The 70,472-nt window shown below is 44.1% G+C and overlaps 2 protein-coding genes across 5 annotated transcripts; one reads left to right on the top strand and one right to left on the bottom strand.

Annotated features, from left to right (window-relative positions):
- Positions 1–5,692: 5,692 nt before the first annotated feature.
- Positions 5,693–39,146, bottom strand: STK40 (serine/threonine kinase 40). Of its 3 annotated transcripts, none has more exons than XM_068265446.1 (11): positions 39,016–39,146; positions 27,290–27,408; positions 23,571–23,656; positions 22,834–22,977; positions 21,756–21,983; positions 19,338–19,390; positions 15,839–15,954; positions 12,000–12,144; positions 10,479–10,598; positions 9,373–9,454; positions 5,693–7,003 (listed from the first exon to the last, which is right to left on the bottom strand). In XM_068265446.1, the coding sequence occupies exons 2-11, from the start codon at positions 27,399–27,401 to the stop codon at positions 6,758–6,760; spliced, it is 1,332 nt and encodes a 443-aa protein (XP_068121547.1). In that variant the 5' UTR covers positions 27,402–27,408; positions 39,016–39,146; the 3' UTR covers positions 5,693–6,757. The 3 variants fall into 3 exon arrangements, with proteins under 3 accessions (XP_068121547.1, XP_068121549.1, XP_068121548.1); XM_068265447.1 differs by having other exon boundaries at positions 6,889–7,016; XM_068265448.1 differs by lacking the exons at positions 23,571–23,656; positions 39,016–39,146 and having other exon boundaries at positions 27,290–27,374.
- A 234-nt stretch (positions 39,147–39,380) lies between these two features.
- On the top strand, positions 39,381–42,682 carry LSM10 (LSM10, U7 small nuclear RNA associated). Of its 2 annotated transcripts, none has more exons than XM_068265450.1 (2): positions 39,381–39,455; positions 41,651–42,682. In XM_068265450.1, the coding sequence occupies exon 2, from the start codon at positions 41,670–41,672 to the stop codon at positions 42,033–42,035; it is 366 nt and encodes a 121-aa protein (XP_068121551.1). In that variant the 5' UTR covers positions 39,381–39,455; positions 41,651–41,669; the 3' UTR covers positions 42,036–42,682. The 2 variants fall into 2 exon arrangements, with proteins under 2 accessions (XP_068121551.1, XP_068121550.1); XM_068265449.1 differs by having other exon boundaries at positions 39,450–39,483.
- The last annotated feature ends 27,790 nt before the right edge of the window (positions 42,683–70,472 follow it).

Raw genomic sequence — 70,472 nt, forward strand, 5'->3', positions numbered from 1 at the left:
CCTTTATCTTTGAGTGCTCTGTTAAAACACCAATACCAACCCAACTGACATTTGTTTCAGAAATTGAAAGCAATTTCATGTATATACCATCATAGATTTTCGTTGCAGGTTTCATTGGTGATGGATGCAGTTAGATCTTGCCGTGAAAACCTGAAATTATATTTTAACACTGTATCGGCTGTAATAATTTATATCCTGCAGAACCCTCTAAAAGAATTTGGAGTCATTCTTCCAATGTGTTGCATACTGAAATTTTAGACAGATTAGACCATGTACAAAAGAGGAAGAAAATAAAAATGGTCCTGTCAACTGAAAGAGTCCAGCATTCATTAATTTCAACAATAGCTTAGCCCAAAAACATTATCAATAGTTATAGCCAGAACAGATTCTTTCCCTCAGTTTAGATAGCTCAAACTATTTTAATACCAAAGACCATAACACAAGCAAGGAAAGATTGTGGCAAGAAGTGGCATATTAAAAAAAAAAAAAACAAGGAATGGAAACAAGGAAGTAAATAAAGATCCCTCCTACATACACTATAATCTGTATAATAAACATATCAGCATACAGTAGGACATATTACTTAAGGTACCAATTTACCAAAACAAAGTGCATATAAAAGATGAGAAAAGTAGAAGAGCTGCCCAGAGCACCCAATAAACAGTAAACCAATGAAAATCTGTTTTCATTTTGTCTTTGTAAAGCAGTGCCCAATGTTCTTTGGGCCAAGTTATTCCATAAAGGCCATAGAGCAAGAGTAGTAAAACATTCATTCACATTAGTCTGGTCAAACTAGACTGCTGAAAGGAAACATTGGTAATCATAAGGATGTGCTTTACAACTGCTCTTGTTGCCTAATGGAGAACCCCACAGTTAATAAAAAAAATAGCAGCAAAACAATAATACAATTGGTAATTTTGCAAACATTTTGCATACGATTTTCTTCTGGGCGCCCCTCTCAGTGTGCTCTCTAAGCCACTCAGCTGCAGGGTGAGCACCTAAACACTTCATCATCGGTGGTTCATCAGGTGCTGCACAAGTGGTGTGGATCACACCTGTAAAGCACTCAATCTAAACAATGCTATGTGGTAAGGGCATCTGGAATCATAAGGCATTCATAGACAGTGTGCCCTTCAACAGTTCACTATCTTGGCAGGACATACATGAAAAGTAACAAAAGGGAGGACATTTAGGCTGCATTATTTTTCTGATCAATTTTGTATATAGGTGATCAGAAAGACGATCGGAAATCAGATTGGACCTGTTCGAACTCATCTATTTGACAGGAAATTGCAAGGTGTGTATCAGGGATAAGAGCTTGAGTGTAAGAGAGCTGATAGTTTACAAATGTCTTTCTTGAAAATTGTTTTTGATTGGTACACAGTAAGGTTAACATAGAAATGTTATTACCGCATTCTATATACAGATGATTATTCACACCGGTTTATATATATTAACAACAACTAAAAGCAGCACTAAATTCACATGGAGGGTGGCATTCGGTATGTTACACAACATAGAGGTACTACAGTGCATCCCTGTTCCACCACCAGAACAGCCACCCGATTGTGCCTTGCTGCCTCATCTATAATAAAACAAGGCTGCAGTGAAAAAAATCCAGACGTTGCAATTTATTTCTTTTTGTATAATGCCAGTCATGATGATCTTTGGATCCAGTAGGGAAACAGACAAGCGTGCAGCCAGAACATACCTGACTTACATCCTTGTTTTGATTCATTGGCTACATGCATAAGAAAGAGAAAAAGGCTAAATCCACACTTATAACAGATTTGTGCCATGCATGGTGACAACGAATTCACCTTCACTGTCCATGACACAGAACCCTAATTAAAGGGGTTCTTTTGCAAAAAAAGTAGGCAGTTAAAAAATGTGACAGATGTGGCTGGAAAGTGTACTAGTTAAGGGCTCTGCCTTTGACATGGGAGACCAGGGTTAGAATCCTGGCTAGGTCAAGTACCTATTCAGTAAGGAGTTCAAGGCAAGACTTCCTAGCACTGCAGGGTGGCCTCCTGAGCACGTCCCAGTGGCTGCAGCTCTTGAGCACTTTGAGTCAGACAGGAGAAAAGCGCTATATAAATGTTCAGATTATTATTATTATTATTATTATTATTATTATTATAGGTTTTGGGCCAGTCCATCTTTTTAAAGGGGAACTGAAGAGAGAGGTATATGGAGGCTGCCATGTTTATTTCCTTTTAAGCAATACCAGTTGCCTGGCAGCCCTGCTGATCCTCTGCCTCTAATACTATTAGCTATAGCCCCTGAACAAGCATGCAGGAGATCAGGTGTTTCAGACTTTAAAGTCAGATCTGACAAGACTAGCTGCATGCTTGTTTCTGGTGTTATTCAGATACTACTGCAGAGAAATAGACCAGCAGGGCTGCCAGGCAACTGGTATTGATTAAAAGGAAATAAATATGACAGCCTCCGTATACCTCTTACTTCAGTTCCCCTTTAAGGGGGATTCTCAGGGCTTTCTTTGTTTTCAACAGCATTTCCTGAACAGCAGTTTAACTACCAAAATAGCAAGATACCAGCCGGCCTCCCTAATCACTTGCACACTATTATGTCAGTTAGATTGTGCAACTGTTGTTCAGGAAATGCTGTTGAAAACAAAGAAAGCCCTGAGAATCCCCCTTAAAAAGATGGACTGGCCCAAAACCTGTCATCTGTCACATTTTTTAACTGCCTACTTTTTTCGCGAAAGAACCCCTTTAAAAGTCTCCACTGTCTGTTGCATTGGACAGCTCATACATAGCATGCCTTGAATTGCACTCTGACATCCAAAATTATGGTGTACAATACAACAAGGCAATGGAGACAATGGATTCATTTACAAAGGACATGCATGAACAGACCCTATATCTGCCATTGGAGCCAACATTTCCGTTAACCTGTTGCCTGCCAATGCAATAAATGGCCTGTTTTAGCTGCTGATGTGAACCAGGCCTTTATTTTTTTTAATAATCCAAGCATGGCTAAATCCATATCCCTTTCCCTATAGATTTCCTCTAACTCACTGCAATGTGTGAACACAACTCCATATGCAACTCCAGGTGCATATATTGGGCTTATTCATTAATATATGTAAATTATACGAAGACCATCAAAATCAATGGAATGCCTTATTGCCTAACCTACATGAATGCACCAAGATCAGCTCAGCATTCATAATTGCAGCGTGCTAAACGATGTTCCCCTGGAACTAGTAAGGAACATCAGAACAGCCATAAGGCAACAAAAAGCTAATGTGTTTATGTGGCTATGCATATTGACAAGCAACACCTTTTGGCTTTTTCAAGAGTGATCATACAAAATACAGCAGAAAATACCTCATCAGGGGTTCAGTCTGCTGCAGGCAAATTAGTCAAATATAAAATGGTTATTAACATGTTCTCACTGAACTGTTAATCTCTAAAATAGTCTATGGTTTTATGTTCTTAGTTTGCCGCTTTAACAGTTTTGCTTCAAATGTTGGCACTGTAAGTTCCAAAAGTAGGAATCCTACAGTGCATCTTATAACCGTACTGTCAAAGCACCTGTAAATCATTAGTATAGAGGTCATAACAGAAAGATGAGCGGGGGGCAGGATGACAATTTGTAGATGTAAAACTATGGGTTGTAGATGGTTGGGTGTATAGTAGAGTGGCTGCACACTGGAAGTATGTGGATGGAAGACATGTCAAGTGGTTGCACAGAAAAATATGTGCCGGAGAAAAAAAAAAAAAAAAAAAAAAAAAAAAAAAAAGGTGGCTGCACAGAGAGCAGAAGAGGCTTACAAATAATGTAAGCACTGTTATAATAAAAAATATTGGGTGTGGATGGATGCTAAGGAAAATATGTAGCTGGGGGATATGGTAAGTGAGTGCCTGTGTAAATAATTGTGTAAGGAAGGAATGTGTCAGGGAGAAAAGGCAAGGGGCAGCAAAAAATGTTGACTATTATAGCCAGATGACCAACACTGCAAATAGCATATTAGGAAAATTAGCAATGGCAACCTTCATATTTTTAAAATGACAGGTGTACTTCGAAGGACAATTAGGCAAACTTTACCTCCACAACAACACACACAAAACAAAAAACAAAAAAAACAAAAAAAAACTTTACTAAGAAAACAATGCTATTAAAATGTGAAAAAAGCATGAAATGGTTAATGAGCCTACTTTCATTTCCCCCTACAGTCTTATTACATAACTGAACCAACAAAAGGCTGGAGGCTAGCCCTACAGTATCGCTCAAGGAGAAGTAATCTAAAAAAAGAGGAGTAGAGCGCACCATAGTGTAAAACCAATAGAAAATTGAATAAGCACAAAGAGGACTTTCCAGACGAACGGACGCTTCGCTGCTGGCCACAGCCTGGTGGTGCCCACGCTGCTGAAGGGAGGACAGGATTCCTAATTGTACTATATGCGTCATTTTAACTTCAATCCTGTAAGTAGAAACTTACTTGCGCTTATTACATTTTCTATTGGTTTTACACTATGGAGCACTCTACTCATCTTTTTTAGATTACTTCTGCTTGTCACACCCGAAAAGGAGAGCGGCTCCATAATTTGTGTCACCAACTTGAGCGGTGTGGACTGTCTTTTGGGAAGCGCCAGACAATTTGTATTGTTTTTGTGATTATCGCTCAAGGGATTGAGTCTCCATCACTCATGGGCAACACACCTCATAACATGTGTACTAGGCTGTACCTGGATAAGGCATAACCATAAAATACAACTGTTTATAAGTAATTTGGGGGAAAACTGCAACATTTAACATAGTTTGCATTACTTGGGGAGAAATTAGGATCACTATATGGGCAGCAAGCAGTTAGAAGATGAGTGTTGTATGTTATGCCAGATTGTACTTTTGCCCTATGTATAACGGAACTTATGCATGCAATAAGTTTTAGGGCTGGTTCAGACGGACGCTTGCGGAGCGTTTACCGCCGGCATTCGGGGCTTGGCGTTAAACGCTCCCATTCAAGTAAATGGGAGCGTTTGAACCAAACTTTCACTCGCGTTTGCACGAACGCGGCGTTTGGGTCCCGATTTTCCCTGGCGTTCAAGGAGCCCCTGGAAGCTACATGTAGCTTCCAGGGGCGGTTAACCGCGACGGGTAATGTCCCCCTAGGGGAAGAAAAAACGCGACCACATCCGAACGCAACGCGAACGCGGCTGAAAGCCCGAACGCATTGCCGCCGCGACACCAATGAATGCGACGCCTCCAAACGTTCGTCTGAACCAGCCCTTACTCACACACGGCATAACAACAAAACAAAACAAAAACAAAACAAAAAAAAGAAACTGATCATACATCAACTGTCATGATACAGGGGTGTCTGCTGTAGCCTAGTGACCCCCAAATTAAATTCTAAAACAATTAGTGAAAATAGACACCCAGACACAGTTTCAAGATATGCTGGAAAGGGAGCAGGGAGTCAAATCCACAGAAGGCTTCCAAAATTACAACATAAGGAAGCAGAAGTCCCACTCCCAACTTGCCGAAGACTCACTCAATTTTAGCAAGTAGGACATTTATTTACAACTAAAAGAAGAGGATGGAAGGGGTTGCTCAGGGCATTAGATCAGTGTGTAGCAAAATCTCTGATCAGAACATCTTGAGAATCCTAAGAATTTTTGTATTAACAAATACACTATATCACAAAAATACAGAACAAAAAAAAAAAGATGCAAATATGGCCTTTATTTAATAACACGGCTCTAAGAGCAACTGTTAGCAGTAATATGACCAATCGCATCTCAGCACAATGAGAAGTGAGTGGATGTCATACGTTATAACGCGCTGTACACTATTCCTTTGCCTGGATGAACAGATGCAAGTATTTACAGGTAGATTCAAAGAGGCATATCTTTTAATCATCTTTGTAATTCAATGTCACAGTGTAACACAAAACAGTGAAAGTGCACCATTCTGTGCTTTGTAAAGGATCCTGGGGGATTTGGTATAAAAAAAAAAAAAAGCATTCTAATAAATAGGAAAAAACTGAGATCAAACATGGTAAAACACAGGTCAGATGACAGAACAGGGGATATGGGTTGTTATAAGCCTGATGGTTATAACACAGCTTATTCTTTCTACACAGATATTGCAATCCAGCAGATATTCAATATCAAATATATATCTCTATATAAGGATATATATTATATATATATTTATATATGTACACGATATCTAGGCTATGACTCCCGATCAGTCAGAAGGGGAACGATCTATGAACAAATAGCAAATAAAAGATAAATCTGTTGCACAGCAGACTCCTTCTAAATGCCGTGTGTCTCCACTCCGTGGAACTTGCTACAAAAAAGAGGTAGATTTAATGTCTATGTATAGAGCTATATATATGTATATTAAAAAGAAGCTGATAGGTAAAACAATGCAATTAAAAGGAAAGAGGGGATAACAAAAAAAATTAATGCTGCCGTGCCTTGTTTGCTATGCCTGCAGCTAAGGGCATCCAAATGTACATCCTGCTCAAAAATAAATGCTACATCAGCTCAAATTTATTTGTGCTGGAATTGTATTGCTATATGATAACAGAAAGGACACTATTAGGGCTTATGTGCAAAGCTATTTTTAGACAGGATCTTAGTAAAAGGGGTAAAAAACAAGAGTGGGATGGAGGGAAAAAAAAATAAAAATCTAGCACCATATAAACCTTTCACAGCTGAAAGGGGTTCCCCCACCCGCATGATTCAAGAAGCAATGACGCATTTAGGATTAGAATGAGTTAGTGGGAATTGGAGAGAGTCAAGTGAGGTGGAGAAAGGTATCGCTGAGCCAGTATAGCAGCGTCCAAAGGGCTCACTGGCTGAGCATCATACCCCAACCTTCTAATGGGTGGGAAACTGCCAAAGTGACGTTTTTGTTGGAAGTTCTTGGCTTCATGGATTGTGTTTTTTTCCTCTGCCAGAAGCAGCTGCTGTCGCATGTAGTTTTCAAACTCATATTGCGATGACTCTTCTGTCACCTTTGTCTGAAAAGAGAAACTGGTCAAGAAACAAGAAACAAGACAAAAAAAAACATGCACCTTGCATCTTAAAAGTTAAAGTGACCACTTAAAAATGTGTAGAAATTACAATACATGCAAAGTAGTATATTTACTCCAGAGTAACAAGAGCAATACATTACTGTCTTTTGGACTATAAGACTCACTTTTTCTCCCCCAAAAGGGGGAAAAAGTCACTGCATCTTATAGTCCAAATGCAGGGAGTTACTGACTTGTGAACACCTGCCAATACTAACCTCCATTTAATTTTGCACAGTGGGAGACATGGCAGCGCTTTCAAACAACCTCATACCTGAATGGTTTAACTGCAATGGTGAGCAGAGCTCCAGAAACTGGACTAAATTACACACCCAGCATACACTGCAGGCAAAGAGAGGGAGGGGGATTAGTGATTAAGCTGCATCAGTGGGCAGAGCTCCAGAAACTGGACTATATTACACACCCTGCATCACTATAGACCAAGGGGGGGTGTTAGCTTCAGTGATAATTAGTGCACAAATTATGACCTAATAGACTTCCCCACGGCGGTGACGTACCCCCTTGGGGAAGACCTACCTCTAACCTAGCAATAAAAACATAATTCCTCGTGCTGCTATTCATAAATGGTATACACATTTCATAAGACAAGCAAAACAGACAATGATAAGCGCTCAAGGATGCACCTGAATTGTGAGCCATCAGCGATGCACCTGAATACTAACCTCCAACCCACCGCAATGTCAGGTACTCCCTGTACTGTGCCCATGCAGAGGAGGACATAAGGGGGCGCAGAGGAGGACATAAGGGGGGCACAAAGGGGCATAGAGGACACAAGGAGGACAAAAGCGGATGCATGGGGACACAGGAGGACAGAAGATGACACAGGGAGACAAAAAGGTACGGGGGTGCATGAGGTACAAAGGAGGCATAATTCACAAGATAAAAATGGAGAAACCAAGAGCCCAATATAGTGTAGTATGTCAAAAGCAATTGGAAATAATGATTAGTGAGATAAGTATACTCACAAACATGGGTTACCACATAGGTAACCACTGTATAGGCAGGTGAGGCGATTAAACCTGTCCTCACTCAGGGTTAAAGGGAACCTAAACTGAGAAGGATATGGATTTTTCCTTTTAAAATAATACCAGTTGCCTGACTCTCCTGCTGATCCTGTGTCTCTAATGCTTTCAGCCACAGCCCCTGAACAAGCATGCAGATCAGGTGCTCTGACTGAAGTCAGACTGGATTAGCTGCATGCTTGTTTCAGGTCTGTGATTCGGCCACTACTGCAGTAAATAGATCAGCAGGATTGCCAGGCAACTGGTATTGTTTAAAAGGAAACCTCCATATCCCTCTCAGTTTAGGTTGCCTTTAAAGAGAACCCGAGGTGGGTTTGAAGAATATTATCTGCATACAGAGGCTGGATCTGCCTATACAGCCCAGCCTCTGTTGCTATCCCAAACCCCCCTAAGGTCCCCCTGCACTCTGCAATCCCTCATAAATCACAGCCACGCTGCTGACAAACAGCTTGTCAGAGCTGGCTGTGTTTATCTTTATAGTGTCAGTCTGTTGCTCTCCCCGCCTCCTGCAGAACTCCGGTCCCCGCCTGCATCCCTTCCCTCCCTGCTGATTGGAGGGAAGGGACGGGGGCAGGGACCGGAGCTATGCAGGAGGCGGGGAAGCAGCTGAGACTGACACTACAGATGTAAACACAGCCTCACAGCACGGCTGTGATTTATGAGGGATTGCAGAGTGCAGGGGGACATTAGGGGGTTTGGGATAGCAACAGAGGCTGGGCTGTATAGGCAGATCCAGCCTCTGTATGCAGATAACATTCTCTAAACACACTTCGGGTTCTCTTTAAGAAGTCGCTCTCTGTAGATCGGAAAGAAGGGGGTAGGTCAACCCTCCACCAAGGGTGGACACGGTATAGCAGTAGGAGAACAGAGGCGCCAGCAGGATAAAAGTAGATAAAATTCGGGAATATACTTTCTATTGCCGAATTTCTGTTTGTCCCCACCTTATTGCCTGATAAAGCGGGATGTGCCTGCGAAACATGTTGCATCTTTGGGGTACTTTTCAATAAATGTGTTTATAATTATTCAGACAGTCTTTCGTGTCTGCTTTCCGGAGGCAAGTCCACCGTTTCCTCCGAGCAAAATTTTAAAAATGTTATCTACTTTTATACTGCTGGCGCCTCTGTTCTCTTACTGCTGTAATTCACAAGATGCCGTGTGTGTTTTTTTATTTGCAATAGTGGTCCTTTAAATATTACAATATGCCACTGCAAAGTAGTTTAACAACTATCAAATAGAGAAGTTTCACTACCAGCATCCAATTCTGTATATCCTTACCTCTTGCAAGTTCTCTGGGCTGGTTACATGATCAATGTCTGGTACAACCTGCAGTGGGCCACTCAGTGAAGACATAGATTGCCTACAAAAGGGAGGTGCAAAGTGAGAATTATAGCAAATCGAGGGGGCAATACACACTCTAATAAAGGCCGTGACAATTTCCGGATGATTACCAGGCATCTTCCAGATGAAAAAAAGTGAAGTACTCCTGCTTTACTTTACTAGCCTAGAGACATCCATCCCTAACCTTAGCGCTGCGTAATATGTTGGCGCGTTATAAATAAACTAACCTGAGGAAGTGAGCAAGGCACACAAAATGCATTGTCTTGTGCACTATATAATAGGAATGGGTCTAATTTGGTGAAATCCATGTGTGACTTCATTGGAGAAACGATACATGCATTTATAAATGGCTTTTAACTATTACACAATGGACTTCTCCTGATCTTATTACAGTACATCTTTCCAGTGTCATTTTGAGCGTACTATTAGAAATAAATGCAGCATTGTATTTTAAAATTAAGGTTCTAAAGAAGTGGTCACATGTAAAGTGATACTTAAATAGTTTGAAGTATAAAACGACACACCCCTTCACCACTGTTCAGCTCTGATGAAAACTTGACTTTCCTATAGCCCAAAGGTCCTGTTCTAGAGCTGGAAGAAGGAGGTGGAGAAAATGTCCATAGACAGTCCAATCTCATTGCACACAGCACACAGCAATTCCAGGAAATAATTCTACTTTAGCTGTTGCCAGTGTAGTAAGTTGGCAGCTAGTTAGAATTTCACCAATATGTTGTGTCTGTATCTGTGAGACATTTCTCTACATCCTGTCCAAACAGTTCTCCAAAACAGATGGACCTTAGAAAGGGGGGGGGGGGGGGGGAGTTTATGGGTATGCCAGTGCTTTCATATTGAAGCCACAAAGCTCCCCTCCAACCCCAGTTTCTAACCCTTGTGAAATCCATTAAGAACTAAACATAACCGCTTCATTGTACATATCACAATCCCTCCTTGTCGCAGAAGCTAATAGAAGCAGCCATCAGCCTGAAACATCTTGCCATCCAATTACAAAAAAAATACAATAAAAAAAATTAAAATGAACAAACCATGACGATATGATGCCTCCAAGAGACTCCAAAACTTCAGATGCAGTGAGACGCTGCTGAGGATCCAAAACCAGCAACTTTCTTATGAGACAAACTGTGTTTTCTGACACTCTGCCATCCCTTGAAAGAGGAGGGGGAATAAATGGTCAGAAAACCCAACAATTTGAGCACATCATTACTAACTTCTAATAACCAACTTCTGTCAGATTTTATTACAGAACTTGCATGCACCCTACACAGCTGCAAAAGATATCTCCCAGTGCTCTGCTGTCAACTGCTGCAGCTGGCAATCCACATAACGCCTGGAACTACTGGCCTTTTTATACTTACCATAGTGATCTTGTTCCAGGAGTTGGATAGGTAATATCTGCTCATTACCCTGCTATTGCTTCTCACCTTATTCTACTACTCTGCTTTCACTCTTCCTAGGCCTTCCTTTGCTTTCAATATCCTCCCATCTTCACTCCTCACTTGCGACGCATTAAGCGATTAAGTTGTCTAAGGTTAGGCAAATAAGGAGCAGAAAAGCCATTTTGGGAACACAACTGGTGGTGGTGGGAGAGGGAATTATGCCTATGCAAAAGCTAAGCAACGGACCACCACAGCCATCAAATCCATAAGACAGGAACATACTATAGCCACAGTAGTCCAACACCCATTTAGATTCAGTACTAATGGATGAGAAACTGACTTCACTACATATGCAAAATGATTACTTTGATAACCTCAGGGAAATTTCCCTCAAGCGGACCCCCCCCCCCCCCAAAATAAAAAATTAACCCCCCCCCAGCCCAGAGCTTACTCAATATAATAGCCAGTGTGGGGTTGGGCTAAAGGCAGCAGATGAAAGCACATCTTTATTGCACAAATTTATAAGCCTGACCCTTCTGGTTTAACAAAATTGAATATCTATTCTCTGCTAGAAATAACACTATACTACAGGACACTTCTAATCCGCATACAGGCAGAGCAGATAGAAATGTGGGATTTCTGACATCAATGCCTACTCTAACTGTATGCTATAGCCGGAGGGGGGAGACAACTAAACAGATCCATTGCTGATTCCAGCACAGCTGACAGGTTATGAAAATTCATAAGAAAAAGTATATCTGCTAAACAAAACTATACTAAGCATTTTACTAGCCTACAAGAACAATTCTTTCTGTGGGATCTCAAAACATAAATTATGCAAAATAGGCAGAGTCTCAATTTCATACATCAAAAAATAGAAACACAGATACTGCTGTACACAGAGCACTTTTTTGTGATAGGACATTGGACATACAGAATATGCTAAATGGCTAGCCAATAAGATGATCCTCTGGCTACAGTCCTTTCCAAATCATTCACCCCAACCTAGCAATAGGAGGATTGGCAAAGGCAGTGCAGAGCACATGATCTGCAGGACTGTTCCAGGAATTTTGAATTTGGCATAATCCTTGTAAACTGCAATCCTGAAAAACAGCCTCAACTGACTGAATGACTTTTTACTTGTAAGTTAAACCAGAAAGTATCACTCACTCTGGTATAGAGTATTCTGCTGCCTTAATTTTGCGAAACAATTCCTGAGGTATGCTGTCATAGAAGGGGAACTGGCCATACAGCATGGTGAAAAGTACCACTCCTAGAGCCCACATGTCACTTGGCTTTCCTCGGTAAGGCCGACCTTCAAGTAAATAGGAAAAAAAAAAAAAGTTATTTTTTGTCCTGAATGAATGCATAAAGTTAAGCTCAAATAATACAATTTACTAATTAAATCAATCTAATGCAAGCTCTGGGCTTACACCCTTGTAAAATCTAGGTATGTTCTAAGAATGACTTTTGAAGCTTACTGAGCTGACCTACAAATGAAATGGCTGAATACTTTAGACTGCGTTGCATGTGATTATGAGCGCACACTGCAATTCACACTGAGCATTCTAAAGGCACATTATTTCAAAGGCTCGTCAATGTCTCTATGCAATGTGCACATAATTTTATATGTGTATTTAGAAATGCACTGTATAAACCGAGTTAGGGCCCTTTTACACTTAATCAGTTGCTCTCAGTTATAACTGAAAGAAAACCGATTTTCAAAGTAATGCCCATGTTTTCCTATAGCACCTTTCACACTTAAAGGGAACCTTAACTGCCGTGGAAAAATAAATTCACTTACCTGGGGGCTTTCCCAAGCCTCCTGCAGCCGTCCTGTGCCCGCGCCGGTCCTTCGGTGCCCTCCGGTCTCCCTCCGCCGCTAAGTTTCGTTTTCGGACGACTGCCAGTCGTCCTCGGGCCTCTTCCGCATTCCTCGTGGTAAACTGCAGTAAAGCGCGTCCGCATGACGCCAAGCGCGTCATGCGGACGCGCTTTACTGCAGTTTACGACGAGGAATGCGGAAGTGGCCCGAGGACGACTGGCAGTCGTCCGAAAACGAAACTTAGCGGCGGAGGGAGACCGGAGGGCACCGAAGGACCGGCGCGGGCACAGGACGGCTGCAGGAGGCTTGGGAAAGCCCCCAGGTAAGTGAATTTATTTTTCCACGGCAGTTAAGGTTCCCTTTAACACGTTTTAACTGAAATCTTCTTCCAATGCAATGCTATGGAAAAAAACGCGTACTAACGTGTATTAACGCATACTAACGCACACCAACTGATTAAGTGTAAACGGGGCCTTAGGATAACATGCTCTTTGTAAAGTGTGAACGTACACTTAAGCCTTGTACATACACTAGATGATTCTAGTTCTCTATCGACTTGTGTACATGCGTGTGTACAAAAGCCCCAAATCTCCCATCTCTACTTATGCATGTGTACTCCATCCACCAATCCCCAACAACCACCCCAGATCATCACTCTGAGGGCATTGTTCTTTCCCTTGCTTCTCCTGCTCTGTCGTGTGTAGTTTGTCAGCCCTCCTCCCTGTCTTGGAGTAGCAATACACTTCACTGGCAAACAGTGTTGCCAACCTTTTACGTTATTTTTTACTGACAAATACTTAAAAATGTACTGACAAAAGATTGTTTTTACTGACAAAATCCCCTGCGCAGCGCCGAAAAATGGGCATGGTCACGCAACAGAATGTGGGCGTGGGGCCAAATATACATGATTTTAGTAGTGCAGTAAGAGGTCTGCTGGGGACGTTTGAGCTCTGCCATAGTTCCCCCCCCCCCCCCTTCCCCCAAAATACATGTAATCTTACAGCATTTCACCAAAAATCCATGTAAAAATACGGATAATATGGCAGTGGTTCCCCAAAAATAGGTTGCTCCAGGTCTATGGGTGTCCCCAGAACAGGTGGCCAGCGGTATAGGTGTCCCCAGAACAGGTGGCCAGCGGTATAGGTGTCCCCAGAACAGGTGGCCAGCGGTATAGGTGTCCCCAGAACAGGTGGCCAGCGGTATAGGTGCCCCCAGAACAGGTGGCCAGGGGTGTATGTGCCCAGTATAGGTAGGCAGGGGTATATGTGCCCAGTATATGTAGGCAGGGGTATATGTAGGCAGGGGTATATGTGCCCAGTATATGTAGGCAGGGGTATATGTGCCCAGTATATGTAGGCAGGGGTATATGTGCCCAGTATATGTAGGCAGGGGTATATGTGCCCAGTATATGTAGGCAGGGGTATATGTGCCCAGTATATGTAGGCAGGGGTATATGTAGGCAGGGTTATATGTGTCCAGAATAGGTAGCCAGGTGTGCCCCCAGCAGGAGCAGCGCAGAGAAGAGTGAGAGCTGTGGGGACAGCGGGGAAGGCCCCCCTTTCCCTCACTCTCCCCTCCAGACCTAAGTGTTGTGCGGTGGCTGGCAGTGGGCGGAACTTACCTCGGTCTCGTTGCAGGCGCGGGATGGATTTGCCGCTGGTCTGGTCCAGACCCGCGGCACCAGAACTTCCGGCGCTTGGAGCGAGACAGAGGTAAGTGGCAGTGGGCGGAACTTACCTCCGCCTCGCTCCAAACGCCGGAAATTCTGGTGCCGCTGCTCTGGTCTGGACCAGACTAGCGGCAAATCCATCCCGTGCCTGCAACGAGACGCAGGTAAGTTCCGCCCGCTGCCAGCCACCGCACAACACTTAGGTCTGGAGGGGAGAGCCCTAAGGTGAGGGAAGGAGGGAGGAGATGGCCCCCCCCCCTTCCCCGCTGATCCCACAGCGCTCCCTCTTCTATGCGCTGCTCCCCTCCTGCTCACAGGGTGGCTGATTGGCCGCCCTTACGGACACTGCTGAATTCCTTACGGAATTCACGGGCAGCTAAATTTGTATCAAAATTTATGGAATGCCTGTAAATTTACAGGCGGTTGGCAACACTGCTGGCAAAGCGTCTGTGCAGCATTCAGCCCCTGAACTGTTACATGAAGTATCGAGTCCTAATGCCTGCTGGTAACGTTAAAGCATGCGTGTATGCATACCCTTAGTTTCCAAAATTTTGAGAGATCAAAACCCAATATAAAAAATCCAGGAAGCTCCTTGGCCTTGCTAAGGAGCTTGTGGTGACTTGCCTAACACAGATAACACTAAGGACTACTTACGGTAAATCACACTACTTCTGCCTTTCTTACTACACCTGAAATCAGGGGGAGGCACTAAAGAGTCCCACTATGGAAAATGTACCCTTCCGCCCCACACGCTTCCTCAATTGCTGTGCTGTAGTTGGGAGCATTCTCAACATGTGTGATTCTTGTAGCCATGCATGTGCAAAATGCCTCCAGCTACAGAGATCAAGGAGCCACGCATCTGGGACAACATATGCCGTAGTGCACGACCTAGCTGGGTTGGAGACTTTAGAGGCAACAGACAGAACAAGAGAACCCCGAGCACACTGGAGCCTCAAAGACAACGGGTCTGGAAGGAGTCCCAGGTAACTAAAAATCCACTGTTTTTCCCCCTGTTCAACCACGCTTTGAGAAGTCAAACATATTAAGAAACCATTGTAGTTCCTGTAGTGTTAGGAGAGGCACTTTAACTCAGCTCCGAGTCATAATCACAGGAAGTTGCATCTGGTGCCAAGAGCAGGTAAAGACCCAAACCAGGGCATAAAGTGTAAGTATACTCCCTCTTCAGGTACATTTCTAGGCTAATTAAACTACAACATTTAATAATTTCGTTGTTTGAGTCTGGGTTATCTTATTCAGAAAACTGGATAATGCTGTACACAGCAGTTCAGCAACATTACGATGGTTCCACATGGCTCTTTTTTTGCCTCCTTCCAGCTTGGAAAGAGGAAATATCGGAGTCACATGAAGTCAACTGTGACTCTCTCTTCACGTGAAGTCAACTCTGTGACTCTCTCTGGTCATAATGGTGCTGAAATGCTGTGCACAACATTATAAAGGTTTCCAAATAAGGAAACATGGTCTCATACAACATTATTTGCGCCCAAGGTTACTTACCACTAAGAACGTCAGGACTGATATATGCTGGGCTTCCTCTCTGATCTTTTAACAGATCATCTTCACTCACTAGGTGTTTACCAAGGCAGAAGTTGGTAATTGTTATTCTATGAGTCCTAAAAATAAATAATAAGCCTTATAAAGCTATGACCAAAAAGATACAATAGTTTAGCTGGCTCAAGAGATGAATCACAGTATGTACCAGAACCTATTCTTTACAACTAATGAGATCAAGGCCTTCTGTCATGTATTTTAAAATCGCTAGGGTTTGCTAAATAAAATAGGAAATGCGGTAGGTTATTTCCACTACCGCGATTCAATTTTACACAAACGCGATCGCGTGGCAGAGCGAGTATTGCCACGATTTTGCTATGCCCGGCAGAGCATAGCAAAATCGCAAACTATCGGCGGAAACAAAAAAAAAAAAAAAAAAAAACGCTAGCGATTTCAAGTGGAAACAAAACCATAGCCAAAAAGTATAAAAAGCACTAGTCTATGGGCCTGCACATAAAAGAAGTTGGAATGATTAATCTCAGTCTTTGAGGGCCTTTCCACACAGAGTCCATTGCGTCGCAACAGACAAGATCACTACAAAGTAATGCACGGATATTTCTATGGGGCTTCCACAGAGTGCAGTGGATCAGTCAAAACCAGCCCGATTAGCCTGCCAACAGACTGCACACACGGGGAAACTGTCGTCAGAACGGCTGCCCCGCGGGCAGGTCTGACAACCTGTTTGAAAAAAAAAAAAAAAATCAGGCGTGTGTACGCGCCTTTAGGCTGCCTAGCCAAAAGCATTTCATACGACAGTTTTGGCTGTCAAATATTTAGTATGTGCGTGGAGTGCACCTTGCATAATGGACCAGTGGCTCAAAATAAAGAAAGGAGTAGCATCATCTATCTTCTTAGCGGTTAAGAGGACTATTAGTTAATGTACAGGAGGACCCGGTTCTATAACCTAGACACAATGCTGTGGATACATTGCAGAGATGGTTTCTTGTCAATTAATCTTGAAGGGGGATCAGACAGAAGCTTTTAAAAACTGTACATTCCTGGATTTTTGTAACTGAAGCCAGCTGGCTATAAAATCCTCTAAATGCACTTTTAGTAAAGCATTCTGTGTTGCGTGGGTGTTGTACAAGGCAGCATGTTATACATGTATACTGGAAGCGCTATTATCCTAGACTGAACAGGCTGTACTCTACAAGATGAATCATCCTGATTAAGCCCGTAGTTTCATTCACAAGCCCCCGCTAATACAGGGAGAACACACACAGAAGTGCCATAAACAGCTCTTATTTCACTGCATTTCAAACATATAACACAAGTAGAAAACACAAATCATACATAAAAAGGACAACTTCACAGAGTTGGTTTATAAAGGAGGACAAAATAATTGCCTTTTGTTTACTGTATTTGGCCCTGTTTTGCACTTTTTTCAATGAAACAAATATTTGATAAATAATCATAGCAAGGTTTGAAAAAAAAAAAAAAAAAAAAAAACCATTGCATGCATGTGGACTGCAGCCAAACATACTGCACAAAGTCACTGAAGTATGTTAGGTCTATACTACAATGCATTGGTCATCTGCTAGCTGCAGTCAGCACTTTATGATGCCCATGGTGAATTATTTTGTCTCTTTCATGCAAGTACATAACTGCTTGAAAGACTCCAGAACTGGACAATAAACCACCCTAGATTATTTTCAGCAGTTAAAGGCTTTAAATGGAGAAGGTCACCTAATACCATAAGCTCGTGTGTTTAGAGACACCCATGCTGTATAGTTCTAAGGCCTTGTTCACATTGCTTTTGGCTCGCATGTCCATCCACGGTGGGCTTTTTTCCAACGATTTTCTGAGTGTTCGCTCGTTTTTGTGGGCATTTTTGTAAGCGCTTTTGCAGAGCACTTCCGTCTTTTGATCCGGGAAAAGTAAATGCAATGTATAAAAAAAAAAAAAAAAAAAAAAAAAAACCCTCACGCAATCGCTTGCCAAAGAGATTTTGTGAGCGTTTTTCCTATAACTTCCATTAAGTCAAATCGCCTCAAAAAATTGCCCAAGCACCGCTTTTCAAATCGGATAGCTAACGAACATGATGATATGAACTCTCTGAGAATAATTCCACAAGCGCGTTCAGGGCGATTTTGAAAGTCGCCCGCGCTTCAAATTTTACAAAAACACCTATATGTGAACAGGGCCTAAAGCCAGATTAAAAGTTGTTGGTCATCTTGGCGGATCTAGGTCCTCAAAACCAGAACCAATGACGATCTGCAAAATGCAGTAATCTAAAACATACTGAAATTATACTGCAAGTCCATGGCACTGAACAGAGTACAAAACCAGAGGTGTAGCTGGGGGTTACCAGCACCCAGGGACAAAGACAGTGTTATACATCCCCCCCACTGCTGGTGCACAAAAAAAAAAAAAAAAAAAAAAAAAAAAAGAGGCTATGCAACCATATGAAGACAAATTTCCTATAATACATAAAATAATGGTTATACAAAACAGGCAGCATGTCACATAGTTAGGTAGTGTCCACTAAACACAAAACTCTGACTGATAGTGGTACATAGAGGATGAGCAGTTGTACCTAGCGGATGGTGAGATGTGGTGCACAGCAGATAACACGTAGGGTACAAAGCAGAAGAAGAGTATGGAAAATGGCGGGTGGTGAGTAGTGGTACATAGCAGATGACGAGTACGGTATACAGCTGATGTCAAGTAACATTATACAGTGAGAAATGGTACATAGAGGATGGCAAGTAGCGTTAATTAGCGAATGTCAAGAAATGGTACAAGGCGGATGGTGAGTAACAGCACAGAGCAGATGGCGAGCTGCAGTGCATACCGAAAAGAGTAGAGCAGTAGAGAGTAGTGGTACACAATGGATGGCGATAGTGACAGGTAGCAGATGAGTGGAGACAGAGGTTGACAAGAGGTAACATGACAGGGGATTACAGACAAGCAGTCCCTGGTGCAAAGTGTGCTGATGTGTTCCAGCATTCATTATAGGGAGCTGGGTGGAGCCTCCCGTGTCCCCTCTGCACCACTCTCCTGAATCGAATAAGGGGGGGCAGATCCTCCTCCTCAGCTGTGTGGAAACAGGTCCCAGGCCTGCTCTATACACTCAGGAGGGTGTGCGGCCTATGCGGAGGGGAAGGGCTTTAGTCACATGCAGGAGGGGGGGCGGGGGGGGGAGAGTTTATAGTTGCTCAGCTGGTGGTAAAAATTGGCGGCTACTGCTGAGCACCCCTAAGTTAATCAGCTGGGGACACATCCACCAATACAGCTACACGATCATATGACAGAAAAAGTACAGCCGAAACACTATGAGAGGAGCCCTTCCCAACTTACAATCTATACTTAATATAAAACAAAACAAAGAAAAAAAAAAACCTGCAGAGGCAAAAAGTAGCACAGTGTGGAATTTAACTGGCATGTCATATTTCATGGTGCTCAATGTACAGCAATGTCTTCTTTAAAAGCATTTTCCTCTTACCTCTTGTTCAGCACCATATTACCCAACTTCAAGTCTCTATGAACAATATTTTTCTAGGGAGGAAAAAAAAAAATATGATAATCAGAGGAAGATTCCATCACACACTGCTGCCGTGCTAGGAGGTACTGTGCTGTTAAAGAATGAAACCAAAACATATCAAAAATATAAAACTTAAACTGTTTAATGAATGAGACTAACTTTTAGTAACATCTGAAAATAAAACCAAATTCTCTGATACCCCAAATGTTTCGAGCTGTATACAGTGATGTGAAAAACTATTTGCCCCCTTCCTGATTTCTTATTCTTTTGCATGTTTGTCACACTTAAATTTTTCTGCTCATCAAAAACCGTTAACTATTAGTCAAAGATAACATAATTGAACACAAAAAGCAGTTTTAAATGATGGTTTTTATTATTTAGTGAGAAACAAAAACTCAAAACCTACATGCTCCTGTGTGAAAAAGAAATTGCCCCCTGAACCTAATAACTGGTTGGGTCACCCTTAGCAGCAATAACTGCAATCAAGCGTTTGCAATAACTTGCAACGAGTCTTTTACAGCGCTCTGGAGGAATTTTGGCCCACTCATCTTTGCAGAATTGTTGTAATTCAGCTTTGAGGGTTTTCCAGCATGAACCGCCTTTTTAAGGTCATGCCACAACATCATCTCAATAGGATTCAGGTCAGGACTTTGACTAGGCCACTCCAAAGTCTTCATTTTTTTTTCCTTCAGCCATTCCGAGGTGGATTTGCTGGTGTGTTTTGGGTCATTGTCCTGCTGCAGCACCCAAGATCGCTTCAGCTTGAGTTGACGAACAGATGGCCGGACATTCTCCCTCAGGATTTTTTGGTAGACAGCAGAATTCATGGTTCCATCTATCACAGCAAGCCTTCCAGGTCCTGAAGCAGCAAAACAACCCCAGACCATCACACTACCACCACCATATTTTACTGTTGGTATGATGTTCTTTTGCTGAAATGCTGTGTTACTTCTACGCCAGATGTAACGGGACACGCACCTTCCAAAAAGTTCAACTTTAGTCTCGTCGGTCCACAAGCTATTTTCCCAAAAGTCTTGGCAATCATTGAGATGTTTTTTAGCAAAATTGAGACGAGTCTTAATGTTCGGTTTGCTTAAAAGTGGTTTGCGCCTTGGATATCTGCCATGCAGGCCGTTTTTGCCCAGTCTCTTTCTTATGGTGGAGTCGTGAACACTGACCTTAATTGAGGCAAGTGAGGCCTGCAGTTCTTTAGATGTTGTCCTGGGCTCTATTGTGGCCTCTCAGATGAGTTTTCTCTGCGCTCTTGGGGTAATTTTGGTCGGCCACTCCTGGGAAGGTTCATCACTGTTCCATGTTTTTGCCATTTGTGGATAATGACTCTCACTGTGGTTCGCTGGAGTCCCAAAGCTTTAGAAATGACTTTATAACCTTTACCAGACTGATAGATCTCAATTACTTTTGTTCTCATTTGTTCCTGAATTTCTTTGGATCTTGGCATGATGTCTAGCTTTTGAGGTGCTTTTGGTCTACTTCTCTGTGTCAGATAGCTCCTATTTAAGTGATTTCTTGATTGAAACAGGTGTGGCAGTAATCAGGCCTGGGGGTGACTACAGAAATTGAACTCAGGTGTGATAAACCACAGTTAAGTTATTTTTTAACAAGGGGGGCAATCACTTTTTCACACAGGGCCATGTAGATTTGGAGTTTTTTTTTCCTCACTAAATAATACAAACCATCATTTAAAACTGCATTTTGTGTTCAATTATGTTATCTTTGACTAATAGTTAATGGTTTTTGTTGAGCAGAAACATTTAAGTGTGACAAACATGCAAAAGAATAAGAAATCAGGAAGGGGGCAAATAGTTTTTCACATCACTGTATATCTATAGGCAGGATGGTGGTGTAGTGGGTGGCACTCTAGCAATACAGCGCTGGGTCTTGGTATTTATATGCCAACCAGGGCACTATCTGCATTGCTTTTGTATGTTTCCCCTTTTGTCTGTGTCCTCCCACATCCCAAAAACATACAAATTAGTTAATTGCCCCCACCCCCCTAAAAAAAAAAAACAAAAAAAAACAGACTGATAGACATGATTATGGTAGGGATTGGGTTGTGAGAAACTCTGAGGGACAGTCAAGGGACAAGACTATATACTATACATACTATGTACAGCGCTAAATAAATACTAGATTTTTCTGTACATAGCATTCCTGTTTGCTTCATGTATCCATTCATCTGAATTTCCTATATGGTGGGGAAAATTGCAAAACTCCCATAATCTTTCTATCCAACGATTTAATGTCTAGATATCCGTGCTTAACCTCAACTGGCTGCCCGATGCCACAAACATCCCTGTATGTATAAAAAAAGAAAGACAATACCAAAAAGTTCTTAGCATGATTTAATGAAAGTCGTACCTTATGAAGTGCTTCTACTACTCGCACAACATCATAGAAAATGACTACAGTTTCTCTTTCACCCAATCTCTTCTCCTTGATAACATAATGCTGTAAATTAATTAAGTCAGCAGTCTTGTCACTGAAATCGTGTGCACAAAGACAGTCTAGCACCAGGCATATTCGTTTTCGCATCTTCCTCACTAGCTTGTTGGCATCCAGATCTTCTGCAATTTCACACGTCCGGTCCTGACAAGGTGGGAGACAATCAGGGCATCATGATAAGCACTATGTAAATATTTTTACCTTGAAGCAGAGTAACAAATGCATAATTTGTACATGAACCGAGCATTCAGGAAGCAAAACAAAAATGCTAAAATGTTGTCAAAATACAGTATGATCAGGAAGCAATCAATCACTTTGCCCCATTGGATGACAATAAGTGTATGGCTACCTTTACTGTAATTTAATGTTTATGTTGTAGGGACACTGTAGAATTAAATAACTTTTCAAGAACTTATCTCTACAATCCTTTATGGTGCCTATACACTGAATAATTTCCTTTCGATGCTCCAATGTGAAACGCATTTTTAGTTGATTTATGGTCGAAATCTTACAAAAATTATCAAACACGCAGCATGGAATATTTTGATTGAAAGGGGGTGCTGGCATCTTCTGCACCAGTATGTGGGTTTCTGGAGAGTCTCAGAGCAGCTGTACTCCTAATAAAGCACAGACTCTACTGCTACAAACAGCAGTTTAAGCTGTTAGTTTAAGAAATTCTTAGCAGACTTAACATTGAAATGCAAATATATTTTTTATGCAAAAAAAATAAAAATTATGTACAGCACCTATGTTTCTGGCAATTTTCTTTTCCTTTTTAAAGCCCTGTAACACCCCTCCACCATTACAACCCGTCTTAGCCAGAGATCACACACACTCAGTGTCGCCCTCTCCAAAAACACCCCCACATAATCCCTCCCAAAAACAGCTGTGGGGGAGGAAGAGTTTTTTTACATAAGGTATGAAGGGCAAAGAGGTACACTTTAAGCAAACATTACCTAAGCATTCATAAACTGTAGGTACACTGTTGCATTACCTGGAAGAGACCATGGTGATGAACTACTCCATCCTGATTGTGTAGAAGAGATAATAAGGAGTACTCGGTATGCAACAGCATTTTGCCTTGCCGCTCCTCCTGCGTCTCCACAGATTTGTCAGGTCTTTCCTCCAGGCTCAAGATCTGACGCAGAAGAAAATAAAAATCAGGTTTGTTGACAAACTACATATAGATTTTCCAGGACACTTAATGTGGTCCTAGAGGTGCTACATAGGAATTGTATAAAATAAATTAAAAAAAAATAAAATAAATTTTTTTTTAGCTTTTCAGGGCTTCCAAGCGGGCACTTTAAACTTCTTTTCAGCTGTTACTACATATTTACCATTGCTTAGTATTCCCGAAATTGTGTTGGAGTTAGCAATGCCATGCATTGGCGCGGCAAAGGGGATTTGGATTAGAATTTTGGAGTTGTATGGATGCCAGGTACTCAGAGACTGACACGGCACTCTAGTAGAAACGGAGCCTAACTAAAAGGACGGATCAATGCAAACAACATGGACCAACTCGGAAAGAAAACACATTCATATAAAACATTAACGCTAACACGTGTAACGTGGGGACAAGCAAATGTATCAGACTTCTAAAATTTAGTTGATAGGTCATCTTTAGGCCTAGGATGCCCTGAATCAGTGAGGTATAGACAGTATTCAAATGCCAAGTTTACCTTATTATGATTAATCAGGAAGATTTAAAAGCACAAACAACCAAAAGCTCACCTTAAGCTGATAGAAGTCATCTGTGCCATCCTTGCGTGCCAAGCACTGTACAATACTCGGCACAGGAGAGTTCCCTAATCGAGGCCCTGCAGGAAGAAACATTATTCCTACTGGAAACTAGTTTCATATAATAAAAACAAAAAAAACATGCACGTAGTAACCTATAAAACAGAGTGGGTGCAAGGATGCAAGATATCCAGCACTGGACATTTGCTGCTGGTAAGACAGGACTGCAGTAAACACAAACCAGCTCCAGCAGTCCAAGTATGACAATTCTGATGGCTGCATCGCCCTGCCATTACTTTATAAACACTAGCTTTAAAATTACCTATGTACTTTACTGCGGGATAGTATGCTATACAGCAATATCTTTAGACAGCATCTGTATCTACGCTTTTGTAAAAACTTGCACTGCCATTTGAACCATAGTAGAAAAAAAGTATACCATCCATAATACACATTTGAATAAAGGGTAGGTTTGGAGGCCACAGACAGAAACAGTGCTTCTTTGCTGTTCGAAGAGGTGGTCCAAAGCATATTTAGTTTCTGCTTAATTCAAGCTGGGGCAAAGTGATAATGCAGGTAAATGGTCAACATCACGGTGTTCTGAATCTTTTACCTGATCTATCAAAAATGTAATATTTTATAGCTAGCTAGGGTTCACGGTTGAGGCTGCCTGCGCCAAGAATCTAATGTGTGTACAGTGGCCCCTGACCATCACGAGCCAGTGATCTATCTGGTATATTGTCTCAGTCTAGGGCACTATTCTCTCCACTTGCTCTGTCATTGTCGGGTGCTGCTCCAGTGGTCCTCCAACCCCTCCATAGCAACAGAACGCATCACTAACCTAGAGGCTAGCGAATCTCAATCCCTCCTGGGCGACACTCCTAGCATGTGTATACAAACTGCCTCTTGAGAAAATCAAAAACAAAGACCGAGACCCGACTAGTGGCACACAACAGTAAAACCAGCACTCTTTAGTTTCATAGAAACCCTTTTGACTAGCAGTTTCAGAACTATTTTCTCCCAACCAATCTTGGGGGCAAGATCACAATGGGTCATCTTTATAAAAGGTGAAAGCCGCATTTAACCTCTAGCCGGCCACAGCAGCAGCCCCAGGACCACCAAACGCCAATTGGCGTAAGGTCCTGTGGGCCGGTCTTGCAGGCGCTCGCACGAGGCGATGTGCACGCATCCCTGCTTGAATGACTGAGCTTCATCAGCCTCCCAGCGGCAATCGCGTGAAACCGCTGTCTAATTAGTCTGTACGATCCATGGCAGCACTGTACTGGGGACAGCCATGTGACATAGCTGTCCCCCTGGGAAGGACATAAGCGATCCGCTGTCATAGGCTGAGGAAGAGGGGGGGGGAGGGGGAATTAGTAAAAATTAATAATAATGATAAAAAGAAAAAAAAAAAAAGTATTGGAAAAAAAAAAAAATTATATACAGTGGTGTGAAAAACTATTTACCCCCTTCCTGATTTCTTTTTCTTTTGCATGTTTGTCACACTTAAATGTTTCTGCTCATCAAAAAACGTTAACTATTAGTCAAAGATAACATAATTGAACACAAAATGCAATTTTAAATGATGGTTTTTATTATTTAGTGAGTAAAAAAACCTCCAAACCTACATGGCCCTGTGTGAAAAAGTGATTGCCCCCCTTGTTAAAAAAAAATAAAAAAAAAATTACTTAACTGTGGTTTATCACACCTGAGTTGTCATGCCAAGATCCAAAGAAATTCAGGAACAAATGAGAACAAAAGTAACTGAGATCTATCAGTCTGGTAAAGGTTATAAAGCCATTTCTAAAGCTTTGGGACTCCAGCGAACCACAGTGAGAGCCATTATCCACAAATGGCAAAAACATGGAACAGTGATGAACCTTCCCAGGAGTGGTCGACCAAAATTACCCCAAGAGCGCAGAGAAAACTCATCCGAGAGGCCACAAAAGACCCCAGGACAACATCTAAAGAACTGCAGGCCTCACTCGTCTCAATTAAGGTCAGTGTTCACGACTCCACCATAAGAAAGAGACCGGGCAAAAACGGCCTGCATGGCAGATATCCAAGGCGCAAACCACTTTTAACCAAAAAGAACACTAAGGCTCGTCTCAATTTTGCTAAAAAAACATCTCAATGATTGCCAAGACTTTTGGGAAAATAACTTGTGGACCGACGAGACTAAAGTTGAACTTTTTGGAAGGTGCGTGTCCCGTTACATCTGGCGTAGAAGTAACACAGCATTTCAGCAAAAGAACATCATACCAACAGTAAAATATGGTGGTGGTAGTGTGATGGTCTGGGGTTGTTTTGCTGCTTCAGGACCTGGAAGGCTTGCTGTGATAGATGGAACCATGAATTCTACTGTCTACCAAAAACTCCTGAAGGAGAATGTCCAGCCATCTGTTCGTCAACTCAAGCAGAAGCGATCTTGGGTGCTGCAGCAGGACAATGACCCAAAACACACCAGCAAATCCACCTCTGAATGGCTGAAGAAAAACAAAATGAAGACTTTGGAGTGGCCTAGTCAACCTGACCTGAATCCTATTGAGATGTTGTGGCATGACCTTAAAAAGGTGGTTCATGCTAAAAAACCCTGAAATAAAGCTGAATTACAACAATTCTGCAAAGATGAGTGGGCCAAAATTCCTCCAGAGCGCTGTAAAAGACTCGTTGCAAGTTATTGCAAACGCTTGATTGCAGTTATTGCTGCTAAGGGTGGCCCAACCAGTTATTAGGTTCAGGGGGCAATTTCTTTTTCACACAGGGCCATGTAGGTTGAGGTTTTTTTTCCTCACTAAATAATAAAAACCATCATTTAAAACTGCATTTTGTGTTCAATTATGTTATCTTTGACTGCCCGGTTCACATTAGCGGTTGTTTGCCAAACGGACCGGATGACCTGAACCGTGCGGTTCTGATCCGGATCCGATCCGGTCAGGTTGCATCAGGTGGTAATCAGGATGCGATCCGGATCCGTTTGGCAAAATATACGTAAAAAAAAAAAAATATGTTGGGGTCTGGGAGGTCAGCAGAAGGGGGACCTGTGGAATCAGGCCCTCTGCTGTTTAGCACTCACCTCCACCTCCGACATGCTGCCAACATCCTGCCAACACCTCCAGCTCGTGCTGCTCCACTCCAAAATGCTTGCCCATGTGTCCCCAGCCAATATCGCCGCAAAAATCCGCATAGGAAGTGGGGTAGAAGATCCGGATTTCTCAGCCAGTGTGTTGTGCGGCCTCCGGTTCCCATTTGTTTGTATTGGCCGGATGGTGCAGTCCGGCTCCGCCCCGGATACGGCTGCCGGAGGGGCCGGATGAAAAAATAGCGCATGTTGGAACGGAGGCCGGAGTCCGGATCCGGCCCGGATCCGGTCCGGCTCCGGTTCTGCAGAACGGACCCATGTGAACGGACGCATAGGCTTTAATTGCTATGCCGTGCGTCCGTTCCGTCCGTTCTGCAGGCGGTGCGGCTCCGGCACGGCGATTCCGGAGGGCCACCGCAAGTGTGAACCGGGCCTAATAGTTTACGGTTTTTGATGAGCAGAAACATTTAAGTGTGACAAACATGCAAATGAATAAGAAATTAGGAAGGGGGCAAATCGTTTTTCACATCACTGTATATAAAAGTCATTCAGGTAGGCTTTATCTCAGGCAAGGTACTTTGAAAGAGACACACATTTTAAAATGCAATCAAATGGATGAATTGCAACCTACCTAGAATGAACGGTCCTGCCCTCTTAGCATTGCTTCCAGAGATAGTTGTGCAAAGTGCCTTGGATCTGGTGGAGGTCTCTCCAGAATCCCTTTCCGATGCTCTCCTCTTCATCCTCTATCTGGAAATAAAAGCAAAATGAGAAGGCTGCATGGGGTGAAATACTGCAGCTTATTCATTCACTCGCATATGTGCAGATTTCCTTTCAGCATGGCTTTCCACCTACAGATTTCAGTCTGTTCCTAAATAGACATTTCATCTGCTACTGCCAGCACAAACAGGATACTGTACAACGGTATAGACAGCTAATCACGTCATATGTGCAGTCCTTCTACAAAACCAGTCACTATTGAATTTTGTTTTCCATCTCTAAAGATTATTGCAAAGCAGCCCAAGGACACAGGTAGTCATCACTCCTTAAACCTCAGCCTTGCTTGTAAACACAAGTGAGCAGGGGATCATGGTTTCAGATAAGCAGCCAGGCAGGGAAATAAATGGAAGAGGAGGAATATATTATAGATAAAAAGAACCCCCAGCATGCATAAGCTGATCAAACTGATCACATGCTTCTCCACGAGTTCTCCTAAGCAGGGCTATCCCTAACTAACTAGCTAGAATGCTTTTTGCATGCAAGAAAAACAAGAGTTTACATTTTGATAAACTTACAAGTATTTGTACTGAGAAAAAAAAAAAAAAGTGTGAATGGGGAGGCAGGGGGAGGGGGGGCTGTTGGGGGTGGCCTGGTGTGTCGCGTTGGAGCTATTAAGTTCTGTTATGGAACATTAAAGTTTACCTAAAGGGAGGGGGAAGAAAAAAAAAAAAGTGTACTCACCTCGCCATTCCAGCACTGGGACCTCCAAAGCCTGTTGATGGAGCTTGGTAGCTCTGTGCAGGCAGCTCATATATCCGCCAGGTGAGGCGACTAGTAGAATATTTGCAATACTGCTATTATCCCACTAATGATTTACTCAAATTATTTTCCCAATCCCCCCCTCCCCTTAAAACGAATCCTCTTGCTACACTAAAGGCGCATACACACGCTGTACATTTTCAAACTACGGGTCCATCGGACCCTCCCGGTGGGCTGACAACAGTTGCATGTGAGTACAAGCTGTCGGCAGACTGATAAGACCGTGTTTGACTGATCCGCTCGGCAGCGTGTGTACGCACCTTAAGCCTAGACACAACCAGTCCCTTCCTGCATGTAATATCCTACCAGTTATAAGTCTGGTGCACAAATGATACAATGGGTGCCGCTATAGCCACAATTAATATTGTCAAAAATTAATTAACATTGGGGCCTATGGCAGAGTCCCAATTACCAGGTGCCGTATAAATTAACTTTCTCTGTACAGAATCCCACCTTCCCAGTGATGTCACAGCCTAGGCTATCATGCAGAGTTCTCCCGGAGCATTCTGGGTGACCAGGTATTATTTCTATGGACTTAGGAACAACTAAAAAAACTTTTCAAGGTCAGCACAGCAACAATAAAATCACCACATGCTAGCCACTATTATAGAATACTGGAAATATCCCCTTCAATTCAGGACATCGAGTTATGTACAGGGCTGTGGAGTCTGTACAAAAATCATCCGACTCAGTTTATAAAACTACCGACTCAGACTTCAGGTACCCAAAACTGCTCCAACTCCTTTGTCTAATTTTTTACAAAGGCTATGAATTTGGTTCAAAAATCATCCGACCCAGACGTTTATTGAAACCACTGACTCCAGGTACCCAAAATTGCTCAGACTCCACAGCCCTGGTTATGCATGTTGCATATTAAGCATATTGACTACAAGCATAAAATAAAGATCCAGTTTACAAACTAGGCACAAAGTAATTCACTGTATTTGAGAATAGCTAGTCACGCAGAAGTGCAAGACAACTACTAAAAATAGCTTGAACAAGTCTGCCTCTTGCCTCCCGTAATCCAGTAAAATTATTTAAATGAACAATTAAGTAACTTACAAAGTACAAAACAGAAAAAAAAAAAAAATCGAATAAGTCCCTAATCAAGTCTTGAACAGAACGAGACTTGTGTACACAAAGAAACATGACATTGTAGTTCCTGCTTCACAGCAGCCTGAAACATAGGATGTGATCATTTGTAACAGAAAGTGATGACATTATTGCATAACTAAGTTTGCATTATTATGCACTAAAATTAGTCAGCATGCGGCTTGTTATTAAGAGCATTTGCCACTGAGGATATGTTAACCTGCTCATTACAGACTGGAGTAGTGTACCGACACATGTTGCATCAGAGGAATGACTGTGGCATCATACCAGGGAACAGATCTATGGTACAATACAGCCTGACGTTCACAAAGTTATGGTTAAAGAGAACCTTAACTGAACGGGGGGTAAAGAGTTTCACTTACCTGGGGCTATTACCAGCCCCCTGCAGCAGTCCTGTGCCCTCAGAGCCGCTCTGGAATCCTCAGGTCCCCCGCTGTCACTTAGTTTCGTTTTTGACGACTCACCAGTCGGCCGGCCGCCATGCGTATTATTGAACGCATTCCCTACTGCAATTAGCGCTGTTGCTTTGCCGCATATCTACGAATGCGGAATGCAGCAATGCCTATTTTTGCACGCGTTGGTCCGCAACAGCGCTAATTGCAGTAGGGAATGCGTCCAATAATGCGCAAGGCGGCCGGCCGACTGGTGAGTTGTCAAAAATGAAACTAAGTGACAGCGGGGGATCGGAGGATTCCAGAGCGGTTCCAAGGGCACAGGACTGCTGCAGGGGGCTGGTAATAGCCCTAGGTAAATGAAACTCTTTACCCCCTATTCAGTTAAGGTTCCCTTTAAAGAAGGCCCAGCTTCTAAAAACTGCAAACGTGAGAGCCTGGCAAGACACGACAGGTATGATGATGACAAATCAGATTAAAAATACAGGCCAGAAAAAGTATGTTTGGACAACTATAGTAACGGAAAAAAACTAAACAAAACAAAAAAAAACATAATAAGCCTACCTCCCTATATAAAATACAACAGTTCATTTAAAACAGAACCGTACTTAAAAAAAAAAAAAAAAAAAACACACACATTCCAAAAAACATAAAAGCATAGCAATTATCCAGTTTTCAAAATTATATTGGTAGAAATGGAGATTCATTCTATGCTTTCTTCTGAAAGACAAGTAGCTGCAGCTTACACAGCAGGCCTGGCTATACTCATGCCGGCCCAGTATAGCCACATTGTATACAGTAGGGAGCGCGGACACGCAAACATCAAGCTCTTGTCGGATAAGGTCAGTGGGAACATGCGCAGCAATGATAGGGGCAAGGAGGAGATGGGACCAAGGTAAGTATCTAAACCTTCGCATTGCTAGGCTACAGCCTCATGATAGGTTTGTTGCTATGGAGGGAGCACAGTGCAGTACAAAAACTAGGTTCCAGCAGAAAGGTAACAATGCACTCAGCCAAGAGGAGCTGAACACAGTAAATTCCTGGTAGATGCAGCCCTGACCAGTTGCTTCAACAGAGAACACTAGCATGTGTAATGGCCTTTAGGCTTAGTTCACACTGCAAAACACAACAGCTAAGCGCCTAGCAAAAGAAGAAAAAAAAAAAAAAAAAAAGGGGGTACATGCAGCACAATTTTGAACTTCTAAAAATCGAAATGGTGCTGTGATAACACCCTCATAGGATGACACTGTATTAGCACTTTGACAATCACTGGATATCGGCAAGTGGAGCGCAATCGCCCTAGGGCCTGGAACCCAGAACACAAAAATCGCCAGTGTTTTTAATTGGCATTTTGTAAGCGATTTCATGAGCGTTTTCTGGCGATTTTGGTAGCGATTTTAAAAAGTGTAAGCTTTTTGCCAGCGATTGTGTAGCAATTTTAATTCTGATTGGTCCTTTCAAGTTATTTTAAATTTTCTTTTACAGTGTGCAGTAATTTAAAAATCACACACATCGCTATGTGTAGCAATTTATGAGTGATTTGCCAGAGCTTCAATACTTTACATTGAAGCACAAACGCTCCCAAAATGCTGCATGTCCTGCGATTGCGATTTTGCTAATGGCAACTGTGGAATTTGTTACATTTATTTACATTGGCAGAGCATATAGGGAATCGCTAGCGATTTTAAGCGCTCCCTAAAGGTTCTTCCACATCAGAGCTTGCGTTTGGAAAAGCTAAAAGCATGCGTTTTGCGGCGTCTTTTATGAGTTTTCAATCCGTTACAGCACAGGGGAAGTTATTGTTTTTTTTTTTACTTTGAACTGTAACTGAGTGCATTGAAACATTTTACGAACAAAACGCATGCTCTTCTTGGAGCTGTTTGATTTACATGGTAACGCAAACATCGGATGATTAAAAGCTCCGAGGAGCGTAGAAACACAATGTACAAAAACACAGCGTTAGATGTGAAAGGTAAAACGAAAGTCTATGGACTTTCATTTTATCTTGGAAAACGCAAACTATCGGCATTGCGTCAAAACCAGCTCAGATGTGAAAGCAGGGCTGTGGAATCGGTACAAAAATCTTCCAACTCCGACTACAACTCTGACTCTAGGGACCCAGAATTGCTCCGACTCAGAGTCCTCGACTCCACAGCCCTGGTGGCAGGGATATATAGAGAGGGAGAAAGGAACATGTGGGACATCATGGGAAAAGCAATAGAAAATCCCACAAGAACAGTAGCAGTCAGTCAGTGGCGTAGGGGGATCACCATAGGAGCTGCTATGGGGCCCTATCCAAGGGGGGGTCCCATGGTCTATGCCAGTGAAAAGGGGATCTGCTGCGGTCCTCATGGAGACCTGCCGCGGGCCCCCTGAAGTCCAGAGTAAGCAAGCAGAGCAGTTGGGAGAAGCAGCATACCTCTCCAGGCCCCACCAACTATCTACCTTCCTTCTAACAACCTCCTATCCATGACTAAAGCACCCTCTCTCATCACATGGTGAGGGTGTTATTCTGGCTACCTATAATGTGGTACCTTATAATTTTGGGGGATCCCAATCAAAACTTTGCTATGGGGCACCATGATTTGCAGCTACACCCCTGCAGTCAGTAGTTAGTGTTGCCACACAATGGATTACCAACAACCTCACAATTGCCATTTCTACTCCTGATAAACACTACCAATGGTGCCTGCCTGTGGTCCAAGCTTCTCTCTTCAGAAAGCACAAAAGAACATTTGAGCCAAATAAAGTCAACTTTGTGGAACTGCTACTGTATAACAAAATGCCCAGCTGGCAATTAATACAAGCCAGCAGTTCAGGTAACATCACAACTCTGTGGTCTTTCCCATTGCGCTCCACTAACCAGCAATCTGTCAGTACTCTACTATTCACCACCACTAATGTTTCCATATAGAAACACATACATCCAGCTCTTGTGAAAAACTATGCTTTAAAACTTTATTTGGATTGCTGTAAAGCATAAATAGGTTAATGACTCAGAACTGCTGTCAGTCTACTCTTGAGAAACACTGACAAAAAGGAACAGGCTTAACACCCACAGACTGTACAACAAAACTGAAACTGACTGCTATATTTAGGTAGCAGACGAGTTAAATAAATTGAGACCGTCACCACTCAATCACCAAACAGATGGTCTACAATAATAAAAAAAAAAAAAAATACTGTACTGTTATAATCTAATGCTCAGTCTACACGTGCCGATTTGTCTTATCAATCGAGCCGCTGTTGAATAATATATACAGTGGTTTGCTAAAGTATTCAGCCCCCTTGACGGTTTCCACATTTTGTCATATTACTGCCAAACATGAATCAATTTTATTGGATTTCCACGTGAAAAACCAATACAAAGTGGTGTACATGTGAGAAGTGGAACGAAAATCATACAGGATTCAAAACATTTTTTTTATTATTATTATTTTTTATTTTTTTTACAAATAAATCACTGCAAAGGTTGTCTAAGAGAATATTGGGAGCAACAACACCATGAAGTCCAAAGAACACACTAGACAGGTCAGGGATCAAGTTGAGAAATTTAAAGCAGACTAAAGGTGCGTACACATATGCGACTATAGTCGTTTGAAACGATCGTTCCGATCGTTTCAAACGACGATCGTTTAAAAAAAAGCAACCAACGATCATTAAGTCTAACGACGGGCGAGCTAGATCGTTAAAAACTAACGATCTAGCTTGGCGGATTTTTACCAACGACGATCGTTTGCAAAAGTAGTACATCGTTGGAAACGATCGTTCGTACTAGGCTTGACATGCGCATTTCGCTATTTCTCCATGAAACTTCTCATTTTTATGCGCAAGCGCAATAGTTGCTTTACGTGATGTAACGTTCGTTCTAACGATCAGATCGTTACACACATTTTAAAACTAACTTTACTCAGGTCGTTCTTTCATCAATTAAAAGTTCGTTCGTCGTTTACAACGAACGATCGTTGTTGCATGTGTGTACTTAGCATTAGGCTACAAAAAGATTTCCAAAGCCTTGAACATCCCACGGAGCACTGTTCAAGCGATCATTCAGAAATGGAAGGAGTATGGCACAACTGTAAACCTACCAAGAAAAGGCCGTCCACCTAAACTCACAGACTGAACAAGGAGAGCGCTGATCAGAAATGCAGTCAAGAGGCCCATGGCGAATCTCTGGACAAGCTGCAGAGATCTACAGCTCAGGTAATGGGGAATCTGTCCATAGGACAACTATTAGTCGTGCACTGCACAAAGTTTGCCTTTATGGAAGAGTGGCAAGAAGAAAGCCATTGTTAACAGAAAAGCATAAGAAGTCCCGTTTGCAGTTTGCCACAAGCCACGTGGGGGACACAGGAAACATGTGGAAGAAGGTGCTCTGGTCAGATGAAACCAAAATGGAACTTTTTGGCCAAAATGCAAAACGCTATGTGTGGTGGAAAACTAACACTGCACATCACTCTAAATACACCATCCCCACTGTCAATTATGGTGGTGGCAGCATCATGCTCTGGGGGTGCTTCTCTTCAGCAGGGACAGGAAAGCTGGTCAGAGTTGATGGGAAGATGGATGGAGCCAAATACAGGGCAGTCTTGGAAGAAAACCTCTTGGAATCTGCAAGACTTGGGCGGAGGTTCACCTTCCAGCAGGACAACGACCCTAAACATAAAGCCAGGGCAACAATGTAATGGTTTAAAACAAACCATATCTATGTGTTAGAATGGCCCAGTCAAAGTCCAGATCTAAATCCATTCGTGAATCTGTGGCAAGATCTGAAAACTGCTGTTCACAAACGCTGTCCATCTAATCTAACTGAGCTGGAGCTGTTGTGCAAAGAAGAATGGGCAAGGATTTCAGTCTCTAGATGTGCAAAGCTGGTAGAGACATACCCTAAAGCCCAATCTACACTATGAATCTACGATTCTATGTACGGTTCGATTAAATCTGACATGTCCGATCAGGATTCGATTCAATTTGATTTGCCATTGTTTTGCAATGGCAAATTGAATTGAATCTAATCGAATCCCGATCGGACATGTCGGATTTAATTAAATCGTAAATAGAATCGTAATTGAATCGTACAAAGAATCGTATCGTGTAGATTGGGCTTTAAAGACTAGCAGCTGTAATTGCAGAAAAAAGGTGGTTCTACAAAGTATTGACTCAGGGGAGTGAATAATTACGCACACCCCACTTTGCAGTTTTTTTTTCAAAAATGTTTGGAATCACGTACGATTTTCGTTCCACTTCTGACGTGTACTCCACTTTGTGTTGGTCTTTCACATGGAATTCCAAAAAAATTGATTCATGTTTGTGGCAGTAATATGACAAAATGTGGAAAACTTCAAGGGGGCCGAACACCTTTGCATGCATGCATACAAACATACAGTGGAGGAAATCATTATTTGACCCCTCACTGATTTTGTAAGTTTGTCCAATGACAAAGAAATGAAAAGTCTCAGAACAGTATCATTTCAATGGTAGGTTTATTTTAACAGTGGCAGATAGCACATCAAAAGGAAAATCGAAAAAATAGCCTTAAATAAAAGATAGCAACTGATTTGCATTTCATTGAGTGAAATACGTTTTTGAACCCTCTAACAATAAAAGACTTAATACTTAGTGGAAAAACCCTTGTTTGCAAGCACAGAGGTCAAACGTTTCTTGTAATTGATGACCAAGTTTGCACACATTTTAGGAGGAATGTTGGTCCACTCCTCTTTGCAGATCATCTCTAAATCCCTAAGGTTTCGAGGCTGTCTCTGTGCAACTCTGAGCTTGAGCTCCCTCCATAGGTTTTCTATTGGATTAAGGTCTGGAGACTGACTAGGCCACTCCATGACCTTAATGTGCTTCTTCTTGAGCCACTCCTTTGTTGCCTTTGCTGTATGTTTTGGGTCATTGTCGTGCTGGAACACCCATCCACGACCCATTTTCAGTTTCCTGGCAGAGGGAAGGAGGTTGTCGTTCAGGATTTCATGATACATGGCTTCGTCCATTTTCCCGTTAATGCGATTAAGTTGTCCTGTGCCCTTAGCAGAAAAACACCCCCAAAGCAAAATGTTTCCACCCCCATGCTTGACGGTGGGGACGGTGTTTTGGGGGTCATAGGCAGCATTTTTCTTCCTCCAAACACAGCGAGTTGAGTTAATGCCAAAGAGCTCTATTTTGGTCTCATCAGACCACAGCACCTTCTCCCAGTCACTCACAGAATCATTCAGGTGTTCATTGGCAAACTTCAGACGGGCCTGCACATGTGCCTTCTTGAGCAGGGGGACCTTGCGAGCCCTGCAGGATTTTAATCCATTGCTGTGTAATGTGTTTCCAATGGTTTTCTTGGTGACTGTGGTCCCTGCTAATTTGAGGTCATTCACTAACTCATCCCGTGTAGTTCTAGGATGCTTTTTCCCCTTTCTCAGAACCATTGACACCCCAATGAGGTGAGATCTTGCGTGGAGCCCCAGAGCGAGGTCGATTGATGGTCATTTTGTGCTCCTTCCATTTTCGAACAATCGCACCAACAGTTGTCACCTTCTCTCCCAGCTTCTTGCTAATGGTTTTGTAGCCCATTCCAGCCTTGTGCAGGTCTACAATTTTGTCTCTGACATCCTTGGACAGCTCTTTGGTCTTTCCCATGTTGGAGAGTTTGGAGTCTGCTTGATTGATTGATTCTGTGGACAGTGGTCTTTTATACAGGTGACTAGTTAAGACAGGTGCCCTTAATGAGGGTGACTAATTGAGTAGAAGTGTCTAACCACTCTGTGGGAGCCAGAACTCCTAATGGTTGGTAGGGGTTCAAAAACTTATTTCACTCAATGAAATGCAAATCAGTTGCTATCTTTTATTTAAGGTTATTTATTCGATTTTCCTTTTGATGTGCTATCTGCCACTGTTAAAATAAACCTACCATTGAAATGAAACTGTTCTGAAACTTTTCATTTCTTTGTCATTGGACAAACTTACAAAATCAGTGAGGGGTCAAATAATTATTTCCTCCACTGTACATACATTTCTCAATAACAACAAAAAAAAAAACACATCAAAGTCTAAGCTATCATACACCTATGGAAAGGACCAACTAGGAACGCTTTTGCCGATCACCAGCAATTAGCAACACCCTACTGCAGTAGATCCCTATGGGGGTGGTCCCGCTAGCAGAGTTGCGAATGTGGAGTGATCACAAAACGCTGCTTGCAGCAATTTAGAAGCAATCACATCAGTAGCAACAGTAGCCAAATCGCAGTGAAACCGTGGCAATTCTGCGATTTGCTAATTTGTAGGTGCTTTGCAATTGCCGCAAAGTGCCAGTAGTGGGTCCAGCCCCTAGAAATTTGCATGTCACTCCACTGGAACAGTACATTATAACAGGTGGCCAGTGAAGACAGTAGACATGGATTATTAACACATACATTTAAAACTACAGTCACCTGAAAATTATAATTTGAGCTCCTTTGGCAAGCTTGAGTAGGATCTCTACCAACCACCAAAAAAAAAACAAAAAAAAAAAACACCAGACTGCTGTTATGTCAGGAGTTTAGCAGTGTGCTTGCACAACGATTGTTCCAAATTTAATGTTGGTTACACACGTTTCAATTTCCGGTCTAAATGACAGGAAATTGTATTGTGTGTTCATGTCCAAACTGCTCCTGATCAATAGCGGGATCGATTTTCCCATAACAACTTAGAAAAAGCAATCCTGTTTAAAAAAAGAGCAGATGGGACACGGCAGAAATTATCATCCAATTCCCGTCAATTAGATGGGAAATTGCATTGTGTATATTTAGCACAAAAGTTTTGAGCAACAGCAGTTTAGAAAAAAAGTGTTTCTCCACTTTTCTGTCAGATTACCTGTAAACAAATTTGCTGGCAATGTATGAATTGCCATTTTCCCGATTTACAGTCCATTTTGGAACACAACAGTCTGCAGCAGCTGAACCCTCTCCCAACCCTGGACTATCTGTAGCCTCACTGTACTCCCTCCAAAAGCACAGTATATAAACCAGCATATTGGCTGTCAAATGACAGCAATGTACTGTTAACATACAGCAACAGATACTAATGCTTGGTACACACCATGCAATTTCCCGTCAGATCATTTGCGACACGTCTGATCTGATTTGTGCAGAAGTGATTGGAAAATCAAGATTCATTTTGGTCTAATGGGTGTCAATTTTGAATTTGCATGAAACAAACTTTCAGGGCTGTGGAGTCGGAGTCAGAGAAATTTTGGATACCTGGAGTCAGAGGTTTCATGAACTAAGGAGTTGGACGATTTTTGTACAAAATCCATAGCCATGGTAAGTATTATGGTGGGCATACACGGCCCAGACTCTTCTTATAAATCGAGCCGCTGATGGTTTGATTGATAATTTCCGACATATCCGATCACGCGGAGGATCGATTCCCGGCTCGATCCCCGCAGGCGGACAATAGGCAAAAACGAAGCGCTGAGAAGGAAGTGCCCACGGGGACAAGCGGGAATCGATGCACACGCGGACGAGCCGGCATCGAGCCGATGGGTCGATTCCGGTGCAAAAATGTGCCATGTATACCCAGCATTAGACTAAGGAGTCGGAGCCAATTTGGGTATCTGGAGTCGGGGTCAGTTGATTCATAACTTGAGGAGTCGGAGTCAGATGATTTTTGCACCTTTGCATCTTCTTGAAATTACTGGCATATCAATCAGGGCTGTGGAGTTGGTACAAAAGTCATCCGACTCCTCAGTTTTTGAACCCACCGACTCCAGGTGCCCAAAATGTCTCCGACCCCTCGACTCCGACTTTAACTCCACAGCCCTGATATCAATGATCATCTCTGTTCAGAACATCTAAAGTCTGATTCAGCTGCAAGAGTTGGGGAATGAAACAATGCAAAGGGGTTTCCAACTGGCCTGCAAACACAGTTTAGGGGCTGGATTTATTTTAGAGCTAGTGGTGTTTAGTTTGTGCCATTTGCACATTGATATTAGTTTAAAACAAAATGAATTAGGTAACTCGGCAGATATTAAAACGTGCTGCGCCGAGATTTACTAAACTATTAATAAGCCATGAAACAAATGTTGCTGTAATGTGAAGCACAGTGCCCTGGTGTTGTGATTACACACTGGTGTCTCATACAATGCACAGTACACTACCCCATTAGATGGATGCTGCCAAAGGAGTTCTGCAGTACAAGGCAGTCAATGTAGCCCTGGAGAAGACACGAATCCCGACAACAATACCCCAACACCTGTTCATCCCCTCCCCCCAGCTACCCTCTACCTGCGGAGGTGAGCAGCCCTCTCCACGCCCCATCACTCACACCCCGGAGCCCTTACCTCTACACGGGGCTACCGAGCTGTTATCAAGCTGGGCTCATGCCTCGGGTGTTCTGAGCCGAGCCACATACGCCGGGAGGCCTTCGTCGCCTACCAACCCCGGCTCTCCATCCCTGCGCACTTGACAACGGAAATGACGCAAAGCCCGATTATCCAATCCAATCTCATGTAACAAAGCACCGTGACCCAGATGAGCGAAATAGAATCATTCTCATTGGCTAACCGCGGTATGGTTTTAGTTTAATATAGCCACACCTCTTACAAAGACGGCTTATGACGTCACCAAACAGGCGCGCTCTCATTGGTCTCCGGTAGTAAATGGAGGCGGATGTAATTGGGGAAGGCGGGGATAACGTAAAAGTCTAGTGTAAGTGTAATGATTGATGGTAGGTGACGGAAGTATCTTGGTGCACGTGGATCGGCATCCGCGTATAGTGGTGGTAAGAGGCTGATGTGTGTGTTTGTGGGGTAGGTCCTCTCCCTCCGGATTAACGGTGTGGTGAAATGCTCTGCAACTTTATATTTTGCAACTGGTTGCAATAATTTATACTTGTAATTATTAGAAAGTGCAATCTAGCCTTTGATGTCAATGTATTTGTGTCAGAAAAAGCAGCCCAACCTAACCACATTCTCACACAGAACCCTCCTCTACTGGGTAACTAATACCCCTCTTCCCAGGGGCGTAGCAATAGGGGTTGCAGAGGTAGCGACCGCATCGGGGCCCTTGGGCCATAGGGGCCCCGAAGGGCCCTCCCTCAACTACAGTATTAGCTCTCCATTGGTCCTGTGCTCATAATATTCACTTCTATAGATACTTTGAATAGTGGTAATCCTTAACAAACTGTTTCCCATCCTCTTCTTGCACCTCTGAAACTGTAGTTGCCCTTGGCAGGTTTTGGTGCGCTGTATCAATTGTTACGTATAGAGTGCTTGGGGGGGCCCCATTGTAAAACTTGCATCGGGGCCCACTGCTCCTTAGCTACGCCACTGCCTCTTCCCTCCCCCTTACACTTTGGAGGGAATATAGAACCCCCACCCCGAGGGAAGTAGTAACCTCCTAATTCCCCCGGTGGGTAACTAATAACCTTCCCTGGAAGGAACTAAACACCAGCAGTTGCAAATAATGACAGACTGGAAATGTGAAAGAAGGCATGCATGCGCAGTTAAGAACCAGAGACCAAGCCTGGGTAAAAAATGAGAAAAGATGTTATACATACCTGGGGCTTCCTTCAGCCTCATAAGCCTGGATCGCTCCCACACCACCATCCTCCGCTGCCTCTATCGCCGGTACCGGGTCCCGTCACTTCCGCCGGACGCGACCAGTTGTATGCATGCGCAGGGGCTTCCTCCGGCTTTGTACGCATGCACCTGCACATTACGGAGGGAGTGCACTGCGCTTGTGTCGACTGGCCGAAATGACGGGACCCGGTATCGGCGGACAGAGGCAGCAGTGGATGGCGGCGTGGGAGCGATTCAGGCTTATGGAGCTGGAGGAAGCCCCAGGTATGTATAAATAGTATATTTATTTGTCTCTGGTTCTCTTTAATCACCTTGGCGGTAACTCCGAGCTGAGCTCGGGGTAAGCTGCCGCGGAGGATTTCTCAAGCCCTGCTGGGCCGATTTTCATAATTTTTTTTTTTTTTAGAACACGCAGCAAGCACTTTGCTTTCTGCGTGTTTGGGTCGATCGCCACCACCCGCCGTGATGCAAGCCCCCCCCGCATACCCCTTGTGCAGCCTGGCCAATCGCTGCCAGGCTGCGCCATGGGGTGGATCGGGACTCCCTGTGACGCCACGACGTGTGCAGCAAGCACTTTGCTTGCTGCGTGTTCAAGTCGATCGCCGCCGATGCGCAGCTACCCGCCGTGATACAGAGCCCCCCCATACCCCTTGCGCAGCCTGGCCAATCGCTGCCAGGCTGCGCCATGGGGTGGATCGGGACGCCCTGTGACGTCACTCCGTTTGTTGCCATGGCGACGGGGAAGCCCTGAAGGAAATCCCGTTTTAGAACGGGATTTCCGGATGGGCTTGATCGCCGGCGGCGATCGGAGGGGTGGGAGGGAAGCCGCAGGGAGGGGGGGAATCATGTAGCTAGCGCTAGGCTAGCTACATGATTAAAAAAAAAATTGCCTTAAAAAAACCTCGCACAGCCGCAGAACAATTGACCGCCAGGGAGGTTAAGCACAGTCCATTCAAGATACAAAATATTACAGGTTGCTATATTTTTCATTACTCCAGTGTTGGGTAGTTTGGGAAGGTAGTTGATAGGCAGTGGCGTAGCAATAGGTTGCGACCGCATTGGGGCCCTCCTTCATCCGCAGCGTCAGCTTTTTTTTTTTTTTTTTTTTTTGTCATGTGCTGGTAATCCTTTGCACTTATTTTCAGCCAATTCTCCACACCAGTTCTACAATCTTTGATTATTTCTAATGGCTACTGGTAGTTTTCTATAATGCTCAAGAAAATCACAGCACTTGTGATGTTTTTAACTTCAATTCTGAATAAACAGTGAAGTGCAGGCATGGTTATCCCTTATATCCAATTTTAGAATATTGTGGAGGCAGCAAATCTTCCCCCAATGCTCCAAAGTTAGGATTTGCTCTTTAAATCTAATATATGCATTTTAATTCTTTTTTCAGTGGGTTTGCTGGTATAATCATGGAGGTAAGCCATTCTGTGAAGGAAAGGACAATTGCAGAGAACAGCTTAGTCATTCTTCTGCAAGGACTGCATGGACTTGTCACCTCTGTTGATCTTCGGGATGAAAGTTCTGCCAGAGGTGTTGTTATAAATGTAGATGCTTTCATGAACATACGCCTGGAAAAGGTCACTTACACAGATCGTTGGGGTAAGGATTCCAAACTGGATGACTTGTTTATTAATGGACGCAATGTGCGTTATGTTCATATTCCAGAGGAGGTGGATATCATTCAAACTATTGAAGGACAGCTGAAGAAAATACAAAATGTTCGTGGATTTGGTGGAAAGGGAAGAAAGGAGTTTGCTCCTAAGAACAAAAAATGATATCGCTGGCTCTCATTTACGCAGCTGAACACTGCAACATGAATTACCAGTTTTGTTTTTGTGAGCTGAAAATTGTTTTGCAAGGCTTTCTAGATGGCACCTCTTTATCTGTGACTGCACTCAAGAATTTGAGATCTCTACAAGAGCAAAGCCCCAAGTCTTCGTTCTGCATGAGCAATGCAAAGATTGTGGATGTGGCGTAGAGAGGGATATTGGGTCGTATTTCTGCTGCAGCCTGATATAATGTGGTAAAGGGTTGATATTTTTCATTTACCACATGCATATTATGTAATAGTATGGTCAGATTTACATGGGTTCCTCAACAAGCACTTCTGAAAAAGTACTTTTTCCTGTCAGCGGAAACAGTCATGGGACATTGTATGATTCAAACCTTCAGCTGTTGGATTGGATCACTGCTGCAAAGGTGTCTTTGGCCCTTTACACATAGTCAGATTTCAGGCCATCGTTTTGCACTGTTGATCATTCTGTTATTTTTGTTAATAGGTGACCAATCTGTATTGCCAAACCAATGTACATGGGTTTAAGATGGCCCTTCTGTCCATAATTTTGTTCCTGGCACACTGGGCTCTATTTACAAAACTTCTCATACATGACTTATCACCTAATAAAAATAACCTTTCAGCACATTTTACAAGCAAAATAATCACTCACAGTAAGTTGTTCCTGATAACTTCATTTCAATTTTACTTTTCTTACTTTATATAATAGTTTTGATTTGTAGAAGCTTTAAAAAGGTAACATAGATAAGGTGAAAATAGGAGTAAAAGCTTTGTGAATGATGCACAATGTGGCTGCAGTAGGTTTTATACTCTTCTCTCAGTATATTGATCTAATGTTTATATTTCCAACCAGCGTGATGTACAAAACTGACATTTACCACCACATCACATTGCTTCAAGGACACTTGAAGTGAGAGGGATATGAAGCCTGATATATATTATATATTCCCTTTAAAACAATGCAAATTGCCTTGCTATCTTGCTGATTCTCTGTCTCAAAAGGTGGGTACACACATCAGATAAAAGTCTATGGAAAATGAAAGATTCAGACCAATTTTACCCCCTTCCATGTAGTATGAGAGCCATACCTACACAGTCTATTCTATGGAGCTGAACTCCCCATTAGACAGAGATCTTTGCAAGATGCTGCGCACAAAGATGCTGTACACATTCAACAGATCAGTATCTGCAAAAGATCTGCTCCTGCAAAAGATCCGTTCCTGAAAAATGCATTCATGGTCTATGATATCTGCAGATCCTTATACACACCTTGTTTAAAGAGACCCCGTAACAAAAATTGCATCCTGTTTTTTATCATCCTACTAGTTCCAAAAGCTATTCTAATGTGTTCTGCTTTACTGCAACACTTTCTGCTATCACTATCTCTGTAATAAATCAATGTATCTTTCCCCTGTCAGACTTGTCGGCCTGTGTCTGGAAGGCTGCCAAGTTCTTCAGTGTTGTGGTTCTGATATGAACTCACCCTTCCAGGCCCCTTTATGCACACTGCCTGTGTATTATTTAGATTAGTGCAGCTTCTCTCTTCTCTCTTATCTTTTACAAGCTGGATAAATCCTCCTCTGAGCTGGCTGGGCTTTCACATACTGAAGAATTACAGACAAGGGCAAAGCTGTTTGCAGGAGAAAAACAAGCAGCCTGAAACTTCAGTGCATGAGAACTGCAGGGGGGAAGAAACACACAATGATCTCTTGAGATTCAAAAGGAAGGGTGTATACAGCCTGCTTGTGTATGGATGTATTTTCTATGTGTGTACATACTGTACATCAACCTACTTCCTGTTTTGGTGGCCATTTTGTTTGTTTATACTTTTAAAAACTGTTTTTAACCACTTTTAATGCGGCGAGGAGCGGCGAAATTGTGACAGAGGGTAATAGGAGATGTCCCCGAACGCACTGGTATGTTTACTTTTGTGCGATTTTTAACAATACAGATTCTCTTTAACAGACATTCATCTGCAAATCAGATCCACCAGGATGGATCTTTAGATCTGCAGATAATTGTCTGATCTGCAGATGAATGTCGTTAAACAAGGTGTGTATGAAATCTGCAGATATCATAGACTATGAATGCATTTTGCAGGAACGGATCTTTTGCAGATACTGATGTTGCATGTGTACAGCATCCTTGTTTTCAGCATCTTGCAAATATTTTTATCTGATGGGGAGTTCAGCTCAATAGAATAGACTGTGTAGGTATGGCTCTCATACTACATGCAAGGGGGTAAAATTAGTCTGATCTTTCATTTTCCAAAGACTTTTATCTGATGTGTGTACGCACCTTAATACCTTTAGCCATCGACCCAGACCAAGCATGCAGGTCAGGTGTTTCTGACTGGATTAGCTTCATGCTTTCAGGTGTGTGATTCAGACACTACTGCAGACAGAGATCAGCAGGACTGCCAAGCAACAGGTATTGTTAAAAAGAGCAGTGGGAAAGTTCAAAACGCTCTACCCCCTCAAATCAGACCAGCAGGTGCAGGACCAGAAAAGCCAAGCCAATTCTCAGATATGCATAGAAGGATCCGCAGACCAAGTGCTGGTAGAAAAATGCTGACGCGTGTCGGGCTTACAATCTGCCCTTAGTCATAGGCAGATTGTAAGCCCGACACGCGTCAGCTGAACCTTGGGGTTTTATTGCCATGTCATGTGGAATCTTTTGAATAAAGAACAGCAGCATTTTTCTACCAGCACTTGGTCTGCGGATCCTTCTATGCATATCTCAGTATTGTTAAAAAGGAAATAAGTACAGTAGCCTACATATCCCTCTCCCTTTAGGTTCCCTTTTAAGAACCAATAAAACACTTTATGATGAACAAATTGGAATGTTTGCTAGTCAGAAGTAAAGATTTGCTTGTCTGTGCAAGGCCTAAGAATTAAATAATCATGTAAAGGTTTTGTTTGTATTCAGTATTATATATTTGCACAGTTACTTTGTATTTTTTTTTTAGACTTGTATTTTTATATGGGTACCTTAACCTCCCTGGCATTAAAGAAACTCTGTAACAAAAAAAAGTTTCCCTGGGGCGGTACTCACCTCCGGGAGGGGGAAGGTTCAGGGTCCCAATAAGGCTTCCCCATCCCTATAGCTGCAGGCAATCCAGCGCTGGCTCCCCCGAAGCGTCCTGAAATCCTGGCTCGACAAGGCTTGATGTATTCACCTTCCCTGGCTCCAGCAGGGGCACTGTTGTGGCTCTCAGTACGGAGATAGGCGGAAATAGCCGAGCTCTGTTGGGTCCGCTCTACTACGCAGGCACAGGAGACTTGCGCCTGCACAGTAGAGCGGGCCGACAGTGAACGGCTATTTCTGCCTATCTCCAAGCGGAGAGCAGTTAGGAGGGGCACAGCGAGACCGCTGTGGAACACAGGAGGACGGGAGTAACCTGAGTACCCCCCAGGGAAGGTTTGGGGGGGGAGTGTTTACAGGTTTTCTTTACATTTCAGCTAGTGTACATTTTGAGAATAATAAAGTTCCAAACACTAAATCGTGTCATAAATATATGTATTTTCCTGCTTCTTGCCTGTGCCACCTTACAGAAATCCATTGATACCTTCCACCTATGTCGCTGTCACTCTGGAGATTATACAGGTTCTGCTTCCAGCTTTCAGTGGAGCTGAACTCTTGCACAGGACAGAAGAAAAACAGAGAAATGCACCTTGTATGTACAGTGGGTTGCAAAAGTATTCAGCCCCCTTGAAGTTTTCCACATTTTATCATATTACTGCCACAAACATGAATCAATTTTATTGGAATTCCACATGAAAGACCAACACAAAGTGGTGTACACATGACAAGTGGAATGAAAATCATACATGATTCCAAACATTTTTTACAAATAACTGCAAAGTGGTGTGTGCATAATTATTCGGCCCCCTTTGATCTGAGTGCAGTCAGTTGCCTATAGACATTGCCTGATGAGTGCTAATGACTAAATAGAGTGCGCCTGTGTGTAATCTAATGTCAGTACAAATACAGCTGCTCTGTGAGGGTCTCAGAGGTTATCTAAGAGAATATTGGGGGCAACAATGTTGTGAAGTCCAAAGAACACACCAGACAGGTCAGGGATAAAGTTGAGAAATTTAAAGCATGCTTAGGCTACAAAAAGATTTCCAAAGCCTTGAACATCCCACGGAGCACTGTTCAAGCGATCATTCAGAAATGGAAGGAGTATGGCACAACTGTAAACCTACCAAGACGAGGCCAGCCACCTAAACTCACAGGCCGAACAAGGAGAGCGCTGATCAGAAATGCAGTCAAGAGGCCCATGGTGACTCTGGACGAGCTGCAGAGATCTACAGCTCAGTTAGGAGACTCTGTCCATAGGACAACTATTAGTCATGCACTGTACAAAGTTGGCCTTTATGGAAGAGTGGCAAGAAGAAAGGCATTGTTAACCGAAAGCGTAAGAAGTTCCGTTTGCAGTTTAGCACAAGCCATGTGGGGGACACAGCAACCATGTGGAAGAAGGTGCTCTGGTCAGATGAGACCAAAATGAAACTTTTTGGACAAAATGCAAAACGCTATGGGCTTGATTCACAAAGCGGTGCTAACTGTTAGCACGCCTGTGAAAACCCCCTTAGCACGTCTAAACAAGTTTTTCGCGCATAAAACTTTATGCGCGCAAAACTTTATGCGCATAAAACTTTACGCGCGTACTGCACAGAGCGCAGGGCGCTCCGCGCGAAGTGCCCATTAAAGCCTATGGGACTTAGCGCGCATAAAGCTTTGCACGCGTAAAACTTTGCGCGCGCAAAGTTAGCGCGCGATCTGATTGAGAAGTCCGGTGCTAACCTACTTAGCACCCTGGTTAGCGCGTCTAAAGACTTTAGACGTGCTAAGTAGGTTAGCACCGCTTTGTGAATCAAGCCCTATGTGTGATGGCAAACTAACACTGTACATCACTCTGAACACACCATCTCAACTGTCAAATGTGGTGGCAGCATCATGCTCGGGGGGTGCATCTCTTCAGCAGGGACAGGGAAGCTGGTCAGAGTTGATGGGAAGATGGATGGAGCCAAATACAGGGCAAACTTGGAAGAAAACCTCTTGGAGTCTGCAAAAGACTTGATACTGAGGCGGAGGTTCACCTTCCAGCAGGACAATGACCCTAAAAAAAAAGTCAGGGCAACAATGGAATGGTTTAAAACAAAACATATCCATGTGTTAGAATGGTCCAGTCAAAGTCCAGATCTAAATCCAATCAAGAATCTGTGGCAAGATCTGAAAACTGCTGTTCACAAACGCTGTCCATCTAATCTGACTGAGCTGGAGCTGTTTTGCAAGGACGAATGGGCAAGGATTTCAGTCTCTAGATGTGCAAAGCTGGTAGAGACATACCCTAAAAAACTGGCAGATGTAATTGCAGCAAAAGGTGGTTCTACAAAGTATTGACTCAGGGGGCCGAATAATTACGCACACCTCACTTTGCAGTTATTTATTTGTAAAAAAAAAAAAATGTTTGGAATGATGTATGATTTTCGATCCACTTCTCACATGTACACCACTTTGTATTGGTCTTTCTGTTTCAATAATTTTATTGAGAAAAATTATTTTCAAATTACAGTGATAACGTTTGTAACATAGCTATTCAAAAGAGTTTTGGCTTATTTCCAGACAGTTAAACAGGTCTCTAGTAACAATTAGCGAGTAACAGCATCGAATAAAGAATCCTTCTTTTAAGTCTAAAACGCTATAAATGATAATCTAGCGAGTTTCTTTAGAATAAGCTACAGCTGAAATCTAACATACATCGTGGGTTCTTTAGCATTGTTTGGTAGATATATCAAATAGTTTAGCATTGTTGAGGATGGGTTCACAGCCTAAATTTTTAAAGGAAAAAGAAAGGGATTGATAGTTTTAGGGCTTCCTTCTGGGGTTGGGATCCCATTATCTTAGTTTCAGGTCTGGCAGGGTGTAAAGCTTATCAGAGTGATGGGTGGGTGGTGTGTGTGTTTGTACTCTATGCGCAGTATGCGGGTGTCTTCAGGTGGTATCTGACATAGTTCGTTTGTAGGTATCTGAGTCTTGAAACTCGTACCAGATGGCCCATATGAGGGTTATTTTTTCTGCTTTGTCTTGGGCTAGTAGAATGTTTTCTTCTATGTCTTTAATTTTTTCCACTCTTTGGATCCATTGTTTAATGGATGGGACTGCTGTGGATTTCCATAGAGTTGAAATGAGTGCTCTAGCGGCATTTATTAAGAAAGGAACTGAGGATGTTTTGTAGCTTTTTAGGGAGTCGTGTGATCCATGTAAAAGAAAGGTCTCTGGGTTATATTGCAGATTGGCGCATGTGATCTGGTTGATCATTTGGTGTATCTTAGACCAGTAGGGCTGGATTATGGGACAGTCCCATGCTATGTGTCTAAGGTCTGCATTACTCTTTTGACATCTCCAGCAGGCGTGATGGGAAGATGGAAAGGTTTTCTGGAGTTTTGCTGGTGTGCGGTACCAAGATGTGAGGAATTTATAATTTTGTTCTTGGGCAGAGACGTTTAAGGAGGATTTGTGAGCTTTGGTATATAGTAGTTCCCACTGGGTGTCAGAGAGTTGCTTCCCCAGGGCCTGGTGCCATTCTTTCTGGAATGGCAGGAGGATCTGTGTGTCAACTGGGCTTAGTAGGTTGTATGCCCAGGATATGACATGTCTTTGGGGTTCTTGTGAGTTACATTTTAGGTCAAAGGGGGTGTAGGGACGTCTTAGGTTAGAGGTGGGTTTAATTGAGGTGATGTAATGTGAGATTTGTTGGTAGGTCCATATTGGGATCGGCTGAGGGGATGTGAAGTTTTTGCAGTGTTCATATGGAATCACTCTGCCATTGGATAGGAAATCGCCAATTTTAGGAGGGTGTAAGTGGGTCCATCCTTTTAAGTAGTGGTTGCTCAGGCCTGGTTTAAATTCTGGGTTGCCTAGGATTGGTGTCATTGGTCCCTTGATGTGGGTTAGTGTTTGCTGTTTAGCTGCTTTTTGGAATGTTTTATTGTGGCATATATAAGTGGGTGAGTGGCGATTGGTGTAGGGGTTGTCTTAAATTGGCACCAAGGTAAGCTAGCTATTTTTGGCTCTACAAAGGCTTGTTCCAGGTTGGCCCAGCTTTTGGAGTCTGCATGGACAGACCAGTCTATGATTCTAGAGAGTTGAGAGGCCATGTGGTAGGTGCTGAAGTTTGGGAAGGCTATTCCTCCGTCTAGTTTTGCTCTTCTTAGTGTTGCTACAGCAATACGTGGGCGTGTTTTGGCCCAGACAAATTGGTGCATCTGTTTGTGTAGTGTTTTAAAGTAAGAGGGTGGAAGATGTATGGGAAGTGCCTGACTAATGTAGAGAAATTTGGGCAGAATAGACATCTTTGCTGCTGCCACCCTGCCAAACCATGAGCGAGACGAGATAGAGTCCCATTCCTTAAGGAGCAGTCCCAGGTTTTGACCCAAGGGGGCAAAGTTTAGCTTGTATAGATCTTCAAGTCGGGAAGGAAGTTTAATTCCAAGATACGGTATCGACTCTGGATCCCATTGGAAGGGAAAGAGATTTTGGCATGTTTTGAGTGTTTGAGGTGATAAGGATACGTTAAGAGCAAAGGATTTGGAGTAGTTTATTTTTAAGTTTGATATATTGCCAAAATGTGAGAAGGCAGACATTAAATTTCGAAGGGACGACTCTGGCTCGGTGAGAAAGAATAGTAAGTTGTCTGCAAAGGCTGCTATTTTGTACTCAGTATTGCAAATAGACTCCTTTCACTTCCGGGGTATTTCTTACCATGTTAAGAAAGGGTTCCAGAGTCAACACGTATATGAGGGGGGATAGAGGACAGCCCTGACGGGTACCATTACTTAGAGTAAAAGAGTCAAAGAGTGTACCATTCACTGAGACTCTTGCAGTTGGGTTTGAATAAAGTAGGGTCATCCATGCCTGCATTGTATGACCCAGTCCCAAGTTCGAGAAGACAGCAAACATATAATCCCATGCCACCCTATCAAATGCCTTCTCGGCGTCCGTGGAAAGAAACATGCCCTCCACCGAACGCCGAGAAAGCCATGAGTGGATGCCCACCGCTTTCATTGTGTTGTCTCGAGCCTCTCTGCCAATGACGAAACCCACTTGGTCATTTTTAACCTTTTTAGCGATTATCTCTTGAAGTCTTGCGGCCAATATTCTTGCTAATATCTTGGCGTCAAGGTTCAGCAGGGATATTGGTCGATAGCTTTGGCATAGACTAGGGTCTTTCCCTGGTTTGGGGATGACTGTGATGTGGGCTTCGAGAAGTTGTTTTGATGGAGTCTTCCCAAGGGGAAGTTTGTTAAAAGCTTGTAGGAATGGGGTTGTTAGAGTAGTGGCATAAGACTTATAGTATTGTGAAGTCAGGCCATCTGGGCATGGGCTTTTGCCTGGTTTTTGGGCTTTAATTGCAGCTAGAAATTCTAATGCTGTAATATCTCCTTCTAGATCTTCTTTTTGTTCTGGGGTAATCGGAGAGAAGCCATATTTGTCTAAGAAGTCGTTTATTTCCATTTCACGTGCTATCTTAGCAGGGGGTGTGTTCGAGTTAGTCTTGAGATTGTATAGTTGGGAGTAGTAGGAGCGAAACGAATTGGCTATGTCGGGTAGGGTGTGGCAAAGATTCCCGTTGGGGTCTTTGATTTGGTGTACTGTTCGGTTTGCTTGCCTCTTCTTAAGCAGTCTAGCCAAGAGGGGGCCTGCTTTATTGCCAAATTCGTAAAACAGCTTGGTTTGAAGCATAAATTTGCGTTTGTACTCTTTGTTTAAAGAGTAACTGTCAGGCTGCAGAAGCTAATTTAAACCTCTGTTCTCCTGTGTTAAACAGTTTAGAAGGAAGCCAAAAAGGCAATACTGTAGTTAAAAATCTCTCTTACATTTGATGTGTGCTTATCAGCAAAGCTGTTAGACCCAAGCTTTTAAGAGGACGCAAGCCGCATACCATACTGCAAAGCATTCTGGGGCCCTCCCCTCGGCTTCTAATGAGAAGTTACAGGATCAAGTTTCAGCAGCTTGTAACTCAGTCCAGCGCACAGCACTGATAAATCTCCGGGCAGAGTACACTGCAGGAGTCCGCTATTGTTCCTAGCCACATGGCTAATTAATATTCACTGCACACTAGTGTTATTCAGTACGAGCTTTTCTGTGATCAGGAAGCAGGCAGGACATGACGACACATTTGGCTTCATAGGAGATAGATAAACATGGAACCTGCCATGAGCTGTCAGGAGCATCATTCTCTGCAAATACTATATAAAATTCTGTGAAATCCAAACGTGGACAGTGAAATGCATATGCAATGTAAGTACAGCCAATATTTAGCTACTGATATATGTGTTTATTTTCTCTGAGACCCTATACCTAACAGCTCCTCTTTAAGTATGTCAGGAACTTAACACACCCCAATGAGTTCTGGGTCACCATGAGCTTGCTGGTTAGTCTGTGCCTCTCGGATTTACAAGCCCTACTCCACAGAGCCAAATTAATCCATGCTATGCACTGATGAGGATCAAACAATCCGAAACAGCCTGTATGCATGTTGGATTATTATGGCTCTGTACACATTAACAAGCTGACACATCATTGCATTCCAGCGGTTCTGGAGGTGTGTTTAGCTTCTAAGGGTACAATAGTTAATTTGCATATATTCAGCAGTGGTGCCTGGGAGACATCTCGAGCTCACTCTAACCTGAATTATCGCAAATTCTTTCTGTTTTAGGAAAGCAAACTTTTGTTTTTCAGGAACTCTTCTCTGAGGTGTGTGAGTTCTTTTAGTGTGGTTTGTAGGAGTGACTTCTTGTGCTGTTGCTCCAAGTTATGGATTTTAGAGGTGAGAGCGTTGTATCCGTCTAGCTTTTCTCTTTTTTTGCGGGCGCCCTGTCTGATAAATTCACCCCTGATCACTAATTTATGTGTTTCCCATGTTGTTAATGGTGAAACATCTTCAGTGTTGTTCTTGAAAAAGGTGGACAGTTTTTTAGTTATGATGTCTTGGGTTTCTGTGTCTGCTAATAGTTGAGGATTTATCCTCCAATTGAACTGTTTGTTTCTAGCTATTGGGACTGATAATTTAATATATACAGGAGCATGGTCTGAGACACCAATGTTGCCGATCGTGGCCTCCCGAACTAAGTCAAGGTCCTGTTGTGTGATAAATAGGTAGTCTATTCTGGAATAGCGTTGGGCCGGGTCTGAGTAATAAGTGAAATCTTTACCCTGTGGGTGAAAGATTCGCCATGTGTCCATGAGGGTTTGCTCTCTTAGTTTTAGTTTGATCATTTTCAGGGCTCTGTAGGTAAGAGTAGAGTGCCCTGTAGAAGTATCATTGAGTGGGAGAAGCGGAACATTTAGGTCAACCCCTAGTAGAACCATCCCTTTGGCGAAGGGATTTGTAAGGCATTTTGAGTTTTAAGGATAAAGCTGGGTTGGTTTACATTCGGGGCATAGATATTAGCAACAGTGATTTCTCTAGTACCAATTGTCCCTCTCACAAAGAGATATCGCCCTTCTGGGTCGATCATGATTTCTTGTTTTTGGAATGGGCAGTTTTTGCTAAAGATAATGGAGACACCCTTAGTTTTGGATTGCGGGTTGGTGGCATAGTAATGGTTATTATAATGCCTATTCGTTAATCTCGGGACTGAGCCTGTCTTGAAGTGGGTCTCCTGAAGTAGAGCAATGGTAACTTTTTCTTTGTGCAGGTTGTCAAGGATTTGAGACCTCTTTTGGGGGGTGTTTAAAGGGAACCAGAGAGGAACGGGGGGTGAAAAAAGAAACAGATTTTATACATACCGGGGGCTTCTTCGAGCCCCATAAGCCTGAATCGCTCCCACGCCGCCATCCTCAGCTTCCTGGATCCGCCGGTACCGGACCCGTCACTTCCGGCGGACGCGGCCAATTGTCCGCATCACAGGGGCTCCCTCCATACATGTACGCATGCGGCTGCGCAGTTAACAGCCACATGCGTATCTGTATGGGGAGAGCACCCTGTGATGCGGAGAATTGGCCGCGTCCGCCGGCCGACTTGCCGACTCGCGGCAATGACGGGACCAGGTGGCGGCTGATGTAGGCAGCGGAGGAGTGCGACGTGGGAGCGATCCGTGCGTATGGGGCTGGAGGAAGCCCCAGGTATGTATATTGCATCCTCTCTGGTTCCCTTTAATCCATGTACATTATAGGAGCATATTCTCCAATTTGGTATGCGTTACCTGGGTTTCTTGAGTTGGTACCATTATGCAGGTTTGGGTGTGTGATAGGAACCTAAGAAGGATATGCCCTATTAATAAGATAATGGGGCTGTGAACCCTGTGTATCATTCGGATCAGTCAGGTTGAGTGAGGTACTGACTGAGTGTTTTATCCGATGGGAGTCAGCTGTGCAGTCCAATAAGGGTGCACACTGGGTGGGGAGAGTATAACCAGGAACAGATGATGAGAGTGGGATACTCGTGTACCACCAGTCCCCTCGGCCTAGAGGGTATGGGTGTTAAAATTCTAAATTCACCAATTTGTCTAACCTTGTAGAGGGCAATTTAAGAGGATTTTGATCTCTTAAGGGTTATTGTTTAAAATTAATATGTTAGATATGATTATTATAATAATAGTAATAGTAAAGGGTGCAACTTGCAATCAGATTCAAACAACTAACTTAACCGTGGAACATCTTAATCAAAACACTTGCATGAGGATTAAACGATGCTGGCTGCAACCGTTTCTGTCCATATCCTTGTAAGGCATATAATAGTAGGCTGAGATTATGAGGATGTCTCAGGTCTGTTGGGAGGCCTATGTTTAAGGTCTAGCATCAGCGAAGTTGTCCGGGGGCAAGTCTATAAGTGCCAGGGCCTTAGTGCTTGCAGTAGTTCGCCCACAGTTGGTGTATAGGGGGAAAGTAGTCCACTGTATAGACCTCTCGAAGGCTCAGGTTGCATCGGGGGGGGGGGGGGGGGGGAGGTCATTCTATGTAAGCAACATATAATTAGTTATTTTGGATAAGTTAACATGGTGGGTTAGAACCAGCGGGTGGGCATGCTTTCAACTTTGTAGGGGAGCGACATTCTGTGTCGGGCAAATCATGTCTCAAACATGTGGCCAGGGGGTGCTAACGGGCGATTATATATCATAAAATGTTACCACATTGCTCAGGCGTCTCCTTCTTGCGTGAGGGGAGATGGTGGCTTTGAGCTGCGTGCAGACGAACGCAGGTTTCTTTTTTCTAGTTCCTTTGTGCGGGAGACTTTAAGGGCTTTGTCGCGTGCTCGGCTGGAGTTTGATGCGATGGAGCCGTCCTTGGATTCCGAGGTGGAAGAGTGCCTCTCTCTGCGTCTATCAGGAGGTGCTGTGATTTCCACTTCAACATACCAGTCAGGAATTTTGGGTTTGGAGATCTTGAGTGTCTGACAGAATTCCGGGAAGATCAGCGGGGATTCGGAGATTGGCCGTTTTGCCGTTCTTTGTAGCGGAAAGGCAGAAGGGGAACCGCCATCTGTATATTATATTACGTCGGCGGAGCTCATCTATCAGGGGCTTTAGTATGCGCCTGTTTTGTAGTGTGATTGGTGAGAGGTCTTGGAATAGTTTTATTTCCGCCTCATTGAAGTATATGGCGTCTTGGGTTCGTGCCTTCTGCATGATTTCTTCTTTTAGGCTAAAACTTTGTAGGCAGCAGATTATGTCCCTGGGTGGTTCTGAGTCTGATTTACGCGGCCTAAGAGCTCTGTGCGCTCTGTCCATTACTATGGGCGAGTCAGCGTCTTTTTCTAGCAGGTTGTTGAATATGGAGAGTAAGGCTGACCTGATCTGATCGTTGTTAACGGATTCCGGAATCCCTCTCACTCTGATGTTGTGTCTCCGGCCTCTATTATCGAGGTCCTCGAGTTTCCTGTTGAAGGTTAACATCTTCGTGTCTTGAGTGGCAGAAGTTTGTTCCAAGGCCTCTACCTTCTGTGTGAGGTCGCCATCGTGCTTTTCAAGTGAGCTAACCCTTGTGGCGAGACTGGTGACCTCTTCTCTCAAATCCGAGATGGCTGCTGTGAAGGTGCGTTTAATGTCCGCTGCGATGGCTTGCATAATGGATGTGGTGGGCATGTCCCGTAGCATGTCCACCACTATTCCCCCGGCGGGATCGTCTTCTGACTGCAGGGTTAGATCTGGCGTGTTTGCGTCGTTGCTTGTAGCCGGAGCGGGCGCCATGATGGGGGCGGCTAGTGAGGTAGGCCCAGTCTTCCGTGGTCTAAAAATCTCGGGGATAAGGGGATTTTGTTGCACCCTTTTGTCACTGGAGGGTTTCGACAGTGACATGTGGTCGTTTGAGGTCCTCAAGGTTAGGTTTGGTGGATGCGTAGGGCCGAATATGGGGAACTAGTGGAGGAGCTCTTCTCTCAAGCGGCCATTCTGTTTCAGCGCTAAACCACGCCCCCTGTATTGGTCTTTCACGTGGAATTCCAATAAAATTGGTGCATGTTTGTGGCAGTAATGTGACAAAATGTGGAAAACTTCAAGGGGGCTTTTGCAACCCACTGTATGTAGAGAGTTTAGCCTGTCTAATTCCCCCTCATCTGTGTCTAAGCACAAGTTGTAATTTGATCTCTCCCCTGTCTCTTGAGTGCCACGGCAGATAAGCTCATTTGAAAGTACAGTATGTTTACAATATGTCTGCTTCCATGAATCAGAAAGTAGAAACTGCAGATTTATTTCAGGATTGGTATCAGCTATAACAAAGAAATGTTTTTCTTTTAACCTCCCAAGCGGTAAGGACGAGCTACACTTGTCCTTGTAGCCAGGGAGGCTAGGTTCTCTGCTGCACTCCGCCTCCGTTCTCCCCCAAAAGTAACCTAGGGCCCACCCCCCCCCCCCTCCCGAAAGCCTAATTCCTCCGCTGTCGCTGCCTCCGGCCACATCTACCCTCTCGCTCACTTCTGCATTTTCTCTCTCTGTTCTCCCCCCCCCCCCCCCCCCCCCCCAGGACGGCTGCATGCCTGTCCTATAGCTGCCTAATCTTTACTGGGGACACATACCCGCATAATCTGTACTAGGGTCATAAATCTCTTGGTCGAAGCTGCCCATCATTGCTAGATTTTGGGGAGTAATTTTTAAAATTTAGTTTTTATTTTATTTTGTGTTTCAAGGTTTCATTCTATTCAAAATGTGTACTAGACCTTTGCTTGACACATTTTGGTAAGGTACAGGAAAAAAGGTTATGAAAATTAATTGAACTACTTTTTGCACATAAATCCTGGAGAAATTGAACGCCAGGGAGTTTACGATTATTATGGTATTGAGTGTCTCTTACAGCAGAGGGAAAGTTCTGAGTTCTCCTTAAAATGACTTTTTTTTTTTTTTTTTTTTAAGATATCCCAGTTTTATTTTATAAATCTACTTTTTAAGGATTTTTTTGTTGTTGTTTCATTGTCTCTGCTTAATGACACTGAAGTATGCCTGAGCTAAAATCTTTGATCTATTGACGCCTTTTTCCTGCTGGCTTCCTGCTCAGAAGCCATTTTCTGCCAGGGAAGTGCTTAATGGCTGTAATTCCTTATCCGTGAGGGTTACACTATAGTCTGACCCAGGAGTCTAGTCCTGGGAAAAGAAGTGAGTGGACTAACTTGGAAAACTACTGTGCTGTGCCAAAAATGGGCGTGGTCAAGCATACCGTGGGCGTGGTCATGGGTGGGGCCAAATATACATGACCTTAGCAGTGATGTAAAACGTCTTCCGAGCAAGTTTGAGCTCTGCCGTAGTGTATCCCCCAAAAATACATGTAATCTGACAGCATTTCACCATAAAGACACGTAATCTGGTAGAAGTTCCTCCAAAATACAGATAATATGGCAGTGGTTCCCCCAAAATAGACAATGTGGCAGCAGCAGTTCCCCCAACATACACATAATTTGGAAGCAGTTCCCCAAAATACGCAAAACCTGGCAGCGGAACACCCAAAAAACACGTAACACCCAAAATACATATAATCTGGCAGCAGTGGTCCCCCAAACATACACAATATGGCTGCAGTTCCCCAAAATACACGTAATCTGGCAGCTGTTACCCAAAATACATAACAGCGGTTCCACTAAATGCAGCAGTTCCCCCAAAATAGGTACCCCCAGCATAGGTAGCCAGGTCTATAGGTGTCCCCAGTATAAGTAGCCATGAGTATAGTAGTCCCCAGTATATGTAGGCAGAGGTATAGTTGCCTAGTATATGTGCCCAGTATATGTAGCCAGGGGTATATGTGCCCAGTATATGTAGCCAGGGCTATATGTGCCCAGTATATGTAGCCAGGGGTATATGTGCCCAGTATATATAGCCAGAGGGATATGTGCCCATTATATGTAGCCAGTTGGATATGTGCCCAGTATATATAGGCAGAGGTATATGTGCCCAGTATATGTAGCCAGTGGGATATGTGCCCAGTATATGTAGCCAGTGGGATATGTGCCCAGTATATATAGCCAGGGGTATATGTGCCCAGTATATATAGCCAGTGGGATATGTGCCCTATATATATAGGCAGAGGTATATGTGCCCAGTATATATAGCCAGTGGGATATGTGCCCAGCTAGCCAGGTGTGCCCCCAGCAGGAGGGGAGCAGCGCAGAGTAGAGCTATGGGGACAGCGGGGAAGGGTGGACGTCTCCCCCCCACCCCTCCCATCACCTTCGTGCTCCCCTTCCTGCCTCTCCCCTCCAGTGTTTTCAAGTGTTGGGCCAGCGGCAAAAGTGGGCGGAGACTTACCGCGTTCCAGTCGCAAGGGACGCTCCGCTCTGTGTGCGGCTAGTCTGGTCTTCTAGCCGCACACAGAGCGGAGCGTCCCTTGCAGCTGGAAGAAGGCGGTAAGTCTCCGCCCACTTTTGCCGCCTGCCCGATACTTGAAAACACCGGAGGGGAGAGGCAGGAAGGGGAGCACGAAGGTGAGGGAAGGGGGGGGAGACGTCCGCCCTTCCCCGCTGTCCCCATAGCTCGCCTTCTCTGCGCTGCTCCCCTCCACACAAGCCAGGGTGGACGGCGTTCACTCTCTGGAAAAAGTAAGTGGACGCCGTCCACCCACGTCCACGCAGGACTCGACCCCTGGTCTGACCTGGTCCTAACCTAGACAGAAACATTCACGTAAATGCAATCTTTTCTTATGATCTGTGTTCTCCCCAGGCAGTTTTAGCATGGCGCTCTACCTAGCTAATGATGAGCACCCTGCTGTCATTGGCTTGCCTCCTCCTCCTATGCTGTAAGCAGAGTTGCACCTGCCATGCATTCCCTCCTCGCAACTCACCTGGCCACTTTTTCATGGCAACCAGCTGGAAAATAATTCTGGGGAGATTACTGCTCTCTGTCAGTTGGATAGCTGAAGACAACTCTGTCAGTTGGATGGTAGACAGCTGGTCAATTGGGCAGTAGTAGATAGCACTCTGTCAGTAGGATAGTAGGAGACAGCTCTCAGTTGTATGGTAGACAGTATTTAAAGGGACTCCGAGCTCAAGTAAAAAAAGAAAGTTGTACTCACCCGGGGCTTTTTCCAGCCCAGTGCTGGTCGGGAGGTCCCACGACGGCGTCCTGGCTCCCCTCCTAGTCCCCGCTCCGGAATGGCTGACCGGCCGCAGCCCAGGCGACACTCTGCTGAGTGTCGGGCTGTTCCTTCCGCGTATGACGTCACACGCCGGCCGCCTCGCGTCATCACGGCGGCCGGCGTGGCAGTGCGGCGCATGCGCGCTTTAATCGCGCATGCGCAGTGCTTTCACGCCGGCCGCCGTGATGACGCGAGGCGGCCGGCGTGTGACGTCAGCCGCGTCATACGCGGAAGGAACAGCCCGACACTCAGCAGAGTGTCGCCCGGGCTGCGGCCGGTCAGCCATTCCGGAGCGGGGACTAGGAGAGGAGCCAGGACGCCGTCGTGGGACCTCCCGACCAGCACTGGGTGAGTACAACTTTCTTTTTTTACTTGAGCTCGGAGTCCCTTTTAAAGAGAAACTGTGACCAAGAATTGAACTTCATTCCAATCAGTAGCTGATACTCCCTTTTACATGAGCAATCTATTCCTTTTCACAAATGGATCATTGGGGGCTCTATATAGCTGATATTGTGGTGAAACCCCTCCCACAAGAAACTCTGAGGACCATGGTACTCCTGGCAGTTTCCTGTCTGTGAACCTTGTTGCATTGTGGGAAATAGCTGTTTACAGCTGCTTCCAACTGCCAAAACAGCAAGCAGCAGCTACATCACCTGCCAGCAGTAAAAATGTCACCATGTGATAAATGTCAAAATGGAAATCAGGGATTTAAAATATTTTACAATGGGCAAACACTGACTAAATCATTTATACACAATTATTGTAAAAATGAAGCACTTTTTTTTATTATTACATTATTTTCACTGGAGTTCCTCTTTAAGTTGGATATTAGACTTCTCTCTGTCAGTTGGACAGTAGTAGACAGCTATGTCAGTTGGAAAGCAGTAGACAGTGCTCTGTCACTTGGATAGCAGTACACCGCTCTCTGTCAGTTTGATGGTAGTCTGCTATCTCAGTTGGCTAGTAGTAGATGGCTCTCTATCAGGGCTAGTTCACACTGGGCGATTTTTTAGCGCTTTGCTGATCGCTGGCTATCAGCAAAGTGCTGCTACTTATGTATCCATATGAATACATTCACACAGCAGCATTTGCGATTTCGATTATTCACACACGTGCTGCATGCAGCGTTTCGGGTGCGATTGCGCTGTGACTTGTTCTATTGAACGGGAATCACAAGCATGAATCGCGAGTTTTTGCCCGCAAAAGCAAAGCGGCGCTCCAAGCGCCGAGTGTGAACCGGCCCTCAGTTGGATAGTAGTAGACAGCTGTCAGTTGGATAGTAGTAAACAGTTCTCTGTCAGTTGGATAGTAGTGGACTGTTCTCTGTCAAGTGGATAGCAGTAGACAGCCCTCTTATTGAAAATAGGATTGTTAGCGAACGCCAGTGAAAATAATGTGATTAAAAAATTGCTTCATTTTTTACAAATATATATATATATATAGTTAGTGTTTGCCCATTGTAAAATCTTTCCTTTCCCTGATATACATTCTGTCATCACATGGTGCCATTTTTACTGCTGGCATGTGATGTCAGTGGAAGGAAATGCTGCTTGCTGTTTTGGCAGTTGAAAACAGCTGTACACAGCAAAATAGTTATTTCCCACAATGCAATGAGGTTCACAGACCATAGTCCTGACATCACACTGTGGGAAGGGTTTCACCACAATATTAGCCATACAGAGCCCCCTGAGGCCCCATTCACACTTGAGCGTTTTGCCGGTGATTTCTGCAAAACGCTCAAATGCTAGCGCTTTTGAAAGCGCTAGTGTAATAAAACCCTATGGGCCCGTCCTTACTTGGGCGATTTGCGCTAATCACTACAAAATCGCCCAAAATTGCGAAACGCAAACGTGTAGCCTACACCATTTTCAGGCGATTTCCCGGCAATCACGTTCCAGTGCTATACAATCGCTAAACTTGTTCGTAGAGAAATTGCTGTACTGTCCAGTGATTTTTCCCTGTAAAATTGCAGAACAATCACTGCCGCAAAACGCCAGCAAAAATCGCCAGCGTTTTGTGCTTCTAAGTGTGAATGGGGCCTCATTGTTCGTTTGAGAAAAGGAATAGATTTTTCCATAGGAAAAGGGGTATCTGCTACTGATTGGGATGAAGTTCAATTCTTGGTCACGTTTCTCTATAAGTCTCCAATTCAAAAACTGATTAACTAGATCTGTTGTCGGGCTATTAATGATTACGGTCACAAACTGTAACCGGAAGTATAAAAATCAAAATCTTAAACCTCCTACGAAAAATAAAGTGGAGGAGGCTTGATATATCCTATGCCCAACTCTGAATTCAACAGCGAGATTTCTCAATACATTGGTACAAAGAGTGAAAAGTCAGGACAACCATTTAAAAATTAATTATAAATGCATGAATATATCAGAACAATTGCAAATTGCATTTCTGAATCATATAAACCCCACAAGATACGTCTTGATATGAGCTGATTACACAACTTCAGATCAAAATTGACCACATATGAATGACTAATGCTGGGCATACACAGCTCGATTTTGCCGCTCGATTCCTCTGCCCGCTCGATTCCCCGCTAGATTCCGAAGGCGATTCTCTTATCTTCAGCTCCTTTATCTTTTTCCATTGTGTTCAATGCGGAATCGAGCGCGGAAATGATCGGACAGGAGATCAGACATGTCGGTAATTATCTATTGAGCCATATAAATGGCTCAGAATCGAGCCGTGTATTCCCAGCATTAGACCAATAAAACTCAAGCAACGTAACCACAAGCTATCAAACATTTTACCTTACTGCAAGGCTTGATTATAATGCACAATCTATCTTGAAGACAAAGGAAAAATATGGAGGCGATCTAGCTCGTCGAAAAACTCCAATATATAAAAGCAGGCTTAAGTTTTACGTTACTGTAAACTCTTATTTAGAAAGAAAAATTACTTAAAAAACACGCACGCACACACACACTCTCCATTATAATTCCATTGTACTGCATATCTTAAAGCGGATCCGAGATGAAAAACTAACTATAACAAGTAACTTGTCTATATATCTTATCTAAAGTTTAGATAGTTTACACAGCATATCTAGCTGCAAACAGCTTCAAAAGCTTATGATTGTTTATTCCTGTGATACAATGAGGGCAGCCATGTTCTGATTGTCACAGGCTGAGGGCTGGAGATGCTATCAGGTTGCGGGGGGGTGTAAATTCAGTCCCCCCTCCTCCTACCTCCTCCCCTCTGCCTCTGGAATCAATGGCTAGTAACCTCCTCCTGCCCAGACTGAGCTCCCATAAGCCCTTGCTACAGTGCCAAGGCACTGTGAAAAGCTGTGAGCGAGGCTTGTTTAGTTTATAGGGAATTAGAGTATTAAAACAAAACAAAACAAGTATTTGGCCTGAGGAATGCCATATAAACTATATGAAAGGAACACAATTGCTACCATGGAAATGTCTGTCTTTTTCTCTCGTACTGTCCTTTTCTCATTGTCTTTTTGCTTGCTGCAGCAACATATCTTCTTACTGTCCGTGTGTCACCGAAATTCAATGTATTGCCAATTTTGTGCCTGTTGTTGCTAAAACCAATTCCGGGCATGACCCAGTCGTGCTTGGCGAAATAAAAGGATTCTGATTCAATTATGCAATGAGTAAAAGTTTATCTTGGATCCACTTTAAGAGGTTTACTAAGTGCTTCCCAGAAATGAACAAGGCTCGCGATTAACAACAAATCTACCAAAACCGTATCCAGTAACTGAATAATGAATACCGTATATATTCCGGCGTATGACGACCAACTTTTCCAGTTAAAATATAGAGTTTGGGATATACTCGCCGTATAAGACTACCCCTCTCATCCAACGCACACCAAATAAAAATAAAAAAATATCATATACTGGTGCTATGTATAAACAGATACTGGTGCTGTACTGTATGTAGTACCCAGTATATAACAGTATATAGGCGATAAACTAATTGGATTGGTCAACTCTCCCTAAGTGGATTGGTCAGGTCTACCTATTTATCAGAGCGGTATGGAATAATAGATCACACTGTGCCCATAAAACACTCCTCTTTTACCCTTCTGGCCCGCCCTTGTATCCTATTTACCTTTTTCTCTGCCTCTCAGATCTCGCACATGTGTGCCTGCTCCGCTTCACTACAGTCCTCAGTAGCGAGATCTGAGAGTTGGTAACAGGATAGGTCTTATCACCCGGCATCAATGACACCCGGCGTATAAGACGACCCCTGACTATTCAAAAGATTTTCAAGGGTTAAAAAGTAGTCTTATACGCCAGAATATACTGTACTTATTGGACAATCTTGTTTATAAGAGGAAGGTTATTCCACCCAACTAAGCAAATGGATTCCCACAGTTAAAAGAAGTTTATGTCACAGATGTTATTTCAGTGTTGCTGTGTGAAGAAGCTGATGTGGCCTGAACTGCAAGTCAGCATGATGACTCACTTTCCTAACTAGGATTGCTCACCAAGGTTTCCATGTTAGTTACTTACAGAACTGCTATGTGACACCCATGTATGTGCACATCCCACCATAAGCACTCTCCATCTGTAGGAACATGACATTACGAATAAAATAACACCAGTAACAACAAATGTGTTTCATGCCAATAATAATTGAGGTACAACTTCATCTGTTTTTCTCTGACCTAAATACACTATAATCCCTTTTATACTAAACTCCAATGGACTGGGTAAATTGGTTTACTATATCAGAAATGATCATAGTCAAGCACATAGAGTATACTATAGTACTGGATCTTAATTCAGTCAATACAGTGGGTTGCAAAAGTATTCGGCCCCCTTGAAGTTTTCCACATTTTGTCATATTACTGCCACAAACATGAATCAATTTTATTGGAATTCCATGTGAAAGACCAACACAAAGTGGTGTACATGTGAGAAGTGGAACGAAAATCATACATGATTCCAAACATTTTTTACAAATAAATGGCTGCAAAGTGGGGTGTGCATAATTATTCGGCCTCCTGAGTCAATACTTTGTAGAACCACCTTTTGCTGCAATTACAGCTGCCAGTCTTTTAGGATATGTCTCTACCAGCTTTGCACATCTAGAGACTGAAATCCTTGCCCATTCTTCTGTGCAAAACAGCTCCAGCTTAGTCAGATTAGATGGACAGCGTTTGTAAACAGCAGTTTTCAGATCTTGCCACATATTCTCGATTGTATTTAGATCTGGACTTCGGGCCATCCTAACACATATATATGTTTTGTTTTAAACCATTCCATTGCTACCCTGGCTTTATGTTTAGGGTCATTGTCCTGCTGGAAGGTGAACCTCTGCCCCAGTCTCAAGTCTTTTACAGTCCCCAAGAGGTTTTCTTCCAAGTTTGCCCTGTATTTGGCTCCATCCATCTTCCCATCAACTCTGACCAGCTTCCCTGTCCCTGCTGAAGAGATGCACCCCCCGAGCATGATGCTGCCACCACCATATTTGACAGTGGGGATGGTGTGTTCAGAGTGATGTGCAGTGTTCGTTTTCTGCCACACATTGCGTTTTGGCCAAGACATTCCATTTTGGTCTCATCTGACCAGAGCACCTTCTTCCACATGGTTGCTGTGTCCCCCACATGGCTTGTGGCAAACTGCAAACGGAACTTCTTATGCTTTCTGTTAACAATGCCTTTCTTCTTGCCACTCTTCCATAAAGGCCAACTTTGTACAGTGCATGACTAATAGTTGTCCCATGGACAGAGTCTCCCACCTGAGCTGTAGATCTCTGCAGCTCGTCCAGAGTCACCATGGGCCTCTTGACTGCATTTCTGATCAGCACTCTCCTTGTTCGGCCTGGGAGTTTAGGTGGATGGCCTTGTCTTGGTAGGTTTACAGTTGTGCCATACTCCTTCCATTTCTGAATGATCACTTGAACAGTGCTCCGTGGGATGTTCAAGGCTTTGGAAATCTTTTTGTAGCCTAAGCCTGCTTTAAATTTCTCAATAACTTGATCCCTGACCTGTCTTGGACCTGTCTTGTGTGCTCTTTGGACTTCACGGTATTGTTGCTCCCAATATTCTCTTAGACAACCTCCGAGGCCCTCACAGAGCAGCTGTATTTGAACTGACATTAGATTACACACAGGTGCACTCTATTTAGTCATTAGCACTCATCAGGCATTGTCTATAGGCAACTGACTGCATTCAGATCAAAGGCGGCATGTGTACACCACTTTGTGTTGGTCTGTCATGTGGAATTCCAATAAAATTGATTCATGTTTGTGGCAGTAATATGACAAAATGTGGAAAACTTCAAGGGGGCCGAATACTTTTGCAACCCACTGTAACTGGGAGTAAATTTTTCTTCAGCAAACCAGCACAGACCATGTCTAAGCTAGCTCAAAATGCTCAGTGCTCAATATGCAAAGATTTGCATGCAATAATCATGCAACAGCTTACACAGGAAGCATAGATCTCACCAGTTAATGCAGGTACAGTGCTGATAGTGTGCGCCTCTATCCACAATTCTGTGCAGCCTGCAAGATACTGTAGCGTTGCAGCCATGAACAAGCAAGTCACAGATGACCGACCATTCCCACAGTAATCAGGCAGCAACTTATACAGGAAGCTGGTGCTTTTGATCCACGCAGGCCCAGAGTAGTGTGCAGATAGCCAGCAGGCTACAAGTGGCTGCCAGCCCGTCCATGGCTCATGGGCAGGGGCGCCGCGAGGCATAAAGCGAACCAAGCGGTTGCTTGGGGCCTCAAGATCGTAGGGGCCTCGGCGGCTCAGTGACGTCACTGTTTTCCCGCAGCCCCGCGGGGCTGGCAGAGCAGAGTAGGGCAGGGCTACGGGAAGATGGCCGCCGCCGAAGCTCTGCTCTGGAGACTATTTATGCCTCCAGTACAGGGCTTCGGGTGGCCATCTTCCCGTAGCTCTGATTCAATCAGCGCGGGAGATTGGAGGAGGGAGGGATCTCTGTGGGAACTGCGCGCCTGAGGAGCCGGCCAGGAGAGGAGACGGGGAGAGAAGACTTCTGCCAGTGCCAGGTGAGTAAATTCTTTGATATTAGCAATAGCCTAGCCTTCCAGTTCACAAACACCCAATATATATTCAAATAACACAGACGACCACCAAAATGGATTTAATAGGCCAAAGCAGCCCGTTTATTAACCAGAATATAAAAGACTCATAACATATAACTTCAGAGAGCTGAGGTAAGGGATCCGAGGTTCTGTAACATATTGCACTTAAAGGATACTGGCAAGCAGCCTGGAACCGGCCCCCGCCGCGGTCACCGGCTCAAGGACAGCTGCATGCCCACCGAATCACTCTCACTTGCTGAGATCCTACCCGGGCGGTTTTGCACCTGAGGCAAATCCCCCCGAAACCCAACGACCTTCGGAGCCCTTACCCCTCCTGCTGCCATAACGATGATCGATGAACCTGTCGGGAGAAAACACCTTCACAAAAGGGAGGGAGGGAGGGAGCTTCTCACCTAGCGCCTGACTGTGCGCGCTCCGCCCCTCGCCCATTCAAAACTAGCCTTCCGCTCCACCCACGCCTTCTTCCAACCCCTTCCCCTCTAACTCAACCCCTTGCCTTCTGGAAGGCTGCACTATCATGTGCGGCCTTCCAGATTCCCCTGCGCTACACTTCCAGGCCTTATCTTGATATTAGCAATAGCCTAGCCTTCCAGTTCACAAACACCCAATATATATTCAAATAACACAGATGGCCACCATAATGGATTTAATAGGCCAAAGCAGCCCGTTTATTAACCAGAATATAAAAGACTCATAACATATAACTTCAGAGAGCTGAGGTAAGGGATCCGAGGTTCTGTAACATATTGCACTTAAAGGATACTGTCAAGCAGCCTGGAACCGACCCCTGCCGCGGTCACTGGCTCAGGGACAGCTGCATGCCCACCGAATCACTCTCACTTGCTGAGATCCTACCCGGGCGGTTTTGCACCTGAGGCAAATCCCCCCGAAACCCAACGACCTTCGGAGCCCTTACCCCTCCACCACGAACCGACGTGACCCCTCACGGCAGAGAGGCCCACACCCTCAACGCTCTCTGAATCCCCTCTTCGATCCCGAGGGCCCACAAATCGGTTCCGACTTCATTCAAGTGAACCCCATCCCTGCTGAGAAGCAGGTGGAGGTCACTCTCCAGCTCAACATGCCTAATGGCCACGCCCCCATTGTGCACAAAGAATCTCGCCACCTCCTTATTCATTTTTACCCTGGCCTTGTTAATTTTACTCACAGACCTCGCCAATCTCCACTCAGATCTGGCGACCACGCCTGACCACACTAGCACCATAGCTGGGAACTCCCTCTTCAGTCTAAGGAAATCAAATTTGATATCCCTAATGATCACCCTCGTGGATTTTGAGGCAATGTCATTGCCCCCGACGTGCAAAACTAGCACATCTGGGGCCCTATCCCATTCAGCATACCTGCGGATCTCGGGCAAAACCCGTGACCACACCATACCCGGGAAACCTAACCATCTGATAAGGACTTCCTGTCTTGGAAATCCCAGTTGACGCCCTTCTGGGCGGACAGCAGCTCTTCTCGCGCCCCTAGAGACATAGGAGTGTCCGAAGATCCAGACTAAGGTTGGTCGTCCTGCATAAACGATAAAAGCAAGACAAAAGGGGAACAAAAACTAACACCCAATTCTCAATAACAACTGCATCTTACATCAAATGTGGCCTGACGTAGGACCTATATCTCAATGAGTCCCATCTACCTATCCTCTTGACTACCTCCTCACCAAGCCCCCAGCGTGCAGCCTCAGTTGCCGCCCCTATTCGAAACGAGTGGGAGGCAAATTCGCCAGGAGGAAGGCCAACTTTTGCAAGGCACTTACGAAAAATTGCGGAAAACTGGAAACGCGAGAGTGGAGAACCGTCCGCATGCGCTAAGAAAACCGGGGCCGATTGCGGCCTTGACTGCAAAAACCTGACAACCGTATTCCTGGGGCACAATACTCCCCCTGTCTGGAAAAGTGTGATAACCTTACCCTTGCCCGCACGGTCTGTTTTTGACTTGCGCAAAGTGATGGATACCGCTTCCTCCTGCAACGCCACATCTCCGGCGAGGATGCCTCCCACCGTGGATTTTGACCTACTCACCAATTCCCCCACCCGGAACGCCCCAAAGAAGGCCAACACAAAAGCGGCGCTGAAAAGCATCTCCTCACTTTGGCAAGAGCATATTCCCTGCAGGGCTAAAACCACCTTACCCAGGACCTCAAATGTGACAGGGCGCCTCGAATCCCTTGAGGAGAATCCTGCTCTAAATCCTCTCATCGCTTGCCCCACCCTAAAATCCTTGGTGACATCCTTTTGACCCCTGGACTTAAACAAAAAGGCCAATGCCGCCAGTTTTTTGGACATGGCTGCCGCTGAAGTGCCCTCCGCAAAGTTATTCCCTACAAAGAACAGGAGCAAGCACGCTAGATCCTCCTCTGTCGAGCAGCCCCCAACCTGAGCCATCAAAGCGTCCCACGCTGTCCAAACAGGCGCGTACGCTGCCCATGATGACTCTGATAGGGACCTTCTAGTCAGCTGGTCGATCACCCGAAAGGCATTGTCCACATCGCATCTGGACAGGGAACCCCAATCTCTTCCGCTGAGGGTGCCGCTGCCCGGAACCTGTCCCACTGGAAGCGAGATAGGGCATCAGCAATGGTGTTTTCCACCCCGGGCAAATGCACCGCAAAGATGCAAATATTCAACTGCAAACAAATCAGGACTAAATGTCTCATTACCCTCACAACCGGGGGGCGAAGAAGCTGAAAATTTGTTCACTGCTAGTACTACCCCCAAATTGTCACAATTGAAGCGGATACGCCTGTTGGCCAGGCGCTGACCCCACAATTGTACGGCTACGACTATTGGAAACAGCTCCAGCAACACCATGTTGGTCGTGAGACCAGCCTCCACCCACGAGACGTCCCAGGGGGCTGCGCACCACTCACCTGCCATAAAGATGCCGAATCCGTGGGCTCCCGATGCGTCCGTGAATAGCTCGATGTCAAAGTTACTCACCTCCTCCTCCATCCAAAGGGATCTGCCATTGAAATCCTGTAAAAAGGTCAACCAGACCCTCAGATCCTCCCTCATGTCTGCCGTAATCCGAATCCGATGATGAGGTAACGAAACCCCGGCCGTAGCATTTGACAACCGCCTGCAGAAAATGCGCCCCATCGGCATTATTCTGCAGGCAAAGTTCAGTTTACCCAGTAATGATTGGAGGTCCCTTAAAGTGATTTTTTGTCTCGACACTACCGACTGGATGGTAGTCTGGAGATCCCTGACCTTATCACCCGGGAGGCTACATTCCATGGCTACCGTGTCAATGCAAACCCCCAAAAACTTCAGGGATGTGGTAGGGCCTTCGGACTTTGCTAATGCTAGGGGAATACCAAACATGTCGCATATCCGGTACATCGCGGCCAAGGCTGTTGTGCAATCCTGCGAGCCTGCTGACCCCATAAAAAGAAAATCATCCAAATAATGCAACACGGATCGAACCCCCGAAACTTCCCTTACCACCCACTCAATGAAACAACTAAACTTTTCAAAGAACAAACAAGAAACCGAGCAGCCCATCGGCAGGCAAAGATCCACAAAGTACTTCTCCTCCCATAAGATCCCTAACAGCCTGAAACTGGATGGATGGACCGGGAGCAGCCGAAAGGCCGATTCTATATCTGTTTTAGCTAACAGGGAACCTTGGCCCAACCTCCTAACCCACCTGAGTGCTACATCAAATGACGTATACGCTACAGATGTATCTTCAACTGACAGGCCATCATTGACTGACGACCCTTTTGGAAATGACAGGTGATGTATCAGGCGGAATGCGCCTGGTTCCTTTTTTGGGACAACCCCCAGTGGTGAAACAATTAGGTCATCAATTGGGCAACTATCAAATGGTCCTGCTACTCGACCCGCTGCCATCTCCTTATCCAATTTGGATGACACCACCTCAGGGAATTCCCTTGCCGATCTAAGGTTCCTATGAGGGGCTCCGCCCCTTGCCGCTCATTGACTGGGAATAATAAAACCTGACGAAAAACCCTGCCGTAAAAACGCCGCATCATCCGCACGCGGATACTTACAAAGGAACGGCTCCATCCTTTGAACTTTCACCGGAGTCCTCCCTCTTGCTTCCAGCATCCGACGCCCTCCCCTTACGCTGCTTGTAACATCTGGATGCGGGATGAGATCCACCGCATCCCGAGCACTCGTGCTTAAAACGGCACGAGGGACCGAATCTTCATGTGCCGTCATTAAATTGCCAGCACAACCCCTTTGTTTTGTTGCCTGTTTTTCCTGTGACGCCTGCGCCCTCCTGTCCTCGAAAGGACTGCTTCCCTGTTGCTGGGATCATCAGACTCATCCACAGTTCAATATCTTTGTGGTTCCAGCACACTGACGGCCGAACCGCCTTTCTCTGCCTGAAAAGCTCGTCATACTTGAGCCATGAGTCGCCACCGTACCTCCTGTAGGCCCTCCGACAGCACTCGGGATTCTTTTCACCGATCACGCATGCCAGAATTTCAAAGGCCTGCAGCCAGTTTGGAAACGTGCGCGGAATTAACCGATATCTGCGCCGTTCCTCCTCCTCCTTTTTGGATTCGGTAGACTTTACCTTATCCAGATTAAACTTGGCTAGCGGTAACAGTGAAAATATTTAGTCAAACTCACCTTTCCAGATGCGTTCGCGAACCTCGGTTTTTAAATGAATTCCCAGCGGACCCGTAAGGCAAAGGTACATCTCTGCCTTTGCCGCGTCAGCTAACCTAACCACCTCCGTCTCATCGGCTTTAGACCCCTCCCCGGACACCTCGGTGGTCTGAACAGCTGCCTCTAAACTGCCTGGTG

This window comes from Hyperolius riggenbachi, chromosome 2, assembly GCF_040937935.1.
Source record: "Hyperolius riggenbachi isolate aHypRig1 chromosome 2, aHypRig1.pri, whole genome shotgun sequence".
Lineage (NCBI taxonomy): Eukaryota > Metazoa > Chordata > Amphibia > Anura > Hyperoliidae > Hyperolius > Hyperolius riggenbachi.

Coding starts and splice junctions, on each gene's coding strand:
- STK40 (XM_068265446.1), bottom strand. CDS start 27,401: ATGAAGAGGAGAGCATCGGAAAGGGATTCTGGAGAGACCTCCACCAGA. Junction 22,978..23,570: donor ATGACTTCTATCAGCTTAAG/GTGAGCTTTTGG, acceptor CTTCTGCGTCAG/ATCTTGAGCCTGGAGGAAAG. Junction 15,955..19,337: donor AATATGGTGCTGAACAAGAG/GTAAGAGGAAAA, acceptor ATTTATTTTTAG/GACTCATAGAATAACAATTA.